The sequence below is a fragment of the Trichoplax adhaerens genome, genomic scaffold, assembly GCF_000150275.1.
Source record: "Trichoplax adhaerens TRIADscaffold_1 genomic scaffold, whole genome shotgun sequence".
Classification (NCBI taxonomy): domain Eukaryota; kingdom Metazoa; phylum Placozoa; class Uniplacotomia; order Trichoplacea; family Trichoplacidae; genus Trichoplax; species Trichoplax adhaerens.
Window position 1 is genome coordinate 4,284,008 of NW_002060943.1, and position 72,089 is coordinate 4,356,096.

The window sequence follows — 72,089 nt, forward strand, 5'->3', positions numbered from 1 at the left end:
TAAATATTACGACGTTGATCATAAAATGACAATCATATATTATACGAGCAAAACTCGTAAACTAGCCAAACCCTAACATTAGCCAGATATGACCTGTAATTAAAGGGCGGAATTTTGATTATGCCATCAGTTTGAAGAAATCATTTAAACGATTGAAACGAGGTATAATATCGATGGATTCATGACTTGAAATATCTTTATCGTTTATATTACATAAGGATAATTTGGCATAAAAAACTGTAGGAGACCGTAGCGCTATTTTAATACACCAATATTCTTATATTGATAAAAAGTCGTAATCTCATGTTTTATAGATCTAAATTTTAGTTACACGCAAGAATGAGCTGTGAAGTAACTAGTATATTTCTGTAATCGTGATTATACCGTAGGCCGCCGTTTACAATTGCTTATACAGCATTAACAAAGCGAGATGCATACGGTTATACATCTTTCCGTACGGCACTATTCGGTGACCAAATCATTCGTATGATATGCTGTAGTTATGCTACTTCTAATCATCGGCATCTCTAGTAATCGCTGTAAAATTAGATAGGATTAACTAAAGTAGCTACTTCGATAACGTAATATCTTGCCAACTAGCGCTATAAACAATTTATAAAGGCATTGAACTTTTTTTTGTAAAAATGCCAATTGCAAATGAAGGAGGGGCCAAATTTAAGTAATTCAAAACGCTTTGATACAACTAATCTTTTCGCTAGACCGATAGAAACACATTTATTAACTATAATAATCTTATAAGCAGCTAAATGATGACTATTTTTGTGAAAATGCTAGTAATGTGATGATTGGAGATGGATAGCTTTAAGATTGTGTTTTAAAACAAGATCAAAGCTTTTCAACGTAATTTGCATTTTTGCTATCTTAAGGGATCAATTTGTTTATCGCGAAACTTTTCAAGTACTTGAAAAACAATTATCTACGATTTATGATCTTATTCAATACTATTAAGGGGCTTTTATTCATTCTGAATTAATTATAACATTAAGAATCAGGGAGTGATTATAACTAATTGGTGCTAAAGTTGACAAAAGTCGACTTAAATTGATTAGATTTTACTTTTTAATTGTATGTTATGTTGACCTTTCCTAATGCTCTATCATTTAAAAAATTGATTAAGGAAGTACTCATTCCGCATCATTGCTATGATTGGTATTTTTAGTCATACAGGAATTCGGTAAAAAAATACTGCATATTGGCTTATGTACAAATAGCTTGATAAGTTTTACTACTCCGTACAAGTATCATCCTTGTCGATAATCATCCGATTTAAGACGGAGGAGGGTGGAGCCCAAGTAATTAATTAGTGGTAAGAATGAAATGACTTTTCATATTAATAGTATTAGTGTCGGCGTATGTCAACAGAGCCAAACTGTCTGCATCTTAACGATGCATGCCTGTATGACAACGTTGTTAGCATCTAATTGTTAGATCTTTTCTAACGAATTCTTAATCCTGTATAATAATTAGTCTATGTCGTAATATACTCTCAACAATGTGTGATTTTTGTATTAAGGCATGTAATTAGAACTAAATTCATTCCTCCCATCTACTTTTATTGTCATTCGCTTTATAATTACATTCTTTCTACCTCTCTACCTTGATACAATCTTATATAATCGAGCTAAAGTATAGTTAATCCAACATTTTATTATTAATTTTTCATAATATTGGCACAACTGTTGCCCGCTGAAACAGCCAAAGCTATGTCGTATTTTATGAGTTTCATAGACTAATATTTGCTGCATATTCTATAGATTCGGTATATTTTACTGCTTGGCTCATATGTTATGATATAGGGAATTTATTTCTTCTACTGACATTGATAATGCGTGTAAAAATATTCAATTAGTTATTATTTTTAATATTTATATGACTTTCAAAATTATTTTAGCGAGATTAGGCTTTAAAATCGCCCACGATTTAAATCTACTGTTTTGTATTTTTCCATTTGGCTCAAATACTACAATGCATTACACTACTGTTGTACAGAGTGGACCTTATAATATAGGATAATCAGCTAATCAATAATGGATAACAAATAAATACTGCAATGTAATAGGATCATGCATATTCTCCAACTTTAATTCTTTAATGAAATATTTACCGTATAGTCATAGCTATGGTTGCGACGGCGTAATTTTGTTGTATAGAAATATCATATCTGGTTACGATACAATTTATGCGGCTTTCATGGATTACTTTCTGCTATGCAGATATCTTTACATTATTTCCTTTTGAGTTTAAATATTTAATCATTAGCATAATTTCAATGTTTGGCTTTTAATTATAATTCTATGCTATTTGCGAGATCTCTACTATTTTCTACAGTATATAAATAAAAACTCTACGATGCTATGGTTTTCAGCTTAAGTCATTATTACTATTTATATTACTCGGCTGCTTCTCAATCTTACATACGTTACAAATTTGCAATCGTCAAAATGCATAGTTCATGAAGTTCTCTACTAAACATTATCTTATGGTGTTATCTGTCCTTAATACCATAGCATCCTTAAACGATTATACGACCACGCGAACATGCCAAGGCATATCTTAACGCAGTTATAATATGCACCGCCACATACTTAATGTAGCTACTCTGCCTAGTAATTATAATTACTAAATTCTATCTTTACTGCTCTAACATTTCCTATGATCTGAACTAATGTCAATTTATACAACATTTTTACAGAGCAGTCATTCGCTCTTTTTCGGTTAGCAAGGTATTGACGAAAGTCTCTTGAAATGTGGAATGTGAATTAAATTCTAACCTAGATGCATGAATTTTACCACATCTTTTTTTATTCCACAGAACCGTATTTGAATTGTGTATGATATTTGCAATAAGGAGATATATCACTCTTAGCGCTAGGGTAGTAGAATGCTGTTAATGAAGTATATAAATGGCAGACTTCTTTAGGAGGGAGTTTAAACAGAAGTCAAGATTTAGCCATGCATAATTACGTGGTCGATGTTTACTGCTGTAATATTCAACACTAGTTTTAAGTAATAAACGATTTTTAACCATTATTTTAAAAATGACGTTTTGACAATATAATGATCTACTGTATATCGCACACCATACTGTCTATGTAAAGTATAGACCCGATATTGTGATCAAGTGTCTTCAAAATAAGAAAACAAGAGCTACACTTTCTTGTCAACTTTACTTTATTACATAAGTTAAGCTCATCTTACGACTACTATAGTACGATTCGTGTTAATATAATTTTGAAATGGGCGATTTTTGCAAACTATCCAGATATTCAATTTAGCATAATATCAAGAATTGGAATCTTTTACTAGCAAGTGAATTGTTAAGATATGTCTGTGAACTGGGTACAACAATTAAATATATTGTAGTCAGAACTCTTGTTCGCAGGCATGGTGTGCGAATTCAACTAGTAAATACGCGTATACTGCTGTGCCGGTTAGGCATACTGTACAGTGTAGAGCAAGATCCAGTCGAGCGAATTATTGGTGTACAAGGTCTTGAATTCAAGGATATTATTTGATAGTAACCTGGAAAAGGGCAGCTGGGTTTATGCAAATATGCGCCCCTACCGGCTAGGTCCAGAAGAAAGGTAGAGGTCCTTGAAAGAGCAACATCATGGATAAAATGATGGCATTGAGTTGCATTGCTTGCTTGGGATATGCTGCTGTGTAGGTTATGTATACAGCCAATGCAGGATCTAGTCGAGCAAATTACTATTGTAAAAGGTCCTTATAAGTGAAAATCAACGTCACTTTATCCAGTTATTGCTGTGAAGTTGCGTTGCAAACAGGGGATATGGTGTGTGTCCATAGCGTTAAACTTATGTCCGTTTGAATACCAATGAATAAGTTTGGAAATTACGCAACAGCTAACAGTACTACGTACAGTATGTGTTTCGGTGCAACACATTGCCAACACGCTGTGGATTAGATTCTTGTTCTCATTAATTTAATTATTGCTCTACTGTTCTTAAATCGTGTGATAAAGATCTTTCATGTCAATTCTATCATGATTGAGCTAATGAATTGTGAGCTACTAGATTCCATTGGATGAAAGAAGTAGAGTCCTGTGACTATCATGAAGGACAGTCATTCTATCTGCATTGCTCGTCGTATAGCTTCCGTAATCCAAACGAATCCTTCCTAAAGCTCAAACAACACTTACTATAACTCATCATCGATGTCTTGTTACACTTTTACCTCTAAATTTGAAATCGAAGCCAAATTATAGCTAAAATTGGACTATTGAGGTGAAGGAAAGACTAAAAAGTACGATGACCATGTGGACGATGAGCTATCTTATTTAATGTCAAGAGGCGGATGGCAGTAAACGTGTCATGACGAAAGTTATATAAAAAAAGTATCTTGGAGCGATCGAAGCCCTTAATGATCATTACAGGACTGTATAAGCACAGATTATAGAGACTATTACGACAGGAAGAAACAGAAAGGTTTGCAAAATTACAACATCGATCCATGGGCGGCAAAGGGGAGAAGGAGTCGGTAGCCATGGAGAGCGATGCCTTCAGTGCTGGGTGACAATGAGCATGAACAGTACCCTCATCAGGCACAGTTGGTACAGTGCAAATACTGTAGGCTTCCTACTAGCTGTACTGTACTGTACACTAGTGTACAGTACCAAGACTATACAGTATAGAGTGCTGATACAATACTTGGCACCGTATACAGTAGTGTGGGCACTGCTAACCTGTGGATGGGCCTGGGCTTTGCTCCTTTTCGTTTATTGCCAGAAAGATTTTATCGTTTTGGCAGCAAGTTCGTTTTGTCTATTGGCAATTGCAAGTTTTCTTCTCTTCATCATCGTTATTATAGCGCTATGTCGACTAATGTGGAATTAGTTTCTTCTGCAAGATGCTTTCAGAGTTCCATCAATGTTTATAGCCATGACAGGTAAATAGTTTTAGCATCCAATTGTTGCAGGTAGGCATGAACTGATTGTAGTGCATTGGGATGTACAATATCGATCCTCCTTTAGCCAACGAAATAGTCAATCTTGCATTGAAACTATCATAAATACTTACAATCTACCTGGATAGCAAGGAACTTGTCATTAGTATGCAAAAAATCATGTTGCAATTGCCAAATAATTCTACCTCCAAAACTGGGCATGGTGCATTATTGTTATTTGTACAGTATCTCCCTCCCCCCCTCAAAATAGGTCTTCCTCTTTTCCTATACAGTAGCTGCAAAATCATCATTCTTGTGTCCGTAATTTTCTCATTATACAGTGCTTGCTTTAATTAAAAAGAGTCTCGCAGCTTGCTACCAATCGTTGAAAGTAAAGATAGACAATAATAGAATAATTGTACGAGAATAATTCTCTTGCTAGATTAATAAAAAAATGCTATATAGACATTTTTAACAGCTTTGTTATGCTGCGTAGCATGAAGTCAGAAACTGCAGCACCATCATATCCGGATCATACTGTAGACTTCGACTCTTACAAGGACTGCATCAACATCAACCCATGATCCCAAGTACTTTATAGTTTTTAAGATTCATGCTGCATGCTAGCATGATGTAATTTTTGATATTCTTGCAGCATGAGCGATTTTATACCTTGGTACATTTTGAACAGCTTTGTGATGCTCTCTACTATTCTAGTGAGTTATTGCACAGTTTCAGCAATGTGTAGAGAATCACTCACTAGTGTTAGAGCGCCCTAGTGGACTGGATTATACCCTTACCGGTATTTTATACTTTTTTTAAGATTCTTGGGGCATGAATCATTTTATATATTAGTAAAGTGACTAGTATTCCCTTCGTGTTGAAATCAACTTTTGTGACAGCTTGAAAAATTGAAAACTTGCACAATGTGCATTAGACAGTACAGTACTGTACAGTATGTTATTAATTAAGCGTAATCTACTGTAATTCGATTATACTGTATGTACAGGCGTGGCCTTGTAGAACATAAAATGATTGATTTTCAGATAGTGATACTGGAATATACAGGTTAAATCCAATTTATTTTTGCAGGCTCATTGTTGACAAATGCTCTTCCGTACGTACGTGTAGACAGTTCACAATAGGAATGCTATGTGAATAACTACTACAGTGGATCAGAAATATGCAGGCCATGACCGATGAAAACTGCTTTATTATTCAATGATATAATACAATAGTTGGTAGAGCAGCCATCTTCACATTTATAACTACAAATGTGTATAGTTATTTCAAAGCTAAGTTGTTATTTTTAGCTGATCATATTGCTGCTTCCATTCTACTTTTGATCTGATAGAGCACAATTTCTCTTCTTGTAGTACTCTTTAGTACAAGTAAATATTGTCAGTCTATTAAAGTCAACCCTGACCTCCATCATAACACTACAAATGGATTGCTTAAATGAGATCATAAGTGCTACTGATGACATTGACATTGATTCTTGTGATCATGACGAGTAGAATCGATTAATTACTTTCATTCCGTACCATGCTTTTATTATCGATATATTTGCTGTAGAATAATAAAAAAATTTTGCGTAGAAACTTTCAGCTGCTAATCGATATTTTTCTCTTGTTAGTGAGGAACTTCAATGCAAAATGAAATTTGGTGTCATACTTCCCGATCAAGCTAAGGAATCGAAACTTCCAGTTCTCTATTGGCTCTCTGGTCAGCATTTGTCTATCTTTGTTCGTCGTGTTAAAACTTTTACTTATTGCATTAGATGTGGATACTAATGCAAATGCAATTTTGGCTCATTTGCTTAAATGATATCATTGTAAAATTTTTCTACCTCAAGAGATAGTTGCACCACTCCAATAATACAGTCCATTGGTGATCATCTGACTAGACACCAAATATAATAGATAGATATATTAGTCACTGAACTCTTGGCGTAATGTAATCTAGGCTTAATATATGTATAGAACAGGAATTCTAGGGACTTCTTTATCTATGGATTATAGTAAATATCTCATCCTAGTGACTTGATTTTTTCTTACAGTTTCTTCAGTATGGTTAGAATACTATAATTTTAGTCATATAGTTTTTACAAAATCGTATATCGATGGTCTAGAAATACAAATCAATAATGACATATTGCTCTAATTGCCTAGAAATAATGCTAGAAATTGATTTTATTGTCATAGCTTTAAACCTGTAATCCTAGTAATTTATATGCTCATTTATCGGAGTGTAAAAGTTAATTTAATTGTTTATAGTTGTTTAAAATATCTTATTATCCTTGTAGGATTGACATGTACTGAACAAAATTTTCTTACGAAATCTGCCGCGCATAAAGCTGCTTGCGATAACGGTGTTATAATCGTATGTCCTGATACGAGTCCTAGTAAGTATAGTAGTGACTGATACTTTCTATAGGGGTGTATTTAAGTCAATAACGTTGCTCTATTGTTTTCTCCTATGCGGCTATTTCTAGGGGGATGTAACGTTGAGGGTGAAGAGGATTCTTGGGATTTTGGCACCGGTAAGTAAATATCTATCTAGTTAATCATGGTTATGGTAAGAATATAAGCTGTGCTCAATGCTTGCCACATTTGATATATATATATATATACAATATCTTGGAAAACTTGCATGGTTCTCGTTCGTTCTTTATAGATTCTACTGAGTACATCGTCATTATTAGATATTTTCTAAATTATCTTTAGTAATCATACAGGCTAGGGCTATGTGCTCTTTCGGGATGCAGTGGGATTTACAATAATTGTAAATATCACTTGACTGACCTGATTTGCGATCTGATATTATATAACTCTAAAACTGTTATTTTAGGTGCTGGATTTTATCTTGATGCTACTGAAGAAAAGTGGAAGAAGCATTATCGCATGTACTCCTACATCGTCAAGGAGGTACATTATATGCCAAATGTAGCTATACCTATTTACACAAATACTGTGATATTTCTTCTAATTTTAGTGTTTGAGTTGAGTCATCACTTTATTAATGTGTAGTGTTTCCAACGAAGTACTTGAGATTATACTTTTATTGAGAGATCGATGATGACTGAATCGATAAAATTTCCTATGGCTTATACGATTTGGATATAGTAGCTGACAGAATTATTTAAAAGTTACTGACATTCTTCAATATTTATTGCCATGAAAAAGCTGTTTCATTGGTATTATTGTATCAGATTAAGTAGAAGAGATTGGCGCCTTACCGAATAAGTAGCTATAGGTTGTAAAAGTAGCCAACTCAATAGAACCTATTTCTGTAGGTTTATTAGTTAGATTCGGCTTATAATTTTCCTTCGATTTATGATACCTAGACATCTAGATTCCATAGTAACTGAATAATTCACTTAAAATTATTTCACTTTCCTCGGTAAATACACCCTGAAAAGACTACGTTTTGGGTATTTATATATCATACAGAGTATTAATGATCGCTGCCTTACCTTATCTTATGAACTGTCAAAGTGTGTATAAAGATCTCAAATTGAATTGATAAAGTTACCTTTAGCTTATACAGACCATTTCTATTTGCAATTCCGTTCAAATTAAATAATCCAGACTCTGTAACGAATAAATCAATTGTAAAAGTATTAATTCACTTTTTGTCACTTCATATTATCTGGAAATTTTTATGCTATAGTAATTTACAAATAGCTTGCCGTATCTGTGCTTGCTGAGTATAACTCTTCTGATATGTCACAGCTATTCACCACCTGCGATGGTGCAGCAAGGCTTTATTGAACCTGGTCAGATAATGGCTAGTTCATACATTAATAGTAAATAGTTACTACTCAAAGATAAAAATGTCTGATATACCTAAATGTATATTAATAAATTAGTGCTGTTGAAATTTTTGTAGTAGAATGAATCAATGAATTAACTATCATACGGCTTGAGGATTTGTTTAGTAGGATATATTGTTGTTAAAATAAGTAACAACATAGTATTAGAACACAATTTATTGTATAATAACAGGCTTTGATAGAATAATCCCTTAATTATGGTCTGGTGGTGATTGTTAATTCATCGAGTATCATTCCTGCAATTTGTGATGATAGTGGACAAATGTATTATTATTATATAGTGTTGATATCTGGTATTGCTTACCATATTGAGTTAATTGCGGATTTATAATCAAGAGTTCTTCTTCCTTAAATGGTTATTGGCAATTCCCGCTTTTTTTGTTATTGAGTACTGTCCGTAGAAAATGTTAATTTTATATAGTCTATTACAGCTTCAAATAGAAAGCTATTCTGTGTATCTGAATTGAATATCTGCTTTAGTAAGATGACGTGCATACCTGTAAAGGAGTTTACCTACATAAAGGTTCTTCTAATCTGATGATTTAGTTTCCGAAGATTATCTCTGCTAATTTCCCGGTTATACCTGGAAAACAGTCAATTTTTGGTCACAGGTTAGTGATTACAAGGTATTTTCTTATAGGGGATCTATTGGAATCAAGTAATATTTCAAATTTCAATTTTCAATGTAGTATGGGTGGCCATGGTGCAATAACCATCGCACTGAAAAATCCAGGCATGTTCAAAGTATGTACTAAAGTGATCTTGAAGTAGCTTTTGCCTTGTATTATTAATGTGATTAATCTTACGGAGGAAAGCAGCATATGAAGATAAAATTTTTTAAAGTGGTTTTTAATTTTATTTTATAGAGTTTGAGTGCATTTTCTCCAATATCGAATCCAATTAATGGTCCATGGGGTAAGAAAGCATTTACAGGTTACTTGGGACCTAATCAAGAATCATGGCGGGTAACTTATTGCTTATTGCCATTATAATAGCAATGCAAATGAAATGTTAGGGCACAATTGCACTTTTAAGTACGATTGCTAACATATTCCTACTTTTTAAAGTGTTTATTACATGTTTTATACCTGATTGTATGTATTCTATTTATAACCTATAATTTAGTGTTACGATGCGACAGAACTTGCGAAGAATTACGATGGAGATGAGATTGAGCTGCTTGTAGATCAAGTACGTGCTGCACGTGTGATAGTATAGTTATAGTTGGCTGTCTTTAATTTTGATAATGTAGTTAATAGTCGCTTCCTGTTTACTGGTTAAGATAAACAGATGGGTCATTAAGTTTCTAAAAAATCACAGTTAACAATATATATGCTGTTACTAAATGTAGGTTATGTCAGTAAGGTATAACTTCGTCGCGGTTAATATTAGTGCATGCGCTGTATATATTGATATATGGTAATTTAGTTACCCCATATTGTGAGCAGATGATACAATGTACGCTACTCTGCATATTTACGAATAGGTCTATCCAAATATGCAGAGATATGAGATATACTTTAACGTTACAACTTTAATTTCTTATTTATGAAGAAAGTCATCATTACAGAACCATTTTACTTCACCTTTTAATTTCTAATACTAGGGGGCAGCTGATCCTTACCTTAAAGATGAACTGTTGTTACCTAACTTTTGCAATGCGTGCAATAACAATAAGAAGGTGAAGCTGACTTATAGAGAACACGTAGTAAGTATTGGAGGAGTTACTGTGATTTGTAAACGGAGATAGATTATTTATTCAATGATTGTATATTACCGGTTACTATTATATAATTTTAATTTAAAATCAGTGTACTGTATGATTGAAGGTTTAAAAGAGTAGATTTATTTTAGGGTCTATTCTTTATTTTTGTTTTTATGCAACTGTCATTAATTAATCCTGTCACTTTGATATTTAAAATTTAGGGCTATGACCATGGATTCTATTTCATAGCTACTTTTATTGAAGATCACATCAAATATCATGCCCGTTACTTAAAGTAACTATTCGATGTAGTCATGCTTCATTAGGCTATTGTACCAATGACTAGCGTCGTTAGTTGCGTCATGCTTAGATATGGTATACAGGGCATATACACTCACCTCAAGAATCTTTTAAGTAGTTAATTCTTTTGGTAGTTTTGAGAAACGTATTAGTAATTAGATTTGCAGGCTGTTATAACGGTTTTTAAAGACTTTTCATGGAAGGGCTAATTTGCAAACTATTCTGAAGGACATGATTATCATATCTTGTCTGCTTTTATTCATAATAAATATCAAGAATTAAAATTTATATGATTATTAAGATTGAGTAATTTATTATTTATGGATAATTTTTATTTTTGAAATTGGTAAATTTTGGAGAGTGTAGGCGACGTTACTGTTTTGTTCTCAAGCTTATTTGGTAATTCACTTATTGTTAATAACATTTGACAACGTGAGAACATTTGGGGAGCGTGTGATAAGCTGTTTTCAGTTTTTAAGCCAAATAGAAATGATTAACTCTTACAAACATAATAGAATATTCAGTTACTTACATTGAAGTGGCAAAATTTAGACTGGTAAACGCGGGATAAATTATACAAGAATAGCCATCAAATCTTGATGGATTTTTTAGTCATGATAAATGAGTGAGAATGAATTTTCTTTTATTATTTTTTACGATTGGCAAGAGTTAATAGGTTTTGATTTTCGTCAAATATAGAATTACCTTTATTTTTATATCTACAGTTATGATGTCAAGTTAATTGTAGTTCATCAGCGATATTAAATTGATGGTTCACATTAATCTAGTTTATGTTCATTCGTCGGGCTGATCTAGAAATAATGACAATGATATAATGATAATTATATGATTATTATTCTTATTATCAATGGAGTAGGGTTGATGGTAAGATTTTTCTCTTTTACTTTCGGTTGAATTATATGAAAAAGAGTTATAAATATAATAGAAATATTACCAAAGTTAACTTAAAACTTTATTTGTTAATACTTGTAATAGTCTTAGAATAAATAATTAGAGATAGTAGTTCAATATTTAAGAAATAAATATTTAAGCAGCTTAGTTTATGTACTCGTATACGTATCAGAATCGAATTGTTGTAATATTGTGTTAGTAATTATCCAGACACCTTTTGTCTGATGGACAATTTGAAAAGGTTACTGCTTGTTCTGATGACTTACTCAGTTATTTTCCAATTTTATTTCATTTGTGAACATATTGATTATAAGCAGGAAATAATTATTAAGCTGGCTGGAAGAACACAATATCAGCAGATGTTTATCATATTGTCCAATAATAGTCTTTAGTCATCGTTAAGATGTGCTATTTAATTATTAATATCTAGAGATACTTTATTAATTGTTAGAAAATCGTATTTTGATATCATGTATATATTACCACCTGGTCATTAGCAGTAAATAAACAATGGGTTAAAAAAGTAATTTATTAGGAGGGGATTAGTCCTTATAGTGGCAATATGGTTATTTTACTAACAGACTTCAAGAAGGCGCTAAGAGTAGGATAAAATAAGCTATTAACAAAAATTTCATCCATCGAAGCCAATCTGGTAACAGTTAAAAGTAAATACGTCATTGATAAGTGTTTAGCCCAGACGGTGTGGAATTGACAAGGCAGCAAGAATTTGGTTTAAAATATAATTGTATCATTGCTTCACTTTAGCCGATCCATGGCTATTCATATAATATTACTCTTAACAGTAGCTGTTGTAAGTAGCTATGGTAAGGAGGACATCTACCTTGGCTGTATTTATCCTACTAGCAATAATTTCGCAGCTATACGTGGCCAAGGTTATGCAACTGCAGTTAAAATTGCTGCAAAATTGATCAATCAGAGAGATGATATATTGCCGGATTATAATTTAAAAATTCTCTTCAAGGATTCTCAGGTAAGATTGTTATATCATTAATACTGTTATTATAACTATATTTTAAGGTATACTAGTATTTGCAGATTTTAATTTGCCCTTATAGTATATGTGTTTTTTCCAAAACTGATCTACACCGTGTCGTTCAATTTTTTAAATGAGATTTTATTGGGCCGCGGTGTTCGGTAATTTAAAACGATAGATTTGGTAAGATACGCTGTCTCTGAATCATATGCCATAGACATAATAGATGATATCAAATCTGCAGCGGTTCTCTTGCTATCATTTTTGTTAGAGGTGATTATAGAAGGCAGAAAATTGCCTCCTAGTATTACATTGATGAGCCATTCAAGAGAATTGTCATCAATATTATGACTTGAAAATTGAATTATAAATAATTAGATTTTTACTATATTGCAATTAAGTAAGCTGGCTTAGAGGCGGAATTACTTTGGGTCATGATTATCATAGGAATCCTATCATATAATGATGATCAAGCCCATCTGCGTATAGCTATGACAACTCGTAAATAATCGATAAATGGTCCTATCAGTTTACACTTTCTGTATTGTATTTCTGTACTCTAAATCATGTTGTTACTGCTATAGACTGTCTGGATATTTTAGATTGGACCTTAATTTGATGCATGGTCTTGGCCGAATATATATTTCTCATACAATCGTAGTACAGCCGTAGAATCGTCGTCAACTTACAATAAGCTTGAGCTCTTGATCCGTTGAAGCTTAGCCTATTATGATTAACTTTACTCTGAAAGTTATAGTTATAGATTTTATTTATCTTAAGAATTTCTGGTTTATTTTTGTAAATGTATAATAACTGTAAATTATCTAAGTTTCATCTCCAGTTATATATGGTATTTGGCAACCAATACTGACTATATCTTAATTATTATCGAATTGGTAATTAGTTACCGTAGAATTTCAGTTTAAGTCTTTAATACTGAATATCCTCCAGGAATTTGTTAACAGTTACTTTGGTTGTAATAACATGTTCGGTCTACAAGTTAAGGATAGAGAAAATTATCTCATACTCTATTTGCTGTTGATATTGTGATTGAGAACTATACCATATTATGATTAAGATATAACTGGAATTGCTAGCTTTCATTTTTCCTATTTAGAGGAAATGATTTAGAATTTTACGATCACTAATTCTGCGTGAAACATTCTCACGTTCGCTGTTGTTAGTAATTCGATTGGATTTAAAGTGTCAACCAATAACAATAATTCAATAAGATTCAACAACAATTTAATATTGCCATACTAAGTAATTCTTTTGGCCGTGCGTATTCCTAGCATATGGATAATTATTGAGAATAATAATTACCGATCCTGCTATTACCCTGTCTTTGACAACTGGTGTTCGCCCATAACAATACGATCATTAGGATAATATCTATGTTCTTGGAGGATTTGTTACAATCAAGGGCATACAAATTCATGCAAAAATCTCTTTCTCTCGTTAATTAATTATTTTTGTCGGCAATTTAATCATTAGAGTGCCTGCATAGACTGCTTGTGAGACCAATATATCATATGTTATTCCGATGTTATTGAAAGGTTTTCTTTAAGCAACAATGCAAATTCTTTTAGGTGATCAGTTATATTAACAGTAGAAGGGTCATCGGTGAAGTATTATTAGACTGATATTAAGAGTTTTAGTTGCGCATAAAATTTGATGAAACAATGGCCAATATTGTAAATTATTTTGGTAGTTTTAAAAATGCTAAGTTTACTGAGATATTCTGAAATTGGCCTAAGGTCATTTTACCGGATTCTAATCATTTCTATCTTCTATTGGTGGCATCATTATTTTTGCTTAGTATAAGGTTTTATTTATTATAGAAAGAATTTAAGTTTATTTTACTGTAATTTAATACTATTTGGCATCGCGGTATCCGCTTTCTTAAACAAAGAGAAAATTTGATAAATACTGCAGCTGACTTCACTAGTTTTACGGCAAATACGATCATTAATTCAATATATTGAGGTGCCATAAGGAAAAATGATCACTGAAAGAAATTAATATTAAACATATACCGCTTAATTTAGTCGAACTTGTAGTACTCAAATCCAAAAAATAAAATTTATTATTACGCGTTTAGAAAATTTCCTTTTTTATTTCAGAGCATTTCATGATTCTGTCTTTTAGTCTTAAGTGAGATATAAAATTTTATCAATATTGAGTTTCAATCCCTTCATTACATTAAAATCGATTTTGAATGCTTATAAAGGCGTTACAATCGAAATACAGTACAAGTAAGCACTTCTAAACCGTTGTTATATCCAGATATCTTGGAAAAAAATTTTCTTTATATCATTTCTTTAACTATAATTTTATAAAGAACTTTTACGGCTACGATGTTACTCAATTTCAATCTTTTTTCACTTCAGTAACTACAATGACTTAAAGTAATACACTATACTATAACATCAACTCGATTAGTATCCGGTATGGGTATATAATATACTATAAATGCAAATATTGTTACGGAAAAGTACTGTCAATGGCGCGCAAGAAAAAAATTCCGCATTGCACTTAAATATTCAATTTAATTTATTTTAAATTAGTATCAAATTTCATATCTTTTTATTTCAAATCTGAATAAAATTCATTAAATCATCTGGTTTTTAATTCGATGATGACTCAACATAACGCTTTATTGAAGTAAATGTTCACCAGCAAGTTTCATAACTGAATAAAATTAAACTAAAACAACGAAGGAAAGAGTATCGTAACAGCATAAGAATTGATTATTAATGCCTTTGGTTTTAGTCATATCTGATTTTTGCTTATTCTATCACTTGAAAGATCATTCAGTCATATCAAGTAAGTATTGTATAAGTATCAGCATCTATAGCATTTACTACAATGTTTCCTTTACTCTTTTAATATAATAAAGTTAAATTGATAGCTACCGGTAGAACAGACTCAATGATCTTTTCATTACTAAATTTTGAAAATTTTGGTTCCAATAATGTTGCATTTGGTCATTTGCGATCAATAAATACAGGCTTATTTTATATTTTGTCCTTTTGACCATTATTTGACAATTCTAGTCGTATAATCTACCGCATAAGCTGGATACTCAATTAATCTAAATATGGCATCTATTGAATTCTTGAAATTTTCAATAACAAGAAGAATTGTGCTGTATCGAATGTTCATATTCTATTAATCTTGATACAGAACCTATTACAGTCTTGAAATATTCAATAACAAGAACAATTATACCATATCGGATGTAGATTTGGGTCCGACTTATCAATATTTCTAGAAAAATAAGCCATGCTATCTTGTTTTTAAATCATCTATGTCTGGCATTAATTGCATTAAGAACGAATTTTCATCGATATATCATCAAAGGTGTTGTTCCATCCGTGATAAAAGCCTTTCTTTTTAATTAGTATTATAGTGTAGGCCTGATGGCTACCTACTATATGATAATATAGTATATTTCAGTAATTTTACTATGTTTAATTGATTTGCAATATTCCTTCAATTTATTTGATCATCTTACCAAAATATAGCGAGTAAATGAAAAGGCGAAAATTTTCCGAATCTCATTCGAAAATAGTTTCTGTAGATGTAACAATTATTATAAAGTTAGAATTCATTAAATTTAAGCCTTATATTTTACGGATACCCATTTTAGATGTAGGGATACTATCAATAATATAGGCTATAATACTGTAATTTAGATGATTTCATGACTGCCCGGTTTAAAATAAACGAGAAAGGTCCTAGAAATTGATAGCTTCAAGGAATAATATAATCCAGGCATTATAAGTTATTATGCGAAATTGTTTAGTAGATGATGTCCATTTTAATATAGCTTTAAATCAACATCAACGTTGCTTATTTCCTGTTGCAGCTGTTATTGATATTTATTTAGGCAAAGCGATAAAACTAACCAAATACCAGTATGTTGTTAGACAGAGTGATAATCAACGATTTATACCGGTATGCTAACTTAATGGGCTCCTATAATAGCAATCAAAGCTAAAATAATTTTTACTGAGGTCAATTCTTATGTTACTTAGTTTCGGTTAAAACCCATGATTTCATCTATTTAACTATTGATAGATTAATTTAATCTTTTCATCGTGTATCTATTCGATTTTATGATGTTACACTGTCACACTAACGATTAAAATAATAATGAAAAAGTAAATTACTATATATTTTGATACCGTTTTAGTAGCATAAATAACTGAGATTTATCTGGGTATCAAGTGCTGTCGTCGTGGGCTCGCATAGCATATTACTAATATATAATCACCGTAATTCCTCTGTTTACTCTGCTTCCAACTCAGCTTGAAATAATGCTAATCTATAAAATCGTAGTTGCAGGGCTATTGGAAGCTTTTTCTAAAGATAAATAGCAAAGAAATGGAAGATTTTAGAACTTTGTATTGATCACTTAACACGTAAAATCCACTTGTTTCGATATTAAATTGTTGATGCCAAATTTCTTCAGGACCTAGCAAAATAATGTATGATTCGCCTATTTTATAACAGTCTTAAAATAGCATGATATTAGATTAAAATAAAGAAGAGAGGCACGAAAGTATTGAAGCTGAAAGGTTTAGAATTTATGTACATACAAAATACATTCAGATCATTTATCTTGTTGAATGATGTATCGATACAATTACTCAATGTGCTATTGATGAGTTGGGTTGTAATGGAGATGCTTCCATGCGATTAAAATTAAGGCAAACCTCTTATATGAAAGCTCTTGTAGTGAGTATCTTGGTAATTTTAATTGCGGTATGTGTTTAGAATAGGGCATACTGAAGTACCGTATAAATTATTTATCACGTCGTGCAAACTGCTTATGTTGATGCCATCAAAATTTGGAGCTTACTGGATTATATGTCAACTCAAGAATTTATATTTATTGTTATGGATTATACTTATAAAAGGTGGGACTAACTAAAATTGCCTGAGATCATATAACCAGTAATGGAAGGATTTCATTTTTACACTAACATTAATAGACGGTTAATAAACAGTATAGATAAGGAGTCGTAATACTTGAATTTAAATTGAGGAATCAAACCACTGAAAAAGAAAGGTTTTATAAAGTGGTTAAAGAAACGGAGGAAGTTGATTATATAGAGACTTTCAGAAATAACTACCAAGCAATTTCACGGTAACCGCATATAAAAGGTTTTCAATTGATTGACATTATAGCACAGTATCATACGATACTATCCACTATTAGCATCAATAAGCTATATCATGCAGAAAAATTGTAACAGTTAGGGCTAAATGATTCTATAAGCCTAATTTAGTCCACAATAATTGAGCCGAATGGCCTTCTCACTTTTTCTCGAGTTATTTTAGTGTAACAACAGATTTGCATAGCATTTGTAACAGTTACTGTATTCTAAAAGTGATTTATGCGTATTTTGCAGTTAGTATTCGGTGATAGATTGATTATATATCCATACTCACTTATTAAATTTGGATAGAAAGTAAGGAGATAAGTAAAGACTAAATTAGAATTTGGGGATATGTTTGATGTATTTAATGCTCTAAGTTCAATGATACTGCTGGATCTACGAGTTTTCTTTATTTAATCTTTTGTATAAAACAATATGTTTGTTATTCTAAATTTGTCAAAAAATCGATTAAATATTTAATTTAGCATAAAACTGATAAATAGCCACATTATGTTTACTTCTTATTTTCTTAAGTTCATTTCAATCTTTATTCTCTTTGTTTTTTATAGTTGGCGTCTCGATATGCTGTTAAAAGTTTAGTTGAATTAATTAGCGAAAAAAAACAAATCTTTGGCTTTCTTGGACCAGTTTCATCGTCATGCTGTGAAGGTACAGCAGCTGTGGCTCCATTTTGGAATCTGATACAGGTTAATTGAAAATTTGAAGCCGATTGTTTTTTATTTAATTTTGATCAGACTGCTTGTATTAATATAATAAATGCTTCAAAATGTTTTGTATTTCACATTGAAATCACCAAACTCGATATCAATAGTAAGAATTTTAGAAATTATTAATGTCACTCAATTATATTTACAATGCTCTCTTATGGTTGGACAATATTGCCAAAGATAAAATACTATAATATTAAAGTAGCATATTTGTCTATAAACTCCGCATCGTATAAGCTTATGATACTATATCCTACTCTTGAACACACAATTACCTGGTTATATTTCAATACGGTGCAATTGAATAGCGTTTAAAGCAACATTATACTATAGTTATAATTGACTAATAGATTCAAATATATTCACCATTACCACAGCAATTGCCTTTTTACGGATTTCAATGGCTTGCTATTTTTAAGGCGATTTTAATGTTAGCTAGCAATTAGAAACGTTCAATACTATTTATTACAGGTAGCAATGATTTATAATATAATATACTTTTGATTAGTTCATTATTAACTTTAATCCTGCTATTTAGGAATATCGATTTTTATCTAGCAAGTTGCATTGTCTGATTTAGTTTAAAAATTAAATACTGTAATATGAGCATAGTAGGATAGATAAATAATCTTAGCTACGCTTATAAGGGCATATGTTAACAATAAAATAAGCACTTCTGATAAGGAACAGTGTACGAAATTGATCTTAAATATAGAATGCAAGCATAGTCATCAATATGAAATTTTAAGAAGATCTACTTTCATACTTAGTTACTGTTTGGCCAAGTCTGTCTTAGTTTTTAGACCGTTTCGATGTTGAAACTCATATTTAATATTAATGTATTAATGCAGTATGAATTTAACTAGTAGGTTATGTCAAGATATTATCTCTTCGATATATTATTAAATTTATTATCTACTCTTATGTACAAGTATGAGTAGGATTCAGCAAATCACAAAGAATCATATGATCTAAGAAATTAAATAAATTAATTGATGGTATTAGTGACGCGTTTATCTAGGCTCATTTGTAGTTTTATCATGTGATTACTTTAGTTATGTAATGTTTAGTATTTTCATATCGGTAATTTTCTAATATTAAATTTTTGCGTTAAATTTGTGCTATATTCACGGAGAATTAATATGATTAATAGATTATGTCTCAGTATTATTTTCTTTTTATGCTTTCAAAATATACAGTGCGACTATAGGTGGGTCTTATCAATGTGAAGGAAATTAAATTAATTAAGTTGAATGTCTTAATTCAAAAAACTGCTGACAAGTTCATTCAATTATCATTTACAGTTTCGATGTAAGATTTTCGGTCGTATTTTTATTAATTTCCAAGTGTTCCTTATATTTATTATTATATTAAATAATGATACTGTATATTTGGATAACGTGAATATATTTAATAGAATACATCTCAAAGCCATTTTATTGTAATGTTTTCGCGTTGTAAATGTGAGTATGATATAATTTCAGCAATCTATATGGGATTACATAATGAGCTTGCTGAAAAATTAATTTACAGCACTAATCGGGGAGTTATCTAATTTTATTTAAAGTTGATGCGTTCTTGAAATTGCTTTGCTAATTCTTATAGGCAATTAGCTAACAATTTGTTTTTTAACTTGGTTTCAGATCTCGAATGGGTGTACGTCGGTTTCACTTGGTAACAATAAACTTTATCCGCTGTTCTATCGAATGACGCTAAATGATACATCTTATAATGGTGTATTGGTGGATATCTTCCAAAAAATGAATTGGACAAGCGCGGGAGTTATTAATTATCAAGACTTTACCTTTACAAGTGTATGCTATGACATTAATTTTTCATAAATTTTGATTTAACTAGTGTAGATTAAATGTTAATGATCAATTCGAATAATAAATGGCTTCACGTTCGTTTAATTTTAATCTTAAATTTTTGATCGAAAATTTTACAATATGAAATATAATATTTTCTCTTGTATCATTTTTGCTATTAAAGATAACGGAAGATTTAGTCGCACAATTCAAGAAGGTTGGCATTGACTATGATATTCAAAGTTTCGCTATTGATCCCGTGGCTAGAGTTGATAAGTTAAAGGTAGCTTCACCTTGTTAGCGCAAAGTGTTATTGTTGTAGACGAAATCATCTGATTTTGACAATAACGATAGGGGTTAAATATTTCGATATTTCAATTAATTTTTAATAGTAGGAAAGGCAGTCTTAGCAATAATTTAATTCATAAAATTATCCTTAGTAATATATTAATTATCTTAATTGGTCATGTTTTTATAATATCAATTCTATTTACATACTCTGCGTGAGCAATAATGTTTCAATATTTGTCTAAATCATCACGGACATCTACTTAGACATCGAATTAGTAAATTGATAATTAAAAAATCTTACTGTTGAAACTAAGATATGCAGTATAAATGCATAATTTGCGCTTTTGTTGCATAATTTAACACGTAGTTGAAATTATCCACGCGACTAATATTGGGACTTAAGTTTAAAATATACCTATTAAGATTAAATCTTAAATTTTTCGCTTTATTCAGCGTTGTTTCCTTCATTAATACTTCTACGCAATTAGGATGCCGATACGCGAATCTATGTTCTCTATGTCTATCCTGCACAAGCCATTAGAATTATATGTAGGGTAAGTATACGATTTTGGATTGCATTCGAAATTTGCGACTGTGAATATACTATCGGCAGCACGATATTCTCTTACGAAGATATAAGATGCTCCATCATTAATTTATGCAACTATAAATAATTACCCAGTATCGAACGGAAGTTCATCGATGATAGCTACAAAGCTAAGAGACGATATCTTTGCTATTTTTAAGTTTACTTAAGGAGTAGTACACCTGATAGTCTTAAGTAACGAGCATAATTTATTAATCGTCTCGTTTTTAGGCTTATGAATTAAATATGTTTGGACCTGGTCATGTCTGGTTCTTACCAGAATGGTATGGTTCATTGTGGTATGATAATGAGATTCATGCGGTGAATTGTTCTAGAAATCAAATTCGACAAACCTTAGATGGCTCATTTGGATTACAACAAGTTTTTCTTTCGTCAGATAATTTGACGACTATTTCAGGCTTGGTAAACTACGTAATTAACGATAAGATCGAGCTAATTCTCAGTCAAACAATTGTTAATCTCTTAAATTGCAATTCATTCTCTACATATTAGAATATCGATATTGCTTACTTAAATATCAATACTGTAATTAATTAATTATTTAGACACCACAACAGTATGTGGATCAGTATTTGGCGATATCTCCATCTAAACAAATTCGCGATGAGAATACGTTGAGTTTTGATTCCCTTTGGGCGTTTGCTCTTGCCCTGAATCGAACTGATGCAATATTGAGAGAAACTAACGAAAATTTAACTCAATTTACTTATAATGATACAAGAATAAGAAATTTACTTTATTCGTCGTTATCTAATCTTACTTTCGACGGAATAAGTGTAAGTTCTATGAAAAGATATTATACCATTGACTTTATGATACGAATATTCTAAATATCTTTCGTATAGTAAATGCTATTCTTTAAGATATGCATATAATATAATAATTTCAAATTGAGTACTGCAAAACTTGATATCAGTGATATTATAATTATATACTTGTAAGATTGAAATATCATAGGCTTAATTAATATCTCCTTTAGGGGAGAGTGGCGTTTGTTGATGGTGATAGGACAGGGGATATTGAAATAAGCCAATATCAAGGTAATAAAAGGATAACGTTGTGCAGTGATGCAGTACATTTAAATAAAAGAATTTCGTCTGTTAAGCTTAACTGTATGTAACGTAGTACTGTACTGTGATCATTTCCTGATTCTGGGTTAAACTATTAGAGTAGAAGATTACTTCCAAGTCGAGACAAAACTATTAGTTATCGCTACCTACAAAAGCGCAATACCCAAAAAATTAAGTACGGAAACTGTATTATTATATCCAAATTAATCTGGAATTTATTACGGCTTTACAGTAGGCGTGAACCCTAATAAGAACACTGTTGTCGGACTATATTCAAGCAAAGATGATAGAACCTATCTTAATCGAACAAATTTTATTCGATGGCCAGGTAAGTAGTCATAGTACCCAATCCACTAAATGGGCAATTACTGCCTAATTTTAATGAATTTTCGTGATTACCTTGCTAAGAAATACTGATAGCGGATAAATCTCTTTTAAGATGTTTAATTATGATTAGCCCAGATACTGTATCGATAATTAAAAGTCATATAGAATTATTTGTTTTTACAAATGATAGATAAGTTTGAATAATAGTTTTTATGATAATCATATCCAATTTTGTTAGACAAAGAGATAAAAGTAATTGCTAATAGTCATAGTGCTCATAATAACTGCAGCAAGAAAAGATTTTGTTTTCACTACTTAAATTTTATTTAATCTCTAAATATTTATGAACGTAAAGCCATTTACAAGAACTAATTTGCACATTTAGTTATTTGTAGATATATAGTAATAAAAATAACAGGAAATTTTACAGCGTAAAATTTCATAGATAGCGTAATCAGCACAGCTGTTGTACTGTTATCCAATTATCAAGTAATATCGGTATCTATTCTCTATTATAACTTTAGGTGGCAAGGTACCTGTAGGTGCCATAACTGTCGTAGTATACAGCTTAACAGTGTCTATTCCTGTCTTTATTGTGTTTACTACTCTATCATTCATTGGAATACTTTCAGCGATGTACTTCCTTTATTTCAATACCAGTAACAGGCATATTAGGTAGGGCATCTCTTTACTTAATTTATTTGAATTAATTGTTGCATAATATAAAAATACGAACGAAATGCTAGAATTGTTCTATTACAATGCTTGCAATACGTTTAGATATGCTAAATTATTCCGTGTAGTACTCTATTGGAGTTAGCATTATTTTGAATGCATTTATCTAATTCATACGTAATTAAGTCAAACAAAATATACTCAATTGAATATGTAATAAATTAGGGGTTAAATGGTTAGTGCATGCTTGTTTATATCGTTTTTTATTTAATATGCTCGAAGATTATAATTAAGGATCTATATGTATTTTCGAAAGTTATTATCTTTACAGCAAACCTGGTTGTGACCTTTAGAGATATTGTAATACAGTATTATCACAAATTAATTTTCTATTATAGTTATTTTTACATCTTTTCTTAGAATAAAGTATTAATATAGTTTGTTGATTCGTCCTCTTAAGAGCAATTAAGATGTCCAGTCCAAACATGAACAATATCCTGGTTCTAGGTTGCATCTTATGCTACGCTTCACTGATAATCTACGGCCTTGATGCGGGTTTAGTGGATTCGCAAGCGATTTCACACAGCTGTATCGCTTATGGCTGGATTTTATGCTTTGGCTTTACTCTATCATTTGGTTCGTTGTTCTCTAAAACTTGGAGAGTTTATAGAATTTACTCAACTGGCTATAAGAAAAAAATAGTATGTTAAAAACAAGAAATACCCTTTCTGTTGTACTAATTGAAATTGTAGGAGCATTACATTAATTTTAGTGGCTAATGCAATTTCACTTATCCTATTCTAGATTTATCGAAGTAAAGTTTTTAAGTAAATGTACTTTTATAGTGTAATTTATTATGACTACACCAAGCAATGCAAGCACATCGATATGAACATAAATTATATTTTGTTATCGATAGATTATAAGGGACAAAAGATTGCTATTGTGGATAATTGTTTTGGCTATTATTGATACTTGCTTACTATTGCTTTGGATGTATCTTGATCCAGTTACAGTAAAAATTGTCGAATCTCAACCAAAGGTAATATAAATTCAGCATTAAATGACCGTAAGTGGCTTGACATATTACAGAAAGAATCACTAGTTCTTTTGCTTTCTTATTTTAAAACAATATTATAGCCCTATAATTCACTTTATATAGCGCTTAAACTCAACTAATGCAAAAAATGATCACTGATCTGATTTATTTTGATAAGACATAAAGTACTAATAGTATTTCTCTTTTAATAAAAAGACAAATCCATTTGAAAATCCTGACATGAGAATTCGTTATAAGACTGTAATATGTTACAACAGTCAAAAAGCAATATGGCTGGGTATAATCTATGGGTATAAGTTTCTGTTCCTACTGTTTGGAGCTTTTTTGGCATGGGAAACTCGTAACGTTCACATACGCGAATTAAATGATTCAAGATATATTGGTATGTCGGTGTATAACGTTTTCGTCATTTCAGCCATTGGAGCCTTATTAAACGAATTTGTTGTTGCCACACCAACAGTCAAATACGTAATGATTGCGATTTTGACTTTGCTGGGTACAACTATTACTCTATGTTTGGTCTTTGTGCCCAAGGTAAATTCTAATTCATCGCTGTTCATAATCTAATTTCCCATAGTGCTACTATCATGGACTAAGACTGACAGCAGTTATGTTGTTAAAAAATTCTATCCGTCAATTGATTCATGATAAAATTAATATTAGCAAGTTTTTATTAGAGTAGATTTATATTAATCAACGAAACTGTTTTCTGATTTAGAAATAGAATCGAATACAAGCACTGATAATTTACAATTTAGTGTGATACTATTTTCACAGTACACAATACCGTCGAATTTTAGTTTAGTTGGAGATTGTAAGCTTTAAAAGCATTCCATAGGTATAACTTTTTTGGCTATATATATTATATAAAACACTTAGAACGGTAAAAAACACTGGTAAGATTTGATAGAATCTGCATTCAAGTTCAGTAGTTCTCTAGACCGTCCATTCTTTCCACTTAGATTCAAATTAAGCAAAAAAATTTTAACTGACATAAATATCGTTTGGGAAACAGCTACAACTATGATAGCACAGTGTTGTACAGGATTATACTCCATTCTTTTTGGCTAGGTAGCACTTTTTACTTGCGCAATGATGTTTAAGAATTTGCTTTTTTAAGCCATAAATTTTCATACAAATGCTTGCAGATATTAGAAAGCGATAGTGGTTATTTATAAGAAATTAATATATTATCAGAATATTATATGAGTGTCACAAACCAGCTTCGTGACAAGGATAACGTAAAACAAATCTCTAAATTACTATAGTCTCCGGGATTCAGTATCCCTTAACTACCTCACAAGAATTTAGACGCCTTTGATTCTACGTTAAAACAACTATACAATTGAGAACTGCTTTATTCAACTATCTGACGATTTTATATACCCTTTTACAGCAGCTAACATTCACAAGTCATCTTATAAAAATACTTGTGTGAGAACATCTACTAACTAATTTTTCACAGTCGGACTACAATATGTCGATTCACAGAATCATTTCAGTACACATTACAGCACAGCAATAAATTTACTGTAACACATTTATAATTAGAGTAATTCCTATTGTAAGGGACTAGATGTAATATATTATCACTATATTATATTAACCAAATTTAGATAACTATTTCTTTACGGTAGTTCGTACCGTGATAATGAGACATGCTGCATTTTAATATTAGGCTTGTTGTCGAAATTACTATAGCCTTTGTATAGATAATCTTAAGTTGATATTGCAAAATTGTTTAGGTAAGGCGATGGAAAAGTGATCCACTAGGTAAAGTAGAGCAAACTCGAACTAGATTCGGTAACGCAAATCGAACAGCTTTAGGAGCGGATCGAACTAGCCAGATTGAGACTCCAGCATCGGATAACTTGATTGAAGAATTCCGTAAAGCCTCAAAATCTAGCTCGAACGATTAATGTTGAACAAGCAAATGTCATGCTACAAACATGATTACATGGCTATTTTTGACTCGAGTTGTGCATCAATCACGTTTAAACAGAAATATACATTTATGATAAATCTTAAGTTTGCCACCTAAATCTGCAAAATTGATAGAAAATCTTGCAACCTTTTTTCTTTATTCGGCATCCATACAAAGGATATTGACCGAATTATAGATCAGAGTAAACGAAAAACTGAATTATTTATAGCTCTTCTAATTCTAATTAAATATTTAAATGAAATTAAACCTTATACCCATAAATTGCTTTCATAAATCAAAAATAATCATTTAATAGATGTCTGGTTAATATCTCTATATAACAAAGCCTTAATTTATTAATTTTTAATATTTCCTCACTACTACTGAATTATTATTATTAATAATAGATTACTGTTTTGTATACACATAGATAGATGGTGTTTACTACGATACGACTGACGTAAATACACTTACATACCGTTCTTTTCGTTATTCTTAGCTTAATTCAGAACTTGTTAAAATTTATAAATTTTTCCTAAATATATATATTTACGTTATATTCATAAACCTTTTGCAATCGTGCAATTTATTAGATAGTTACAATTTACGGCACGATTTACCGTTTAATTTCGAAAATATTTTTATTTGTTAAACTAAATCAATTGGTATTGCTATACGTGTATACATACTTACAAACTTTATGTATCGTTATAGTCTTTTACAAGTTCTTGCAACATGTATAATTATTTTAAGAGTAGGGCACCTTTATTTGCCTATGTATTCGCTATGACGATTTGCCTTGAGTTACAAGATTGTTAAATAAATCTGATTAATAGAATCTATATTTCATTACTTGAAGTGGTAATAAAGCAAATAATTTTACCTTTACTAAAGTATTGAAATGATCAAAAGTATCTTGAGATCATCAGGATTATTCAGGCTTAAGTCCACATATCTGTATTTAGAGATTCATTTTTGGTGATTGTTTATTGAGGCAATGGTACGAGCAGTCATAGAAAAATTAGCTACGATGAGTAAATGATAACATATCGTAATCAGATGATGACAGCGTACATTTCTAGGATCATTTTAGTGCTCTTTATAATCCATTTAAAGTGGACAAAATTATAAAAGTCTCCATGACTGAATTTTATCGTTAAACTTCGCCTTTTAGGTTTGTAGTTATCATGCAAAGCGCCGTTCGTTCTGTCAAAATCTAATTAATATCATGCTGTAGGTACTTACCTGTTAAGAGAAAACTCAGGAATTTAATTTAATTTACTAATTACAGTATAAAATATTTGACTTACTGTCAATTAACGTACGTTCGAGGTAGAAATGTGGAAAATAATCTGATATTCGGGAATTTTATGTTTTAGTATTTATATTTACTTCAACCCTTCCTAGTTGAATGTATGCCTACAACTGCACCACTGTTCTTAGTAAAGTCAAGCTTTAAAGCTACCGCATTAACTAGATCTATAAATGACCAATAATGAGAGAATTAGCTAAATCACGGATTGATAGTTTAGTCAGTACACTCGCAAGAAATATATGTATTTATTAAGAATGCACAAAAAGAGTTCATTTTGAATAGATTATTTATGATGGATATCTCTACAATGTAGATTGGGATGTACCTACATTTTTGATTAAATAAGGTTTTCATTTTTCTGTTCACATTGTAATTTCTGCTAGTTATAGTATTTATGCATGTGGAAAGTATGATGTTAATACAAAGCAGAGTATTATCGGTATATGAAGTAGTGTAAGGAAGTTTGATCTATTCGTAGCAGTGAAAACTGATATAGATTTGAGGTTTAGACAGTAGGCGTTATCAGCGCCGTTATATGTAATTAACTCTACTTTGTTTGTTACTGGGAGTAACTTTTAAATCTAGGACATGCTAAACTGTTAATTGGTTCCTACATCGGCTTCCATGTCGAAATGATAGATAACAAATATCAAGGAATTTTGCCGCTTTTTACAGTTATTAATAGATGCTGAATTTTTAATTTTTTCTTTGGCTTTATTTAACGCACTCGGAATCATTGATGAAGAAGCAATTTTTTAGTTAGGTCATAGTAAGTGTAAATTAAATTACCATAAGTGTACTACGAATGCAATTAATATTTGTTAATTATTTATTTCCTGTATGTGTTGGTTAGAGGCATATGTTACATAATGTGTAGAAAAAATTACTCAGCGAAAAAAGGGCAAAAATTAGTTTGTTGTTGTTCTAATGATTACTGCAACAATAACAACCGATCTATAACCCATCTGCTGGCTTTCGCCTGCGGACCACTCCAACAGTTTTAATTAGAGTGAGTGATGAAAATTTCTAATGTTGACATTAGTATCCATTAAGAATCACCTTGTACCAGCATTTATAAACGATACGTAACTTACTTTTGGTAATTTTTGACATCATTTACGAGTATAAATGTAATTAAATAAATAAATAATAAATCTTGATATTTTATCTGTAGTTGGCCATCGATACGTAATACTGTTCCTGGTACTACTTACATGGCATCGTCATTTTAGCATCTTCGTACATATTTTAACATTAATATTATTACGTAATTATCAAACTACTAGTGCAATGTTTGGTATATACTTTCAGTTTACTGCAGTAGAGGTTATAAATAGATAATATATAATCTTCGTGTATTACTTACTGTAGCTCATTGTGCCAGTTTATTATAAGCGCTATATTTTACTCTTAAAGTGTATGCAGTAAAAACAGGAGCCATTAGGTGAAAGTGACAATGTAATATCACAAGCATATTGATATCCATTTAATTAGTGGATATCTGTAAAATAGGATAACAATTTCTGTGAGGTAATTCATCTTGATCTCAAGGAAGTTAAAACCTGAAAGAGAAATATTGGCAGTAATAGACTAATAGTAATTGCTTAACCTGCCCTTCGGTTGCCCGTAGTCGTATTCTAAGATTCAGTAACGGTAGCACAAGAAACGTTTGTACGTTGCACCTGTTGATAAGTCTATTGAAGGTATTCAAGCATTTGATTATGTATCTCGAAATTATCATTGTTTTGGAACTAATACTCTAAAGACAGTTGCAGTTTAATAAGTATGTAAAAGGACGATCAATTGAAAAGATTGAGAATAACTAGTATGATGGTTTATTGAAATTTTTAAATTCTAATTAGATCTGTATATCAAAGTAGCGTTTCCCAATGTGGATTCTAGGGTTTCATGTTTTCAAGATCGATTTTCTTTAATTTCAATTCAGAAAGACGTAAGTAAAATAACTGCCTCATGTGTCATGGTACATGAGAGATCCATATATTTTTTTATATTAAAGTTTAAGTCGACAACAACCACGGGTGGTACATTCATTCTTACAGGCAGATTTACTTCTGACATTTGTTTATTTGTAGTTTAGTAAGCTATAAATATTAATTTGATCATGTGCTGATTAACTAAAGTAGGAAAATCACGAGTCATTCCGTTGCTGAATACTATGAAATAATATAAGAATAAATAGTCGTCAACTACCGTCGTACCCATTGAAAAAACATTATGCAATTAGACCCTTGTGATCATACGAGTTCGCGTTAACGTCTTATATGAAGTACATACTGACTTAACTCAAAAGTTGAATCATACTTGAATTTTAGTTATAAGTAGGTAATATCTTCTTGAGGCTTCATGATACAGTCCTCTACTACTACTTTAGCACGGCATTGCAGTGCTACCTGAGTCAAACGCTTTTGTTTTTTTTGTGTAGCTTCGATCATAAAGGTTTTCAGTTATTGGTTCTTTAAAATCTTTTTTATAAATTGGTATAATATTTTAGCTATTTCGCTTTATGTGGTAAGATAAGGCAACTATTAGGCTTAAAAGAGGCTCATCCGTGACATGTAATCTAAAAAATTACTATGTAATATGTCATAACTTAGGACATGGGGAAAAAGCGAGAACTATTTGATGCTGCTCGTAGTCATGATTTGCCCCGTCTTTTACGAATTTTATCTGTCATATCCAAGAAATTAAGGTAAATGTTTACTACGCTTTGGTTTTGTCGTATAAGGAAGTTGATAGAAGCTAATTTGGAGAACTTCATTAGTTTACGATTAATACTAGCTACATCTGTGATTGTGTTAAGGAAGTGTTCACAAATAAAATCGATGAAGACAGTATTCAAACGCATTTATTGCTTCGAATTGAAAATTTCGTGCTGAACTACATTCTTGATATTAATTGCTAACGTAGGGCACTGTCACTAGTAGTTTTTGTAATAAATTGAATGATGTTAAATTTCTACATTTTATGCAAACTTAAACGAATTTTACAATTAGTATTAACGTGGAACCGTTGTTGGCGACAATTTATAAGTTCATAAGACACGAATGAGTTGCTCAAATCTGTATTTTCGGATGTTGTAAGCTTGATCCAATAGTAGCATCACATTCGTATATAAAATTTTATAAATACTATCGTTAAGAAAATATATAGTTTATAATCGACTCGAGCCGCCATATCTTTCAAGATTACGTTCATTTCATTATTTCAAATATGGTGTAAATATTGCATAAAGTGTGTAACACTCCAATATTAAATATTTTGTAGCAATGGCGATCTGCTGTCATGTATCGACGATGGTGGAAATACTCCGTTACATTTTGCTGCATTAAATAACTTTTGGTAAGTTGAATACATTGACCATATTTGCCAAAATGCTACAACGATATTGAGCCCTTAAAGTAGTATAAAAGTAGCACTAAAATTCATGCATTTTTTTTCAATTATAATACTTAAAATTTGATATCGAGAATTTAGATCGCTTGTACAGTCTATCATTTCGTGGCGTTACAACAAATATCGAAATAAAGATTAACATAGGATATAGTAGATCTATATAGCTCAGCTTAATGTAAATGTAATGTAGTTGGTAAATCACATGATTAGGATTGAAAATTAATGATATAATATTTTCTATCGTAGTGATGACGGAAAGGCTTTGATAAATTATGGATTCAGTGCTTGCACTTCTAATTATGAAGGTTAATATCACCGATATCGATTGCATTTGTCAAAAAATCAGTTTTTAATTTTGGGCTTATTATTTATAAAAAGCTTAATTGCTATGTTATCTAATTTTAAAATCGAATGCTATATGAAGCGGTCTTTGTGTCTATTTTGATGCAATAATCATAACAGTGTAATTTAAATCAACTTGTAGAGTATCATTTCTAAAATTGTAGTTATCTGCTTGTATAGCGAAGGAAGTATTTCATGAATATTCAGTACTATTTGTTTCTTATAATATCATGCAGTTAAGGAGATGTAAAATTGCTGTTTTTGGAATCTGTTTTAATACGTCATTAGTCTTTTATACTAAGCATACAAATGATATATTTTCGATTAACCACTGGCATTCCTAACGATAATTAATGAATGTTTAAAATGCGATCTTATCTATCGAAGCTACTTATAATTTAAATACACGTAAATCGAATTTAACGTAATTTGCGCTAAATTGCAAGCATCACAGGATATACTAGAGTATAGGGTTGCTTGATTTCAGGATATACCCCAATGCATTTAGCCAGCATTGTTGGTAATGCTGAATTTGTTTCATTGCTCTGTGGGTTTGATAATTGCTGTCCGTCCCTTGATATGCAGGTATGCGTCTATGGAATTTAAACTTATGTTTTAACGATAAGTTTAATGAATTGATATTACATTTTCTGCAATTAAATTTAATCAATGTTACTACCGATTGGAAAAAGGATCGACACGGTAATACAGCTCTACACCTTGCAATTGCAAGCAATAAATATAGCGCGTGTGAAGCTCTATTACAGGTTAAGGCAATACAGATGGCTGAGTTGTCTTTATATTAATAAAGAAATAGTTTACATATGCCCTTCAGTTGATAAATCTAATAATCTAGATCAATATAGATCATTAGGGCTATAAATTAAGAACATATTTATATGATTTAACTGCTCAATTCTCACGGTACGTGAATCGCCTTTAATGTATTGTATGTATTGATTGCCTATTAGTAACGATAGTTAATTCAATATGACAATTTCGTGCTAACAAAATCGATCTCATGCAGATATATGATTCTGTACGTAGAATGGATGTAATATATATCTAAGGAATTTAATACATGAGACACCTCTAGATGGTGCTGTAGGGAAAAAAAATATAGAGATGGTAAGTTTATTTTGAGTACTTATCTCTGTAATAAATACAACAATTAGCGATATCATGCGACCTACGCATCTATTTTTATCTATCTTACTTCAATCTATCGCTTTTATTTTTGCGTCAATGTATTTATTTGATTTTACAGCAATACACGTGACTTTTTATATAAATTTAATACATGCCCATAGGTTAAGTTAATCTTAAGGCATTGCCCTGCAGATTTTTCAAAGTTGACGGATAGTGCTAGTACACCCCTGCATATAGCAGTTAGAAAAGGAAGTCAAGCAATGCTTAAGATTTTACTAAATGCTGGTTTTTCTATCGATGCTAAGGTTAGCAATCTTTAACTTTTTTCTGGCTTAAAATGTAATTTTCATGTATTAAGTCAGTAGTTATTCAGGAAATTTGAGATATTTATGGTTAACTTTACGTTTAAGAATGGTTGAAAGTTGTATTAATAAATACCGTATTCAAACATACAACATTATTAGTGAAAGATGTATTAGTAAATAGCGTACTCAAACATACGACATTATTGAATGCTTTATACTTCTTTGACATAAATTATTATCCAGTTCCAGCACTTTATTCCATTCAAAGTAGCCGTAACATTAATATACATGCATACTGTATAAATACAGACTGTAAATGGAAGTTGCTTACATGAGGCAATACAAGAAAAAAATCTAGAAATAGTTGGCTTCCTAATTAATAAAGGTATTTTTGCTAATAAATGTAAATATCTGAAGGGTCTATACTTTATCGGAAGGCGATGACTGCAATGATATTTAGTTAATCAATTAGTAAGCAATAGGAACAGCGCTGTTCTGAAAAGAAGATGCTAATTTCATTTCATTGTATCGTTATGTAGACAGTTATAGATAAACATGAGAAGTATTAAATTATCTATTAACTACTGAAATATAGGAGCTGACCTAACAATTAAAAATTCCTCAAATCAAACGGTTTTGGAATTGATTGAAAAATTGCCTAAAGAGGAACACTTACGAATGAGATCGTTGATAATTGGTAAGGGAAATTATCTGCCCAATTATTGTAGTAACAGCTATACCACCTTACCAACGTTAGACTGATAATATATACGGTGGACTTTTAAGGCGTATTTATAAAGGAGTTTACTAAAAGGAGAAGTAAAAATCTGCTACGACGAATAATATATAAAATTCTTTATGCATGATTTATAATAATGCTAAGCATATAAAATAATGAAGGAACCAGTACGCGTTAAATCTATAATGTTCAATATAAATGGGTATCTATTTGACTATACTTAAAAGCTTAAATTTATTCGCAGCATCCCAAGTTAGAAAGCAAAATAAGAATTTAAAGCCAGGAAAAAAGTTGAACTTCGTTAGCAGTTAATGTTTTATATATTTTATAAGATTTTAAGATTGGATACACAGCCAGCATAAAAATTTTATCAATTGAAGAATGTGATATATTCTTAGCACTTGCTACCACTAATACAACTTGGTGCTTTGCGATTGACTAAATAAGTTTCCAAAAATGCTATCTGTAAAACTCAAGTGCTTGCACAGTTTCTTGTTTCTTGTTTGTGAAGACCAAATTATGTTTGGTTGTTTTTGGTAAAAGTTAACTGTTATATTATGAATTTTAAGGATTAGTGTTGTTGTGAGCATTTCAGTTGTTGGTTGTTTTAATAATATAGTATTAGAGATGGAGATCAGTTTTATGCTTGCTCTGCATATAAATGTATTTGAGGCATGTTTCTTACGTCAATATGAATTGTTAATGTTCAAACTTAAAATACCAGCATATATTTTAAAATTAGACTTACGAATTTAAAATGGATCTTAGTATACATAAAAGAAGTCATATTGTCCTTATCTTACATCATCGTTATTATGATAATACTGTAAAGTAGTATCTATCTCGATCTGAGATCGAAGTTTTCTTCAAGAAATCCCATAATTTTAAATATTTTAATCCTATAACTGTTTAAGTGTGTTAGGAGTCTAAATGTATAATTTGAAGCTACAACACCTGATAAACTGAGTAATTAAAATAACAATGATATTAATTCTAGGTATAGTATTTGTTCTAATTTTGAGCTTCGGCGTCTGACATATTTATCATTTTCTTTAAAGTTTGCAACTTAAATTATACTGAAGCTTCGCTAATCTATTCTAGTATGTGGTATGTAGTGACTTGGTCCTAACAATTTATAAACGCATTTGGAGTACATAAGCGATCCTTTCAGTTATTTAACTTACAGTCAACAATATCTACATTTGAATATATATTGTTATAGTGTTTATTACTAGGGCTGAACCTTGTTTCTATGAACTGGTAAGGTGCTGTTGATATATACGAGCGCATATGTATAACTACTATTAATTAAATATTGTTAAATATTTCAGTAAGTATGAACTGAAATAGGGTTACTAGCAGCGTGTATCGCCTTAGTATCGCTGGTGAACAAAACATGTGTTGTACACCAGACCTTTTTTTATTCATTTGATGTTCATTCTATATGAAATCGAAATTACTTCATGTGTCTTAATCTTATTTACTGTGGTAAGATCTCTATTTTGTATCGTTCTAGAGTTGACGACTAAATAGTTCAGCACGATGTTCTGTAGCATTACTCAAAATGAAGGGAATTACTTGTACTTTGTTAACGACAAATAAGTTTTATATTTCCGGTATTTGAAGTAATTATTTAGCTATGATTTATGGCATGTAGAATCACTTGTTGTAATAATAATTATTATAATTACAACTGTCAACGGATAAATCGTGTGAAAGATGCGAGTCGGTATCAATTGAGTAAAATTTTCAAAACGCTAACTAATCTAAAAAATCGGTAGCTATAAATAATTCATTAGACTATACGAGGGTGGTAGGAATAGTCTTTTTAAAGGAGAGGGTGGATTTTGTTATTTACTTTCACCAGATATTGTGTTAGTAGGAGATAGGAATAATGACATGTATCATGCCGTATGTATATTCCCATACATTAATTACGGTATGTCGTGTTCATTTGACTATCTAATTAATCTACTATCTAATTATCGCAAATGTGAGAACGAAACTGCCCTAGATTTCTTGTTACGTAGTTAAGACCGTCACGCAATAGCAAATTAAATTTATTCATAAATCATTAACGTGTACGTAATTGCATTTTATGTTGCTAGTATGATTTAGGCTTCGCAATGATGCATTATTTTAAACGATAAGCGTAGCTTCAGATAGATTATAATTAATTACAGTGGTGTGCTTATCAAATATCGGGAGATCGGTAAATTTACTATCTCATGTAGCATGGAAAGTCGTGAGTATTGCCGATTTCTTGGGAGTTTAGTAGGGCACACTACTGTATACTAAATATTTTACTCTTTGGAGCAGAACATTTTTGGCTCCAATTCACAAAGCGAACTCACACAAATAAAAGGAATAATTATAATAGATAAATACGGATTGCATCAACAGTTATGAAGTAGATGCCATGATACTGTATCCGTACAATGACGTTATTATTATTACGTTTTTAGTCAAATTGTGGCATGCTGCTAAATTTATGGTCTTCCATTTTACAGCTCAATATATCGAGCACGTACGTATGTTTTATCGAGAATATTATATTATTTGTATACGTTAATATACGGTACATACTGTTTTTGTATTCCATGAGTCATATCGTCATAACATATATGCTACATATATATTTTATACCGGGACGCCTTATATTATTATTGTTATTTTTTTACTACACTGCATGGCGTTATTGCAATAGCTATGCTTCACTAGGTATCTAAAGTAGCTAAGTGCGATGAATCGATAGATTTCTGTGACAATTCGATGAATTTTATTCTTTTTAAAGCACAAAGCATTAGCTGGGTGGATCCATTTACATCACGAGTATACGTATTATCAATCATTATTCAATCCATGACTCATCCTGAAATTTTCCAGACTTGATAGCTGGAGAACTTGGAAACAGCAGAATTATTTGCAGATACCAATTTCGATATTGTATGTATTACAGTTCATTCAGTGCATGATTGTTTTTCTTTTTGGTTCAATTACGAAAAAGCTTCTTTCTGTTCCATTGGGCTAAATTATCATCACAAGTTTGCAATCTTCCTTTCGTAGCTACAGGCAAGGAATTTTAACAAAAATCTCTTCAGCATTATTACTAATTGAATTATTGCAACTCTGTTTACGTCGGACTTGTTAATAGAAATAAACATAATAAGTTTGTAATGAAGTTGACTGGTTAAAACGTTGTCAATGTTAACAGAAAACGTGTTCTAGTTTGGACGATGTTCTTGTACAGTATATATTTTCCCTATTTTCCATACCCGTACTCAAGACAAAGCACATTACAATTCTTGTATTGCAGAAGCGAGAAGTAGAAATGGCAAAAGCGATAGTACGGATGACAGTAAGAAAATCACCTTTCAATGATATAATTAATTGGTGACAGTATGCTAGGGCATTGCTATTAGTGTGAGGATGCAGAACCGTTCATCACCAGGTGCAATACGGTACAGATAATTGAGTTATTCATTTGTTTGGTGTTTGATTTCCATTTTTCGAAAACTCGTCATCGATGAAATGAAAATTAAAATTTAAGATGGGCAATACCTAAACTGTACTATCCGTAGAGAGTGCAGTGATACATTGTCCTATGGATTACAGCTAAGCTACTGCAGTTTATCAGCATAAAACAGAAAGGTGTGAAAACACCTCCATAGCCGAAGCAAGTCCAATTTTTTTGCACGGGTTTGAACAAGATACTCAAGAAGTATAATTACAGTAATAATTAATAATATTCATATTACATTGAATACGACTCCTTCACGAAGTAAAATAGATCAATTTCAAGGAGACAACAGGTCAAGTGAAAGCTGTTGTTCTGTTCCTGGAGCGTGTCCGCATCTGTACGGTACAGTGTACACTACAGTATGCCATACTGCTATTGTTCTCTTCAAGAAAGATGAAAGGCGGATGCTCCTATTAATGTAAACAGATTGTCCAATTATTACCAAATATGGTTAAAAAAAACAGTAGTGCCCAGTACCACATTCTCTATTATTGCAAAATTAATTGTATCTTATCCAGTTATCGATGACACCCTAGCTAATAAACATGAAGATATTTTATACCTTATTTGGAGATAAAGTAAGTTTTCTTAAATCAGGATGCGTCTTATCCATGTTACGATTGGTTCATATTCGCTGACGTCTATAAATAACTGTCCTGGTGTTAACAAATGCAAGTCCAGCCGTAGTCTTTATAAAGCTTGCGACAATCGCATGCTAGTCAGCTTTCTCAGAGGACAGTTTCCATTGCTGCTAGAACTATTTCGACGAATAATTACATTAATTTTCGCATCAGTTTTCTTTCTACTAGTCTTGGTTAATAATTGGCAACAGAAATTTCGATATTCGTAATGGCTGAAGAAGATGTTCAAGGTTTGGTAATCGATAATGGCTCCGGCATGTGCAAAGCTGGATTCGCCGGCGATGATGCTCCCCGTGCAGTTTTCCCGTCCATCGTTGGACGTCCACGCCATCAAGGTATTATGGTTGGCATGGGTCAGAAGGATTCGTATGTTGGGGATGAAGCTCAAAGTAAGAGAGGAATCTTAACATTGAAGTATCCTATCGAGCACGGAATCGTAACCAATTGGGATGACATGGAGAAGGTAAAAGTGTCGTACAGTATTCTACAGTATTATCCTAATTTGCTATTTGCTATTATTCATTGCGACTCAATGTAGACTTACAGTAAAATCAAAAGTAATCCATGTAATGAGTACAGTTTTCTCCAGTTTTATCGTAGTTTTACAATTTGGTACTATCGATTGCTATTAAATGGAAATTCAAATTTAAAAGCACTGTAATCAATGTACGAGTACTAAAGACGCATGTCTAACTTTTAGATCTGGCATCACACATTTTATAACGAATTGCGCGTTGCACCCGAAGAACATCCTGTGCTATTAACTGAAGCTCCACTCAATCCCAAAGCAAATCGAGAAAAAATGACTCAGATCATGTTTGAAACATTCAACACCCCAGCTATGTATATCAACCTCCAAGCTGTGTTGTCCTTATACGCTTCTGGACGTACTACAGGTATCGTTATGGATTCAGGCGACGGTGTCAGTCACACTGTACCCATCTACGAAGGTTATTCTTTACCCCATGCTATTATGCGTTTGGATTTGGCTGGTCGTGATTTAACTGATTACATGATGAAGATTTTGACTGAACGTGGCTATACATTCACTACGACCGCTGAACGTGAAATTGTTCGTGATATGAAAGAGAAATTAGCGTACGTAGCCTTAGATTTTGAACAGGAGATGCAAACTGCTTCTAATAGCTCGAGTTTAGAGAAAAGTTATGAGTTGCCCGATGGTCAAGTGGTCACAATCGGTAATGAAAGATTCCGCTGTCCAGAAGCACTTTTCTCTCCTGCTTTCTTAGGCATGGAATCTGCTGGAATCCATGAAACTATTTATAGTTCTATTATGAAATGCGATGTAGATATTCGTAAAGATCTATATGGTAACATTGTATTATCGGGTGGTACTACAATGTTTCCTGGTATCGCCGATCGAATGCAAAAGGAAATTACAGCATTAGCGCCTCCCACTATGAAAATTAAGATTGCTGCTCCGCCTGAGAGGAAGTACTCAGTCTGGATTGGCGGATCTATCGTAGCTAGTTTATCTACCTTCCAACAGATGTGGATCTCTAGACAAGAATATGATGAATCTGGCCCATCGATTGTTCACCGTAAATGTTTCTAAGATCTGATGTATTTTTGTATATCACTTTCTATGTTTAGAATTTCTTCATTTCTATCTTATCATTATTAAATAACTTGATTGCAATTTTTTACTTCATATTTTACGGCATGCTGACGTTAACAGAAGTTTAAGCTATCGATTTATTGCTTTACTTTACTGTATTAACAATAACAATATCAAGTAGGCATTGAGTATTTTTATCTGATTGTGAGATACTACAGTATGCATAGTAGATGTAACGATGTGCAGAACTATGCTTTCAAATGTACATATGTCATGATGATTTCTTCCGTTGTTTCTGATGAAATTTCATAGTGCAGATTGTTCATACGAAATAAATAAAATATCTGTTATGATTGGTAATGGCGATGGTAATATTTTTCTGTGCATTGCATGCAATATTATGATCACACATTTTACGGATGCGTATCGTACTGTTCAGGTCTCATCATTTAGTTAGTCGATAGAAGACTTCCATTTATTGATACGCTGAATAAGGAAGTTAGTTAGCATACTCAAAATAGAGTTAAGGTCGTCCGCGTATTTTTTTTGTTACTATCAGGGAAAGAATCGAACGATGTCCTTAGCAAGTGATCAGCTTGTTTTACCATAGGCTAAAATTACATTGCGAGTACGTTACAATATTTTCAAAGGTAGTGTTGAATATTTTAATTAATTAATTAACTATGATGGATTTATCGTGGTGTCAAGTAATTGAATATGGACATTGTACTGTATAGTACTGTAATTAAAGTCTGAATCGATTGAAATGGTATACTGACCTGCAGAGGTCATGCCTTTCACTTTCACTAAAAATATACCGTACAGTACTGTACTGTACGTATGCACTAGAGACCGGTACAGTACAGTACGTACAGTATCGTACAATGTACTGTAAAGTTACAGTACACTGTACTGTGCTTTACTGTACCGTACACGCTGCTTTACAGTACATACAACTGTACAGGATTTTCACTCATAACAGTGTAACAAGAAGGGCCTTCTCTAGTCACTACAGTAATGTACTGTAGATTGCAATATTTCACTTTGAACACACACTTAGGAAGTTCAATATGAAATCAAGTGTCCATACTGGTTATTATTATAATTTTGACTTGTTTAATACCATGATAAGTACGTAGGTTACATGTACTGTATTTTGATAACTCATTGACGCTATTCGAAAAAAAAGAAAACCGATGTACGAGTGTAATACACACTTATTACACAGTGAGCAATACGGCCTATTAAATGCTTACATTTGACTACCGGTGTCTGCTGGATGATGATTTTATTAAGTTGTGAGATTGGATTTACGGTTAAAATTCGACGATTCTCTTATAATCGGTAATTATACAGTATTATCTAGGCGATCATAAGTTATTACATCATCTCCTGTAAATCTGCTTTGATAGTATATCGCCTTAGCATTGACGTAAACCTTGAAGCAGATATCTTTAGTATTGACTAATATCTATCGGATTACCGCACCAACGTCGTTGTGTAATTTTACAATCGATAAATAATAGAATTACATAACCATGATAACGATGTTACCTAAAACAATACAATACATGAATTAACCCTAAGACAGTAAAATATAGTATAATACTGGGACCCCAAGTTAGTCTTTATAATTAAAGTTGAATATAGTCGTATATGAATGTACGTATTGAAATACTGCATTTGGTTAATGAATTTGTAGATGGTGCTTTGATCAAAGGCGGCTTTCGTTGTCAGTATGTCTAGTGTAACATACCATATCGATAAAGTGTATTCTCCAAAAATTCTCGACGAACTTTGTTCCTTGAATCGTCATTATATTTCGGTGTTTTCGATAGTTGCAACTTTTCCACAGGATTATAATATAGTAGTGATATCATACGCTCCGAAAACTTAAGAAGTATATGAAAGAGGTAGACATGATCGATATGAAATTTCCTACCAGGACATGAAGATAGGAGTTAGTGATTGAGCACCTTTGCTATGCAAGAGAGTCCTTGATTGAATACCATCACGAGGACAATCGGAAAATAATAGTGCCTTAATTGAGACAATTTTTGCTATCCTCTGTAAGATACGTCACGGGCTACGTTTAGAACTACGTTTATTTCAGAGCTGGTAACAGCTTAAATACAAATAACAACGATACATACAGTGACATGAATGATAAGAAGCGACATACATTACGGAACATGAATATGATATGTATTAGATAGAGATAACATAAATACCTTAAATACTATCTACATTTTCCACTAACCAACTGATTTAGTATCAAGATAACGGATAATAATATATATGAAGTCGTTTAATAAGTGCATACAAACCCTTTACAATAATCTAATCATTCTTCTGATAAGAAGCGGCAAAGTTACAGAATTATAATGATAGGATAATAATGTAAATTGTCATTTTTCTGTTGGGTAATGGCTTCAGTACGTTATCGATATAATTGGCCTACATTGACCAAGAATGAATGCAATAAGTGGTCGATTATGTTGTGTTCGAATGGTTACCACTCCCACACAACAGTATAATAGGGCTATAGTTAAAATTTGCATCAAAGCTAGGATTATTATATTATATGCCTGAGTCATTGATTCCATTGTAGTAAGGCATGGCTGACTGCTACTAGCAGTTTAATTGTTAGGAGACGTAAATAATAATAGCTAGAAAGCTTTAGGCATTTATTACACGACATTCATACATATAAACAATGTATCAGGTAGAGCTTTAGACATTTTGTTGTATTATAAAATAAATTTTGATAGTGGAAAACATTTAGTAATAACGACTGTTGTAATTATCAGTTACAAAAACAGTTACTGTGTTTCTTTACTGATCATTAGTCAGATAGTGAGACACAAAAAGGATTATAAAAAAATAACGAGATAGTGCTTTTTTTATTTAAAGGAAAAAACTTTATCGCTTTGAGTGACTACTTTACGTGATTGTAGATTTACATTTACTTCTAATACTTTAAGATAAATATTAACTAAACATAGTAATATTATCCGGATTGATTGAATTCTCGAAAATATTGCAGTTTATTTTCTTCAAGTGTTTGATAGATATGGCCTCTTCTTTTTCGGTAGAAAATATTTTACGTCCAAGGGACTGCGTTCCTCATCAAATTAAAAATTCATCTTCAAATGTTAATGCCAAAGACAATTTTGCCTATAATTATCATCTGACGAGAGCATACGAAGATAATAGTCAAGGACAGGATCAAGATATGGTTATCCGGCATCAATCTAAAATGACACTGCTTGAATCTATTGAGAGAAGTCGAAACAAAGTAGAAGAATCTGTATATTCGTCTGGTCATTATAACAGTGACAAAAGTAGTTCATGCACTATTAAAGAAGAAAAATGTTACGAAAGCGGTAAGTCTGATATTACCACTTTAAAGTGTTTGTGCTGAGAAAAGTATAAGCAACATTAGGAATTTGGCATCAGATTTTTAATTATTAAAATTAGTGAATGATACCGTATTGATCCTATACCAGTTTTCAAATAGACTGAGCTATCGATTTACTAGAATACCTTAGCAAAATTTATTAGTAATTAGCGAATTAATTTCTGTTAAAATTCTTCCAGTAATGCACTGTTTAGCTCATTTAAAGTCTTGATAAAGCTTCTATTTGGGAATTCTCTATTTAGAGCATGGCGATAAGGACTATGATGGCAAAGAGAGTGACGGCAAGCGGCGTTGTTCCAAAAGAAGAATCTTATTTACTCAAATGCAAGTTAGTGAGCTTGAGAAACGCTTTAAGCGGCAACGCTATCTCTCCGCACAAGAACGCGAACATCTAGCTAAATTAATTGATTTAACTCCGACACAAGTTAAAATTTGGTTTCAAGTAAGTTTGCGGGTGCAAATATCTATAGTATAATTTTGCCTAGAGTTTGTTTTTTAACATTTATTAATTTTTGTTTCGCCGAAAAAGAATCATAGGTACAAGTGTAAACGACAATTTCGGGAACGGAATGAGAAAGAAAAAGTTATGCCGCATTGTATGACACTTCCTTACTACTTACCGAATACTACTCTTCGAAATTATGCATTGCCGGCTGCCGTCTATACATATCCATCGCCGTCCCAGTTCTACTACGGTTCTATGTGGGGACAATACTAAGTAGTATTACGAGATGGACATAATTTATGGAATATGGTTATTTATTTACTGTATGTACAATTTTACAACAAGAGAGATAGAGCTGCGGATTATTTGTCTTGCTTGACAAATATGATTTAGTTTTTTTTTTAAATAGTTATCTAGATTTAGTGATAGATAAGTGAAAGTATGCGATACATATATTAAAAGTACGTGATGTCGGGCAACGACCTTTGCGTACCGGTATGTTCATAAGATATACATAATATACCGTAATTAAATGTTGTAACCGAAACAATCCCTTATGATATCAGTTCGTACGTAATGTGTTTGGAACAGATTTGGAAAAATTTGAATTAATTGCAATTTTCTTACTGCCCACAATCTGTGCTTTTCGATTTCGATAATTGTTGATGCCACGATTGATTCTACAATAATAATTAGTATCATCTTTTCATTTTAATCCTGATAAGGTGAACCTTAACTGTGATTAATTCTGGTCGTCTTATTTGGATAGTAATTTAAATATCCGATAGTAGGTCTTACTGGAAAGCTACTACCGCAGATATCAATGTAGTATTTATAATTGGATTATTTTTAAACTCCTAAAGTATGCAATGGAGTTAAATTGATCATATTACAGGTTTCTGTAACTAATTTTATTGACTTTGAATAACAAAATAGATTTTTACTATATAATAGTATTATTATATTCGTAGCAGGTCAATAAATACAGTAAGTGTATAGGTTCAGGCTGAGATTCTGTAACCACTTATTGATTAATGAATGCTATGATAAGTTTGCTAATTGCTCTAATAAAAATTTACTAATTCTCGTAACTATTTCAATTTGATTAAATCCTATTTCATGAATGGAGAAATCAGTTTTTGAAAGGTATTATAATCTATCTCTTTAATTAATTGTCACTTATGCCAAGCTTATCAAATATCGAAGAGATACAAAGATTACTGATAGATTGAAAGATTGAATTAGATGTATTTAGAATGCAATACAATTTATGACTATGAAGTTACGGAATTCTAGCATCAAATCCACCTAAACTTTCTCATCAGTAAAAAAATAAACTACTTTACTTCAATATCAATATAGTAATTAACTTATTATTTTAGATGTTATTCGCATACAGGATTCCGTCCATTGATTCCACTTTGGGAAAATTAATAAGGATAATTACTTTAATTAAAAAAAGTGTTAGAATTAACAATAGGCTTGATACTTGAATAATATTGTGGGAATGACTTTTATTCAATGGCTTGATTGCAATTGTTAATAAACTAACAATGGATTGTCGGTTGAACTTTTTTGCATAGAGAAATAAAATGCATGGATTGAAGTAGATTTACCATACATAAAATATAGTTTTGCTTTAGTGGCCCTTAGCAAGAGGTAACAGATTTTCTTCAATCTACTTACTGCTTGTATTTATAACTTCATGCGTTACGATGAGGACATCGGTGATTTGGCTGTTATGTCCATATGAATCTTAGTCCAGCATTTATGCCAGCGCGTAAACATGTCTAATCTTAAAAGGATATACAAGAGATAGTTGAATATAGTTATCGAAAATAATTGAAATGTACACAAGCTTCAGACAGTTAAGACGCAAAACTCATTAGCACCTATTATAACATGACGACAAACGCCGTCAAAACAGATTCAACTCGTCCGTTTGTTTGCTGAAGCAATTATATTGGTACTATCGGTGCCCCTGTGATCGATATAAAGGGCTATCATTTGGACTGAAATAATGTATTACTTACAGCATTTAATGTATGAGACTGCCGCCATCAAATTTTAATTATTTGCTTACCCTGATTAATTTGCTATTGTTGGTTAAAATTTCTGTAATGCTAAGAGCACTGTAGTTTGATCGCTTCTATTATCACTAATATGTTGGTTACATCATAAAAGTCATATATTGATATTGTTAATTATTAATTTGATGATTGCCTTGATTTTTTAATACGAGGAGGAGATAAATCTTAACAGTAGAATATACTAACGTATAGTACTTGGATTTCTAACTGATGAAAAGAGAATTCCTGATCGCATAAAATGATATCGTTAGGACACGTCTAAATTACACTGGCAATCAGGACGCTACTCCATTTTACGCGTGTGTTGTTTTTCTTCTACTGCAATCAACAAAGGTATCCTCATGAATGCCAGTATCTACTATAAGTACCATCTTTATTCGTTGACAGGTTCGTTAGGCTATGTTATGACATATTTTATCGTCTATGACAATCGTTTACTTGATCTTTCACGATAATTGTCACAACGATGAAATAGTTACCCCTTGTTGATGGCTATAAGTTGAAATGCAACATTGAATTATTATAACAATAAAAAGATCAAGTGATTTCAATTACATTTAGACATTACTTTAATATTTTGTATTGTAATGATTAAATAATTGTTTTTTATTAAAATCGTTCTTATTTACGGACAATAGTCTTTCATTTAGCATTGATATTGTATAGGTTAATAGTTATGTTGATAATCTATGATGGCCTTTGATATTCCCTTTTATTACATCACCTGTCATCGTCATCAAGGTTTTAGACCACATTATGACATTTTCAAGGACGCACTTCTTAAATGTTGAATATAACAGTTTAACTTTGATTATTCTGTTGGTATCAAATTTTTTTCAATGAAAAAAGTGTAATGGAAACAGTAGAAAATACTCTAAGGACATTGACGGCAATCTTGACAAAATTATCCCGGTCCAGTTGTCAAGGTTCTAGTAAATGTCTTGCTTATTAAGCATGGATATTGAAAAGTCGAATAAGAAATAGAGTCTAAAGCTATTAGAGATTTAGAGATACTGCAAGTTTATTACGGAAAGTACTAGCTAACTAGAAATTGTTACACTTTCTAGTAAATCAAATTACATTATTTGAACTACGGTAGATACAGTCCTATAGTAGGACAAGAAAATATAAATATTACTAAGTACCTAGTAAAGACGACTCTATTTTATCGTATTTAATTTTCATGAACTGTAAGTACAGTCATGCCATAATTTGAATTTATAAAATTAGTATCAGTAATGGAATTATATTAGAACTGCAATAACTGGACCTGAATTGCTATTGATTTTACGTGATTACCCTTGCTTATTACGGAAAATATGATTGAATTAAAAATTCGACTCATAATATCCTAATATTTGCCTTATTTGCGAGAAATAGTGCAATCTTTACTGATATTTAAAAATGGCATATTATTAATTTAATGCTCGCTATAAGATGTAAAGTGTGGACTATGAATTATATGGGTAAATAATTTAACTTTTTAGATACACAGCATATCTAAAGTTCACTCTTAAGACAAGCTCTTACAGAAGTTATTATATTTGGCTTTTATTAATGCATGGCTTAGTTTTATTGTTATTTAAATTGATATTTATACTGTTTAATTAGTTTAAATGCCTTGAGCAAGTTAGACGACATCTTTCATGATTATGCCTGAAGGAGTTTATTATCAGGCAAAGTAATAGCGAATAAAGCTATGTGATTGTTGCATAAAAATCACGGTTGAAATCGATGAGAAAGTTACAAGTTTAGTAGAAGTATTTAAAAAAGTAGTATATTGAAAGGTAATTTACGGAAGGAAAGTAGAAAAATTAATTTAATTTTGCGTTCAAATCCATCAATCATCGTGATTCAGTACAGTTGTTTACAAAAATTTTCTACAAATTAAATAATCTTCCAGATTACCTCTTAATCATGATTGCATGAGGCATTCTAGTACTAGTATTTGTTCGAAGCGAACAATGATAATTTTGTTACAGTTAATTAACAATATCACAAAATTACGAAAAGCAATTGAAGTTGAAAAATATGCCTGCAAGGCCTTTCACCAGTAATTAATTTTCTAGCAATCGCTCTTTTCAATTTAATTGTTCATATTACGTAATATTGTTTAAGGTCCAGCTTAACAATTACAATTATATCATTTAAATCAGACATATTATCTTTATAATTTTAATCGCGAATATGAAGTTGCTATTTTAGCGTATACACAAGAAGAAAAAAGCCCTGCTAAAATGTTGTGATTGGTTTTATCAAGTGAGCTCTTTTGATTTTTTATTTGGAAGGAATTGGTACAGCCATCTTGATAAAGTAGTTTATGAAGTGGTTTAACAAATATGCTCTTGACTTCATTACGTTAGTTCATTGTTCAAAGGCACTAATGAAGGAGAAATGAGTAAAAACCGTATGATTTCCCATTAATAACAATTGGTGCAATCTTACATTGTGAACGAATATGTTGGCCATTATAATGATAATGTCAGCAGATCAAATTGTTACGTAACAATTAATATAAGGCGATTTTTTTCTCAAGTAGTTTTTCTTGTTTTTAGAAAGGATAAAAGTATTTTGATCACTGTGGTAACAGATCAAATGTTACAAACTAGTAAAATGTCTTTTCATCTACTTACAGCTGTTAGTATTAGTACTGTACTAATTATAATTATATTTTATTATAGTTACATGACATGATAGTAAAATTACACAGAAAACTGCAGTAACCTTCTTTCCTGCCTATTTTCATAGAAACCATGGAGCTTACTTATTTGTTTGACGTGAATGAACATAGATGTAGTTAATGACTGTTACGTTCTCATTCATGCTTATGTCTTCAAATGCTTTCTAATCATTTTGTCAATGATAATAGGACTTTAAATTTTACCTTCTGATTAATTTGAAGATCAATCGTTAATCATTTTGCATTAAATAACTAAGATTAATTACTACTAATAAAAATATCAAGATGAGAATAAAATTGCCCTTGAGTGATATGTTCTCGTAACTCTGATCCTTCAAGATTAATGGATATTATAATTTGTTGAACTTAAATTCTTTCTTAAAGCTTATGACCTGCCATAACGCTGATATAGCAATAACGAAGTCTGTTAATTTGTCTTACCTTACTCAATTTACTCTTTGTCTTACAATACTCCGTATACCAATAAAAGAATAAATGACATTTCGAACAAAAACTGTTTATAATAACGTATTGATCTCTAACAGCTGTAATTTGTAACAATAAGTTATACCAGTCATTATACTTTCAGTAGTTCTTCATTCAATTGCATTGACCGGCGCTTAAATTATCTTAAATGACATTGCCTAGTAGAAATAAGATAGATTGACGGCTTTGATGATATTTCTTGTATTCGAATTAAGAACTTAATTAACGTCAAAGTTGGTTAAGTTTGCACATTACAGTATACAGCTACTGCCCTACAATCTATCTAATATGTACATAAATCCTTCAGGTTAGCAACGAAAATATTCATATTTAGGATGATTCTACCGCCTGTTTGTAATAGGACGAGTATACTTTTACAACACGATTTCAATTGTATCCATAGTCGGTGTAATTAGAAACTTTGCATTTACTTTAGCAGGTAAAGCACAGTAACATTGTCGCTATATATCATGACATGGGATGTCTAAGAGACATTTAAAGATTCCGTAGTTTCTTTCAAGTAGCATAGTATGTATTTGCATACTCCTATATCATATAATATGTAGACATATCTAGTACTAATATAGCGCAAATGGTTTATACTGCCTTTATTGTAAGACCACGAAATGAATTTTTAGCCCATCGATTTCCATATAGATGGGTCATAGCCGTAAAATTAACTAATGTTTACCTGCTGATAGTTGAATTCTTAGAACATGATAATTACTATTTTAAATTCTCCTCCGCCTTACATTTTGTATACAGATTTGATTGCAAAGAGTTACGTTATTATTTAATTATAGTACAAACTGTAGGCTATGGGAATGAATGACTAGAAATGAACTATAAAGTGTGATTAAAATGTCCATTCTCATAATCGGTTACTTTCGTTTAAAGAAAAACTTGGTTTTACTGAGAATAGGAAAGTTCATAATACCGTAGAGATTTCATGGATACTTTCTATGAAGCTGTTAGATAAGTTATTGTTGTCAACACGTTATTTAGAAATATTTTTGATGTAACTTAAAAATAATACCAAATCTAGGACTGTTAACAATAATAGTTAGATATGAGTAATGTTCAAGATCTTTCAAGTATATTGATTTCAGTTTTGTAGAATGTAATACTAATCATAGAATTTTGTTTTCATACTAATTTCTGTAAGCGTTATACGATCTTACTCGCAATCTTTATATTATAAACAAATTAGATAACGTATTTAACCAGCTACATTTTTCTGTAGTTAAATATTCTTAGCTCTTCTATTCTAAGATCTACTATTGCAAGAATTTTTCTTTGTCTGTTAGAGCTTGTTGTACTATTGCTTAGTATCTCAATCGTTCGGGAATCAGTACCGTGATAAAATCGATTATTATAAAATACTTTGTTGTTATCTATAAATTGAATAGAGTTAGTAGGACAGGTTTAGTTACAATTCTATTCTGGTTAAGTTCTTATTATCGTGGTGACTTCCGTCTCCGGTTTACTCTGTACAAATTCGTCATCTAGACTGTCGCTAAGTAAGAATATATTCTGCTTAATTGCGGCTTCATACATAAATATCATTACACATTTAATACACTTAGAAGGCGGCTATTTTAAGTTCATTTTATCTACGAATTTTTCAAATCTTTTTCCTTTATCTATTCCTATCCTTGAAACAAATGAGATCTATAGTCCTAATACTATATGTGTTCCAGTTCCTTAATCTACGATATTTGATGCCCTAGGTTAAGAATTTCATAAGAAAATAGAAATATTACAAATGCCTTAGCGAATTATACTCAATTAAATAAGTTAGTCCTACGAGTACAGCACCTGATCCGCTCCGGAACTCGAATTGATCTGCTGACTAAGAGACAAAAGGCTGTTATGAAATAAATAAACTAATTTGATTCAATACTAGTATTCTAGATCAAGGTGACCTGACTTTAATTGCTTCTGACGAATTTACTCTTGTATTAAGATAGCAAGGACTTGATATCTTAATCTTGCCTTCAGTAATGAATTATCTTATAAATGTAAGCAAAAGTCAGATGATTTTATGAAATTGAATGGCTAGCGCGTATGTGTTTATTTTGTCGGTTAAAAAGTAATTTTTGCCACTTAATACTTCATTCGACATGTTGTCTAATATTTGCTAATGTAGAGTTAATGTTTGGCTCTATATTTGCTGTATTACATAAAACTTAGCAATGCAAACAAGCTCATTAATTACTATTTAAACATAATCTAATTGTATCAAGCTTTAAGCTTAAGTATTAGAGTGATATTGTTGAGCCCGGAAATAAGTTCGGAAATGGGATTCTGCACATGACACTAGTAACAGTTTATTGAAGCAACTGTAATAGCATCGACAGTATCGAACACAAGAATATCAGCCAGACATTACATTTGCAACGTATAGAGCATGTTACATTCTGGTGTACGGATAAGTATAGAACTTGATAAACCGTCTATATGGATCAGAACACCTTTATTAAGCATGCAGATATACTATATAATTGCGAAAGGATAGATACTTTGTAGATGTAATTTTTGGCCTGATTCTCGGTAATTTACGAGTAACGTCTAGAGTTGCCGTCCTACGAAATTGCTATATAATTCCTTAGAAAACTATTGACAGTTCTCGACAGTGAGAAAATTAAAAATTTATAGATATCTATCAAAACTCAGTAGTTGGAACAACAAAAATACAAGTCAATTTAAGACACAAAGTCAAGTTTTGAACTAAAGTCGTTAATAACAGTTATCTTTATTTTAAGAGATATTCTGGTTATATAGAAAACGTCTATACGTAAACATGTTATTATTGCTATCTCTATCTTTTAATTTAGTGTTCATCATCCTAGTAAATATGTAGACGGATTTTCCTACGTTATTCCACTGTTTCTTAGACTCTTGTCTAGAACAACGTTCGGCAACTATAGCATTAAACATATAACCATAAACTTAATATCAAAATTCTCTAAAAATAGTTTTACTAAATTTAGTATCAGTAAGGTATCGGTATATCATCAAATGCATAAGGATCTTCTAAAAACATAAATGTCCTATTTTAAGACCTATTTTTACTTAAGTATATTATGATATCCAAAATTATAAAATTTATACTTAACAATACTAAGGGTATTGTAGCAATTTCATATAAATTTTCTACGATTTGTGATACTGCATTTTTAGATGCAAGAGTTTGGTTTACATATAATGCAATGAAAAGCTGTAAATAATTTTAGATTCGCTTCGTTATTGCAATAACGCTTCCACATTAAGGTATATTTTTGGCGTATCTTTTAAAGGTATTTCCTGTTCGGTCCAAGCGAATTACTAAAAGAATTTGATGCCCTAATTTTTCATGCTTAGATTAATGAAACGCTTATTTGCCGCTATTTATTTTTTATTTCTATTACATAATGGCGTGCAATAACCAAGATTAAATTGACCTCTCAAATGTTGTTTAGTAAAGTCATTAATATTACGTACGGTGCTTTACATAAAGTATAGTCGTTGGAAGAGTGCATTAGCACCAATTAATTTCTAGAAGTAAAATTCTGGATTAAAGCTGATAAATTTCTATGCCGGTAACTATAGCTTAGAAATTAATGGATACAATTCCAGTCATTTTTAATTTCTTTACTTACATTAATGCTAAGATTGGAAATAAAATACTATTAAGCTGTCGATATCTAAATTATAAATCAATAACATTATCATCAAGTGATTAGAACTTTCATGTTCGAGAATTATTGCTTAGAGCTCGAATAAACCTTATTAACACGCAAGATTCCAAATTGTACTTTGATAGGTTTAAAAAGATTATCACCTTTATTTTCTGATAGAGTAAATTTTAAGATGAAGAGTTAAGCTACCACCTTAGTTGGTTTCAGTAGATATTTCATAATCCTTTATAACGCTGCATTGTATATTAGATCATGATTATCATATTCATCTATAACATATTACAGTAATTCTATGTTCAAATATTAATAAAAGCTGTACATCACATCTCTATCGTTACGAGATTCTCTTAATCATCTAAAAGTATCATTAAGTATGATTTGTTACTAATCTATTGTACCACTATTAATTTCTCTATAGTGATAATTTAATCATCTATATCCTGCTGAATAAGTAATGAAAAAAATTCAATAACCAGGTGTGCATTTAGTATTAAAGAATTATTATTTAAATCTTTAATGATCAGATGAGAAATTTAAATATCAACAAATGAACCCTTGTCAGCTAGATCAAAGAACATTACTCGAATAGAGTATCTATAATACTTAGATATGGATTAATAAGATGAACATATGATTTGGCCACTTACGATATAATTCGGGTTTTAGAAAGAGGTAATTGTTAATGTTAAAGTAATGAAGACCGTGATCTGTTTATTGCAACAAAATAATCGACGAATCTTATAATCTTAATTCCTTATCACGATTTCGCTATATAAATATATTTAAAGGAAATGACATGAATTTTTGATTATTATGGAAGTTGAATCAGTCTATATGCATTTAGGTTAAAATCATTGCACACATTGATATACTTAAAATAAAATATAGGGCGTCTCTTTTGACAGTGCTGCTACTAAGTTTGATAGCATATATGGTCTACAACTTTACATATCACTTTACGAATATAATAGAATTATTAAGTTAAAATTAATTATAAAGTTCAATAAATTGATTAGGCACAATCTATTATATTAAATTAGAAGTAAATACCTTAATGAAATTAATACAATCTGCGGAGATATTGATAGCAATTTATGCAGTGGATTCAACTTGATTAAAAAAGCAATAACTTCCTCAGTTAATATAATTACGTAATGAAGATCTTATTTGTCTGAATAGTAAAATACTGATATTCCATATTATAGATACCTGCAATGCAATCCTTCAGAATTTATCTAAAGTACATCATATCGATATCTACTTTTACAAAATAAGGAAGTACCTAACTATCTCAGAAATGAGCAATACTTTCCGATGATTTGCAATCACATCCTTCAGTAACAAGCGCAATATTATTACGAAATAACATTTGAAAATTATATTTCACAGTCAAGGAGGCGCGTAGATTCGAGATAGGCTTTTTGCAATAACAATTTAAATTCCCTATTTCCATTGCTTTTATTAAAGGTTTATCAACAACTTAATCGTTTTATTTGCTAGCCGTAAATTACATGCACATATGTTATCAACGGAAGCCATATTACTATACCTAATTGAAATTAAGGTATTAAATTGTATTAAAATTTCTCTGAAATATCAACAATTCAAGAGAGTACTTTAGAATGCAATTATTTTTCGAGATCATTCAACTTCATCAAGAAGATACTAACTTCATATATTTGATGTTGGATATGTTGATAAAAGCGGCTTCTTTCACTTTTACGTTGATTAAAATTCTTTGTAGGCCACCTTTTTACAGTCGTTATACAACTAGAAAGCTTCGCTTCTAAGCATATTAATTTTTAGTAAATTTTAGGAGAAGTAAGAACTTCCTGTATTTCTGTGGTATCTACTCTTATTCCTAAAGCTTTGTCAGTAGCATGTTATCATCGTAAGTGTTTACATCATCGTTGTTTCCGATTGCTATTAAGACAAATTCATTCGATGTTTCTATCATAAGTATTTGTTTAGGTGACAAGGTTCGCGTATCTACGATTTTGCCAATTAATTAATAGTGATTCAGAGATCATCTTGGCAATATCTTACGACCTATAAAGAGAATGTCACAATAATGACCTTAGGCAACGGATACAATAAAAGACTACAAATAATATTTCCGCCGTCGATAGATCTTATGATTAGTGACATTCATACTCCGACAAAATTTCTGTAATTAGCCATATTTAAGTATTTCCTGTACTTTGGAACAAAATTTTAATTATTATAGACAGACATAATGAATAAAAATAAATTTTTTAAATGCAAGATTGAGGTCTGTTAGGAAACTGCTTGAATATAGATCTGTATATACGACAAATGACCGGATTAACTCAATTTTTATGTATTAAGCAGGAATAACCGTAATAGATGAAATTAGTAATGCCATAGGCTATATATATACAGTATACACAAAGTCAGCGAATGATACATAATTGGGTGAAGTTTTTTTATCTCTTTAATCCACGCTTTGCACTCTTTTACTGAGTGCAATTTTAGGATCACTCCTGGTGTCGAAAATTTTCTTTTAAGTGTAGCAATCTCATTTATAATTGTTCTCATTGCGTTTAGCGTAATATTTATGACTTTGATATTGACTTATTTTATTCTTGAACCCAATGCTATTGTTGTCTCCATTTTAATTTGATTCAGTTTAATGCAGTAATGAATTTCAGGACTTTTTACTATATATGCATTAGCGTCATTACTAGTATCCGTAATAATTCTTTTACAAGCTTTAAATTTTTACGTTAGTACCTACTGCTTAGAGGGACAGAGTAAAATAATTGATCAATATTTCAATAATGGCATTACTTGTGCCACAGCTGTTGAATAACAATTGATTTAGCTGATGTACTGATGAGAATCTATTTAGCTGATAGGATAATATAGTAATACAATAATCTATTAAATAATAATAGATATAGAATTAATTAGGTCAACATCGACGAAGAGGTTAGCAAATGGTTAATCGCAGATAAACAGATTATAATTAATAGAATGTCGATTTGATAATGGCTTGTATCATAAGATAATTGATAATAATATTTTAATTGTCTTAAAATTTCATATACTTTTCATAGAGGATGACACTAATCATGTTTAATCCAATGGGAAATTGATTATTTTTTCACGTGTTTACAAATAGAATCGCTGTGGCTCTGTTTTACTTATAATGGCTATAATATGATCTATTTTGTATATTGATATCTCTTATCCAAATATATTTTATATTCTTTCATTTCTAAACATATTTTGGTAATAATAGAGGTAAAAAAATTAAAAAATAGCACTTTTGTCCATTAAAGTGAATAAAAGGTCTTAGCAGATACAGCCTAATATTGTCTGAAGACTAATTGGAAAGGCAGCAGACGAAGAAATCTTGTGAGTACAGAAAAAGTGACAAATTTAAATTCAGCTTGACTTCGTTCAAGCATTATTGATCCATTTCAATCATCTATATTTATATGCTGAATATTGTTTGATACTCTTAATTGCACTTATCTCATCTAAATACAACAGGTAAAAAAATTCAAGAGGGAAAACAACCTTTTCTTTTATAAGGCGATTGATCTGGTTAGCTATTAAGGTGTAAGGTAAGACCTAACTTATAATCGATATCGCTACAATTTTAACAATAGAAAGTGTTTTAAAGTCTTAGATACTGTAGGTAGATTTGCAGTAGCCACTTGAATTGATTATTCTGTAACTGAGTAGTCAATTCTATTCAGGTTATTCGAACATTTTGAAATATTCTATAAAATTAAGAGAATAAGAAAGATTACCTTAACATCACTCTTTTAAATGATACTGTTGATGCAATTGTTGATTTATCGATTACAGCTGAAGTTCGAAAATTAGCTATCATTTGGTTTAAAGTTGATTTTATGTGAAACTTGATATATCATTGTGATTTCTTAATTATTGAAAGATATATATCTGTTCTTAAGTAATAGATTTATTAATCTTATCTTTGATCTAGTAAGTTTGATTGCGAAGTTTCCTTAGATTTTCTTTCTTGATATAATATTTTAACATTATAGGAAGAAAATTTTTTTCGGGTGATAATATCGTGTTTGAGTATACCATATTGATTTGCTACCATAGCCTGCATTTTAGCTAACGTTAAGCTTAGCCTTATTCTCTTCGTCATCCATTATTGCTGCTATTATCGATTATGTCTGGTTATCCGAGTAAAATGTCTTCATCATTTAATGTTTGTGGGCTTCTTGGCCGTGATCGATGGGGACTTGCTGGAATGAGTGGACAGGAAGGAGAGACAAACGGTAATCTTATGCAACAGCAGACGATTCCTTATGGCCATGGCAGCTATACGCCATATTCTTCGTCGACCTCATGTAATCTTCCATTAAATTGTGATAATTTATACTTACCTAGTTGGTATCAAGCACAGGATACATCGAGCCAATATCAAGGTATCTACTTTTAATCCGTTCGCTATAATGTGTAATGTTCTGACAGTAGAGTCTATAGTGGTTTCGTTTTCTTATAATGATTACAAACAATGTCAGTAGGAAAAGGTGACACAAGTGAAATGTTGCAAAATCATTCGATGTACAATTCTTTGAAATTGTAATATCAATATATTCCAGTACAGCATTTAAAATAGCAAATGACAAAATCGTGCACTAATTGAATAAAGTGAATAATTGAGTTAGTTTAGATTGAAGAATGGTTAGCTATACCAGTATATAGATCGAGTAACGGTACAATATTGTTCAACAGATGATAACTTCATAAGGTAAGGAAAATTAATTAATTATCTTTAATCTTCATATGGTAATTGATGAGATCGTTTCGCCGAATATATAAGCGTAAGAAACGAAGTAGACATAGGACTAAGCAGATGATCATTGATATGCATATTTTGAATTCTGACACTTGATCAGAGTTTTAATTTTGTTGAGGCTACTCTCAATCATTATACAGGAATAATTTAAGTGGATTAACCTATTTCATGTTGATATTTAGTTAAGAGAATAAACTTCACCATCGTTGCTGGGTGTTAAGAGCGACTTGTAATCTATTGAAGTTGTCACTTGTAGTCAATGATTGATAAGAAAAAGCTTTTATACAGAGAGTTCAAGTGCAATATGTCGCCAGTTAAGAGAAAAATACTTAATGGAAGGCAATTCCAACATAGTTTAAGATGTAAAATGAAGGTGGAATTTTATATTTTTAGCAATACTAAAGGAGCTGTACGAAATAATTAGGAATTCATAATTTCAGTAAGGATTATTAGTCCGTCTTACGGCTGCGAGCGAATTATGAACTCAATGTTGATGCATCGTAGTCACTGTACATGATATACGAGTATAGCAAATACAGTAATATAATACACCAGAAGAGATGTTACTTTCTTTTCCTCATTTTTGAAAAATTTTTGCCATTACTCATCGGGAAGTTTAATTGTTTTTTGGTATAAATTCTGAAAGGCTGATAGTATCGGTTGCGGCTCTTTGAAATTTTAAGAAAAGATAACTAGTTGGAAATTATATTATTTCTAATATACAAAATGTTATTTTTCATTTGGACTTCATGAAAAAGTACAGCAATACTATTTTTTATTTGGACTTCATGAAAAGTATAGTACTTGCTATGAGATTTATTTTCAAGGAGAATACTGCAGGTGATTTGGTATCTTGACCTGATTTACTATTAAAACTATACCCCAGTATTTAAAATCTTTATCCTTGTTCATTCATTCTTTCAACTAGGTTTTATTGCCGTTCATGTTGAACAAATGTTATTGTTACAATGCAGATCACCGATAAATATCTTTATTCATTGATTTCTTTCCGTGATATGATCCTTTACCGAATAATAACATAAAATAGACAAGTAGTGCACTATCTGTAGGGGAGTGTTGCATGAGCATCTCGTTTTATATAAGGTACATATAGCTTGTAAAGCCTAATGATCAAGATATTAGTAAGAAGTAAATTAAGAACATGAATAAGGCAGAGATTTTATTTTAGCATATCATACTTTATGATAAATGCATCAATGCTCCTTTAAACCGATAACATCGGTATCATTACCTGCAGACATATTTTTGATGGTTTACAGAGTCTATATAAGGCGATAGAGAGATTCGATTGTCAGCATTTTATTGATTAGGGAATTGCTTTGTTTCTTCACTTCGCCGGATGCTGCTAATCCTGGCAACGGTTCATTAATTTTTTGTTTAGTTATTCATTTAATAATTGGTAGACCCATTTCAGGATTTTAGTCGTTTACGTGATGAATTAAATAGAAAGATAATTTGAGCCTATTTAGTTTGAAGACAATAATAGAATTGATTTTGGCACTTTATCACTATTTGTCTAGTGAACTCGCATATTGGCGAATGGTATATAAAACATACTAACTTACTAAACATCTTAAGTGAAGATTTAATCGATCTTTTCCAAAATGTTTGGTATAATTCATATGTTAAAGTAATTTACTGCTAAAAGTAATGCTAAATGGCAATAAGTATTAATTGCAATACTGATAAATCATTGAAATATTACAGATGTAGAATTTCCTCCAGGATTTGCTAACATAAGGGATTACTAGTTGGATTTAAAATTACATTACAAAGGATGATACGGTAGCTAATTTAGGATAAAGTTCCATTATTTTTGTTGTAATGATAGTTTAGCGCTTTATAATAATTAATACTGCAAATTAATATTCCGTTGCTGTATTGCTAATTTTCTTTCCTGACGATAATTAATTAGACTCTTGTTACATATTAATTCATAAATTAATTTCCTTAAACTTGATTTCATGATTAATATCCGACAATGATCAAAGTGAGAATTGAGTTTAGCAAGACAAAAATTTTACTGTTACCATACTGCTTTTCCTGCAACTTTATTAATATGATGCTGTAAACAGTCCTTTCCTATAAATTCGATCTTTGAGATGCATTAATTATTAATATGTTTACTAATAATTGAACAATCAGCCAATTAAAAGGTGAGCTATTAACTATGATAAGCTCAATTTGAGCGTCCATTTGCTTGCCTAAAACAATATTGATTTATAATCGCTTTCTTTGTCCTGGAGCGGATATTTTTTTGTCTAATAACCTAAGTCTATTACGCTAATCAGTCAATTTGGTACATGACTTCCTTTTCTCCTTATTATTGAAACTGCTGTGTTTCAATTAGAATAACAAATACCACAATAGGTTGTACCTACAATGACGTAACTTAAAATTAGACTACAAATTATATTTGAGACAGATTGATTGAAAGAAAAGCGAATAACTAGTTTACCGATCTCGACGCAGTTTGAGGGCTAAATATAGAGTACGAAAATTATTATAAAATTGATATCTATTAATGGTATATAATGACTCTTCAGGTATAAGTTGTGCTTATTACAAGTCCTGTAAATTTTCTTTTACTATCTGTGACATACATACAAAATAATGAATTTTGATGTAAAATTGATATAGAATATTATTGTACGGGTACGTATGTTAATAACAAATTTGAAATTAATTCTTGGTTATGTTGATTTACTACATTTACTGGATAACTTGGAAGATTTTCAACGATGCTTATAGCTCAAGTTGTTTTAGAAATCGGAAGGGCTTTTTAGCAATTGATTCACCGTTTTATTTAGTTTTAAAAGTTTAGTTTTCTTTGCCAGGTAATGGAGAGGGAAAGAAAGCCATATCATAGATGTAGAATAGCGATAGTACGAGTAGGAATGGGTCAATGTATGTAAATTAACTTTGTAAATATCTGCTGGTAATACATTACTTTATGATTTTTCCCGAATAATTCTTTTCCGATACAAATTCATGCGTTGCAATATCATAAAAAATACTAATTTAACTCCGGATACCACTAATTCATGTTCGACTGAAAGCAGGGATTGTTTTAAAAAAATTAAGCCATTGCGTAGCGTATAACCTTAACTCCGTTAACCAGTACAGCAGTTCTTATATTAAATTAATAGATTCATATTATGAAAATGCAACTACAATGGGGCCGTAATGTTAGCTTGCCAAAATATGATAAGTTTAAAGCATTATCTATGCTGGTCTATGTATGGTAGTTATTTTTTAATTTCAAGTGAACTACCACGAGCATAGTGCTCAACTGGTCTTGATAAACTACAGACCGTCAATACTACTTAGTCGTTTTTGGTCAGTTCATGCTTAATAACTATCGATAATGCGATCAAGTAATTTACTAATATGCAGAAATATTACACATTGAGGGATAGGGATACAGAATAATGGCCTCGCAATAGTGCACGACGACAACAATTGACAACGCGGTGATTATTAGTCATGGCTAATTAATTAGGAATCAGTTATAAATATTATCGCCTACTTGCCTATTTAATAGCTTTTATTAAACCTCTCTCTTTACTGATAGTAAATTAATAGAGAAAAATGCGTACTCTATCTTAGAATACAATGGAGTATAGGGTAGTAATTAGCCAAGTAGCATACTGGGCATTGCTATCGCCTGCTTTGTATGAATCATCTGTCACGTAGTCTACTGAAGACTGTCTTCTACTGTACCGGTATATAACACTGCAGTCTTATATGACTTTACACGAATTTTTAAATCTTTTTTACTGCATTTCAACAAGATTACACTAAGTTGAGGACTCGAGAAGCCTTTAATCGTGCAACAAGATCACTTTTTAGCTACCCCCGGGCGGGTAGTGTCTTTGGTCGTTTTATTTGAAGCTTGGCCTACACGGGTTCATTAAGGCTTTTATCAAAATAAATCATTACGGTCGTGTAGCGCAGCTCCTAAAATAACTTAAAAACAAAGTTTGTAATAGTGTACGATAATAGTTCAAGTTGTAAGCCAGATTTCGAGATTATCCAAATTTCTTATCATAAATAAATATTTACGTATATTATCGCCATTTTACTGCAATTCTTATATTTTATAATATAAACTGTAGATCTAGGATACTAAGTTTGATTGATAATAGAGATTTCTTGGCAATTTGGCGGATGAACTAATTCATACATTTAAAGTAAAAGTTGATAAAAAATTTCGAAATTTTAATTATACTATTTCAAGACACTTTATCACAAATTGTTGAATGGGATACTCATAGATTGTACTTCTGCCGAAGAAACTATATTTTCACTTCATTATCACTTTGCCAATATACAGGACTGAGGATTGAAACGATGAATGACTTTGATAAAATACATATAGTGAAGAGCTTTCTGCTTATCCATTATTTAGAATACTTGATTACAAGAATCATTTAGATGATTCAAGCTATAGAAATATAACCTAGAAAGATTTTATTTGATATTGCAGTATCTTGGGAGGAATCCCAATTTAATTTCCATTTGGTTAGTGAAATTTAGGAATGAAGGACGTGACTGTTTTCGATAACCTGGATGTTTCAATGTTTAAATCTAGCCTTACGATGATCTTCATGACTAAGTATTCGGGCTAACTACCATGAAGCTAATTATTCACCTAAAAGAACTAGATTATTATTACAAGATTTGCAAAAAGACTATTAAAGCTGTTTTCAAGTTCAGTTTTAACCATTGTCAATTTCTTACACACTAAATGTTTACAACAATCTTACTCTGAATATTATCATTTACTAACATAACTTAGCCTGATGTTGGAAATTGGCGACAAATAGCTGAACCAGACACGCTAAAAACATATTTTGTCACTTAATGCCGTCGATACCACTAGACCGTAAAAAAATTAACCTGTCATGAATTTTGACGTCTGACTTAATAGGATACTTACAGCTGTAGAAACATATATAGACGATGCAATTATTCGGATATTATTGATAAAAAAAGACAAAAAGTCGTGTTAGATTGTGTCAAACGGTGCCCGGTATCAATAGTACTGTAAATCATATGCGAACGATCATCTGCTTCGGGTTGGGCAAATATTTTGATCGAGCAGAAGAGGTAGACATTGTATAATTGTACAAGGGCATTCAGGCATTATAAGTAGGCGATAATACTATATCTACCGTATGCTTTCTTTTGGCAACTTCTTGTGAAGAATAAAAACATAATTTACATTACGTGGTACTGAGTTTTAAAATCGACAAACATGACATCGCGCTAAGGAAAATGTCTAGTCATCTATGATTACAGACAGTAACAACTAAATTTCCAATTCCGAATCGATTATCGAGTTTTAATTATCAGTGGAAGGCCCAATTTCATAATTAATCGACTTTCACACTTTGTGATAGTTCATATACTGGTATAGCGAGTGTAATTGCTTGCTTGCTCGTATACATTAATGGACATAGATTCGCTAACGGTAGAGTATCGAACTAATATAAAGTAGAAAGCGATGAGAATTCATATCAGCAGGTTACTACAAAATTGATTTACTTAGCGACTTGAGATGAAATTAGTGTCTCTACGGAGCAAAGATCGATACTTCGTGCTTTTTCTAAGCCATCCTAAGTAATAAGAGCCTGCGATTATAAAGATAGTTATAATAATGATAATAGAAAATATCTACTTTAAAGGAGAAAGGCAATGATTCAATACTGTTGAATATTTACAGTACAATTTTTTCAGTAATTACAACTGAGCTCAGCAAATCGGTAAAATGATTTCTACAGATATCTCCATGTAGTGTATTGTTGATGATCCTATTGCTAAATAATTCTAGCGTCAATAATATCATTGGAATAGTGGGTAGCATTTCTAGCAGTATAGTGTTAAGCGGTATCTCCTACTCCAGTACTGTAATGCTTTTAAAGATGTTTTGTAGGCTTGCCGCTGTTTACTTTTCTAACCAAGTAGTTGTATTTCATCATTTGACAGTTATTTTTTTGAGGGAATAGCTAACCTTTATTCATTTCATGATATTCGTATTATTTCTCTCGTTCATTGATACATAGCTTTTAATGGATGGCCAACGTCTTTACTACCATCTACTTCTAACCAAATGTTCGGACAAACAAGTTTACCCACTGGCGGTATTCTTCCACGTCAGGACAAAGGCGATACCCATATTCGAAAAAAGAAGAGAAGAATCTTATTTACTAAAAATCAGACAGATCAGTTAGAAAAACGATTTAGACAGCAGAAATATCTATCGGCACCTGAACGGGAACACTTAGCAAATATGATAAAGTTGACTCCAACTCAAGTTAAAATTTGGTTTCAGGTATTAGTTAATCAAGCATTGATTGATATATATTAATGTTGCATGTTTATTCTTATTAAGTCTAAACTTGGTATAGCAACAACTAGGATCCATATTAGTTCACTGCGGTAATAAATGCTTATTTTAACCGGGTCTTTCATTTATCTTTTAATAATATAGAATCATCGTTACAAATGTAAGCGACAAAAGAAAGCTAGCCATAATGGAACCCTTGCTAATGGATACGACGATTGCAATGATGGTTGTATTAGTAATTTATCGTCACCTCAATCACCTAAACGTGTGGCTATTCCATTAATTGTTCACAATGGAGAGACGTTTTTAACATCTAAAAGTGATGGCACTCCTCATCATTCCTACTGATCTTAGAACATATTCATTTCAGGTTGATTATTTTAGTTAAAATTACTGCTACTTTATCGTAAGTTTAAAAGATGTCTATTAGCAAATATTGCAAGTAATGCAGCTTAATTGAAAGTTGAAAACAATTATACTGTAATAATGATGTTACTGTACTAATTTCATGATCAGCTAAATAATATGAGTAACTGTTCAAGAGAAATCTGAAGTTGAGTTTGTTTGGTAGGTGTTTATATACAGGATGATTAACACTATTTAGGGACGATGTTAGTTATCTTTTAGCCACTGTTACCTGTTAATTTATCTGCTCAAAATCGTAGTGGCTAATTTGTGACGAAGAAAGTATCTTTAATTTCTAATCTTAAAGTTTTGATTTATCTGATTATGATATAATTGTCATCTATGTGAGATCAATTGATCGGTAAGCAATGTCAGTGACACTTTTGCAGAGTGCATTAATTTCGGCAAACCTCTTATCTTTATTGGTAACTTTATCCTCGATATCGTCTTTTAATTTACTGAGACTGATTTAAAATTTGCAAATTCATGATCCAAAAGAAACGGGTGCAATCGTAATTCTATCCGAAATTTCGCGTTTATTTACTAATTTAACAATGATTTGATTTTAATAAGAAAAAATTCTCAATTTATCTGCAATGATTTTGAACACGGGGCATTATGTTCGAGTTTAACTGTGTTCTTTAATATAATTAGATCAGTAGAATAATGGTCTGTATGCTGATTAATACTGCTTATTATTTAAAATTAATAAAAATGATGGAATCGACTACTCGATATAGTATTTCTAGCAATTTTAAATACTTAAAATGAGAACAGTATGATGAAATATATATTTAATTTTACGTATAATGAGTATTAGAGTGTAAGTGAGATATGTAAAATAGGTTATTATCCAAGTACATCTTTTTACAGGTAGTCAGTGTTGTATATACTTATTATATAATTGACTGAAACTGCTATAAGCCTAAGGAATTACTGAAAATACACAGAAGGGCTCAGAAGAGCTTGATGGTGTTCTACTGTATTTCGTTATCCATGATTGGCAAAGTTGTTTTCTACATGGGTTCACGTACAGAAGTAAGGTATAGCATGCAGTATTTGAAGGAAATAGTTAAATTATAAGTCGTTCTTTCTTAAAGTTTTATCCATTTATATTTCATTAAGAAAGCATAGGCCCAATGTTGTCATCTGCGATAATAATAACAACCTTATATGCCAAGATCTGAGGTCTACTATACGGAACATTATAAACACTATGCAAATCATCATAGTAATATTAATTAAGTTTTTGACTAGTTTATGATTACTGTACTACAGGCTACTGAATATGCAATATCGTATGGAGGAATATGTAGCCAGTGAACTATTTGCAATTATAGTAATACACACAAAGCCTTACTGAACTGATCTTTAAATTTGTCAACATTAAATAAACGGAGCTTTAGAAATTGCAAAATTTCAGCAGATAAGTAGTACACAACTGGTAAATAAAATGATCCATAAAATTGACCTAGCAACAATATTACTATAAAATCACGCTGCTTACATAGTTCCTCGTGTGTTAGCCAATTATCTTCTTATTTACTTTGTGAAAGAATTTTAAAAATTTAAAAATAAAGAACTTAAGTCCTATGAAGTATACTCAAAAATTATATGTATAAGGAATATGCTCACATATCAATAGTCCAAAAACGAATTTGTTAAAATAAAGCTATAGAATACGATGGTACTTGGTGCAGTGAATAATTCCAATAAAGGTTAAAATCCTTGGGCGCTGTAAACATCTTATAAATAAATTATAATTTGGCAAAGAGAAGACTTTGCTAGTTGATTATTAACTCTGAGACTTGTCCAATATGATCAAATTGTAACTTAATAAGGAAAATAATTTAATTCATTGAAATAAATACTACATTGGCGAGAATTAATTTACTTATAAGTACCTATACAGAACAAAAGTTAACGTTAGAAATCTTCATAGGATATAGCACAAATTGTAATTTAGGTGAAGCAGCAGTATCTGTTTGGATCTTTCGTACAATTTTTAGCTTGAAAAGTTGGCTAATTCTACTACAGAGTTTAGATCATGTAACGATTGTATCTCATACAGTTGCTGTCTCTCAGATCTCTATAGTCAAAATCTGACTATATGAAATTCGCCATAGATATACTGTTGTGTTCGACATCATATTTATTAAAATTAATAACAAATTGGTAAGATTGCTATATTCAATCTTGTAAGCAATCTATCTGGGGAAATTTAGTGTAGTCATTAAATGAAAATTCCCTTTCAGGAAGGAATAAAATTTTAATTTCTATATAATATCATATGATCTGGTCAGAGAAAACAAGTTGAATCGAACACAAAAACATCGCATTTATTACGATTATAGTTTAAACAAAAGATTTATTACTATAATATTTTAGCAGTAAATTTATTAAGTGTTTTAAAAAAATCGATTATGTTATAGTATGCTGTATTGCAGCATGTTCTACTGTGTTAGTAAAGCTGTAGCACTTGCTTGAACATGAAAGTGACTCAATAATTGAGATACAGGTTACAATTTTTTCTAGATCACTAAAATTTTAAAATATATTAGTAGCTCCAGTATTTACAAGTTAACAACTTGTAGGTTATATTAATAAAATATCTATACCTAGTTTTGTTAAAAGGGTTAATTTCTATTTTCTAGGTTGATATCCAAAGGGCCAAAGGCTAAATATTTGAAAGCTGTTAATGCGCAGGGATTCTGATGCAGCTTTTCATATGCGTTCTCCATTTGATCTTTCATCCTATACTTTAAAAATTAGAAAGTCTTGGAAACATATAATAGTAGTAAGGTTGAAGTATTTCTCCAAATAAATTATAGTTTAATATGCTACTTTTATTACATAACTATAGAAATGAACCTACAGGAATATATTAGATTGATATTTTCTCAAGTATAATTTCAGGGTACAAACGGATACATACTCGTACGTATCTCTCGCTCTACTTTCTTGATATTTCTAAAAAGTAATAAAATGTTTTGCTTAATCTTTGCAGGATAAAATATGTGTAAAGATGAAATTGACATATCTATCTAAATAACCAGAAAATAAGATTAAATAGCATAATCTCGATATTATGATCTTCAATAGCACTTTTGTGATTAATACCGATTAATTAATCAAGATGTATATTCAACATTTTGCTATTTTTAAATTTTTTAGCACAAAGCGATCTTATCCCACTATTTTGCTAAACAATTAACTTTGCGTTCGTAGTAAAATTTTTGGCTAATATTATAATCTATTTATTAGAATTACATGTAAGTTTGCAATAAGCTATAGGACTTGTTACCGTCTCAATTTCAGTTGATTTCAAATTTAATTAACCTTAATGTGTCATCTGAAATTTGTGAATTGAGGGTGTTAGATTTATATCTAACTCATAATTCTGAGCCTACATAAAAGAGTTTTGTAAATAGATTCCTTCAGCGATAATGATGAAATAATATGTACATATCTTTTAATTTAGACTACTTTTAGCAGCTGTAATGTTCAAAATTGCTTTTGATATCGAAATAATTCGAGTAAAAGTTTATATTAGCAAATGAATAATATCATTATCCAAAATATCGATAGAACGTAGGTGTAGGTAATGATGGTATTGTCTTAGGCAATGATTAATAAAAGTAATTTACAGTAAGATTCGTAGTTACGTATAGAAATTCAATAAATTTATCATAGTTCTTATTAACTATTATAGAATGTTATTATCTAAACTTGCTGTTACAATAATTAAATTAAAATTTGATGTTGAACTAATGAAATAGTCTTGAATGATTGGTGTTGATATAGAGAGTTTATATTATCATGTTGTTTACTAAGAGTGGCTGCTATTCAGTCTACAGGCATGTAAAATTACTTTATTAATTATATTTCACTATCCTTTGTTTTGTTATTGAATTTGCGATATTATCGTTCCATTTTAATATCTATCATCGAACAGGAGATTAACAATTTCAGATGACCAGATTTAAGACATATTGTAGTTCAATCAAGGAAGAAAGATTCATCGCAATGCTAATATGTTTTCATTTAACTCCGCAATTCGTAAGCATTTATAGGTTGAGTTCTACGTATATGATATCAACCTCCTAAAGCTCTGTATATGACAATATTAGAGTATAGTTTTAGAAAAAAATTTCTTTATGCTTACTGCTTGTGCTATAAAAATGGTTTACGATACGATTAGTTGTGAAGTATATCATAAGCAAACGACGTATTTCCTTCATCTAAAGTAAAAAAAGTAAAAGTTGTTTGCATAGCTTACCTTTTGAAGAGTTCTAGAACTTTAATTTAATAAAAATGAGTCAGTTGTTAATGATCTATTGATTTGTATAATACTTCAAAGAAATAATAAGACTTGACTTGCACTGATGACTAATTATATTTATGCCTAGATTTCTATTGCTTCTATTTCAAAATTATCAATAGAATACAGTATTTTTAAAAATTCGTTTTGATTGTTTGACAATCCTATTGACCTCCTCAATAATTAACTTGTAAATTTTAAAAAATTTCAATAGGCGAGTCTGCTTATTCAATGAGGAAAAAATAAATCAGAACCATTTCCTCATTGTCTTAATTTTCCTTTCATTTTTAAGATCTTCAAGCGGTTTTCCATATTGTTATATTGGCATGGGCAGACTAATGTTGAACGTTGAAAGATAAAGTTAATGTATAACTAGTTTTTTAAGTTTAGTTAGCGTATTCTATGGTCGATCTACAAAATGTTGGACTATCTGACTAGTTGATAACAATGAAGTTAATCAAGAACTGCTTCGATTGCTTATTTAAAGTTACATTTTTATAAGAGTTCAGTCATGGTTAATAAATCTGTAATAGTTATTTCTTCTAGGTTATGAAATATCAATACAACCGTAAACAGACATTATAAAATTGGCGACGTGATACAAAATCTTGGACGAGACACGAAGCAAACGGAATGGATTAACACCTGGAGATTTTTTAAAATGTAAACAACGAACTATATAGACTGTTGAACGATTTCATGTCAGATCTATTTACAAATTAGAATCTAATCTACCGTGCTATCTAATGGATTGAATTAATCTTATCATGTTATGACTAATGTATGTCATTACTTTATCGATCATTCACGAAGTCTTATGTGGGAGGTCATGTTATGAAGAATGATATTTTAAACTTTTGGTTTTGGTTTGGTTTGGTTTGTATCCGCACTATTTCTAACATAATTTAATGGTAGATTTTGTTATTACCTGAAAAATAAGGATCGAATTATCAGAAAATTCCATTTTATTCCTGCTTCCGATCTTATGGTAGTAATGATATATCACAATCATTAGAGTAGGAGTTGGACATATCCGCTGAACCCCTAAATTTTAGATGTTGGTTCACTTGTTTACAAAACTTGCTATAAATCTGTCAGTTATATCCATCTGTTTCAGGTTAATAACCTGTCATTTACGAGAGATGTTCAAAATTTGTCATGATCTAGTCTTTGTTAACAAATGTTAAAAATCTACCACAGATAGATAAAATTATAAGAGTATTACAGTCATCAATATGTAATAATTTAAGCGTAAGTCTTTGTTGATGTGAATACTGAATTTCATTTCGTAGACATATTACAGAATTTTATTAAAACATAATATTGACAATGTCAATAAAGGCGGAATATGTAAGTATAAATGTTTAAATTAATGTTGTAATTTCTTGGCTTCCAATTTCTGGAATTGATCATTGCATTAGAATGGGAGCTTTATGTTATGTAATTGGTTAGGCCATTTTTGCCGTTTTAATTTTAAAATCGTTAACGTGGCCGTCTTGAAGTTTGGCTAGTAGAAAATGTTTGAGCAGTTGCAAATATATCAGAATTCTTGATTTTTAAAGTTATGATAAATCCGGCGGAAACGAACAGATTGCTTTAAAGTTATCAGTCTAAACGAAAATATACAACTACCTCGTTTCCTTCCATCCTTCCTGAATTGGCGGAATATATCAGACTTCTAGGATAATATCGATAACCATTATCAACTTTTCAATAGTACTGCCCGCCAAGTCGGACAGGTAACCCTTCCTTGGCATGAAAATTCATCACTAACTTGATAGCTGGTTTTGATGAATTAACATAACATTAAGAAATGGAATAATTTGATTTACTGCTGCAAGCAGTATTATCGCAACCGGCTGGATGCATCTTTATTTATGACAAAAGATTTCGTATAACCAATATGCATTTATTTATTAGCAAGTTGCGGTAGCCAATGTCACGTTTTACTTCTTTATTAACTGTATCATCGCTGATCAATCTGCATCCGTTATATTTCATTTATAGACTTATAATCTAGTTATGTTTTGCTGATTTGGAAAAATATTTTGATAAAATTATTACGATAAACATACGTGACTACATTTTTGGCATGATAGACATCTATTCTTTTTTCTATGTTATATTTTAGGTTAAAAATGAAGTAATAATAAGCAATCGTTCAGTTATGTAATTAATACTTGTTTATGATGCGAAAACGGTCGATCCAATACTGAAGAATACTCTACTGCTACATTGAGTATTTATCGTATCAGTCCACTTCGGTGAACTGTTTCTTTAACAAAATTAATTTTATGTTTTAGTAAGAATTTAAATTGATTCTACTGTATGTATTTTTAGCACCAATATTGATCAGGTCATACTTTACAGAAAAGGCAAATTAGAATTGTGCAGTGTCCAATGCAGTTACTATTTAATTCCATTGATAATAATTATAGGTAGCAACTTCAATACCTTAAGAAAAAATTGTAACTAGTACTATAAGTAAAGATTGTAAAAAAAGTAGTTAAAATTGAATTATACCTTTAAATAATGAAAAAAGTAATTATGACATGGGAAAAAAAATGAAATAATGTGTAATTTAAAAAGCAACATTACAATATCTAGAAATAGACCTGTTTCTAGTTGTTCAATGTATTGATTGATGTTATATAATTCAATTTTCTTATATATTTAAATATTAGGTTTTCTTTATTAAATGCAAGCTAAAGTTTTGATTTAATTAGTTGCGATCTAAATAAAAAGTTGATGGAAGGACCTAAATTTAGAAAACAATATTAAAATATGGAACAATAGTCTCCTTTAGAAGGCTAAAAATATATTCTCAATAGATGAATAAGAGACTAAAGTACCGCGGGCTGATTATTAAGTTTGTTGTTTACAGATTATATTAAACGGGGTTATCAGTTCAAATTGTTATAAACAATCTAGTCGACTTTAGTTCCATTTCCTCTATTGATAATGGATGTGTGCAGTTGTAATTCTGTGTGGGCAGGCTGTAAATTAATTGATCCTTTTGGTATCTTGAAAGAATAATAGAGACAAACAATGCTTCTAAAAATGTCAAGTCGCGATTGCATGATCATGCAACTCATGGTTTATTGTCTTGGTAATACAATTCGGCTAAGCATCAAATAGTTAATCTACTTCAAGTCATTATGTAGCTTGGTAACGCTATCTTTAGGTCTAAATGTACTGAATTTTAATAGAGATTATAAAAATGGAGAGGAAGTAACGTCACAAAATTTATTTGTGCTTCATGATGGATATTTCCTCGGTGTAGCTATATATAAGTGTGCTCATCTAATGCATTTCAACGTCAACTCAATCAGTCTCCAAGTTGTAGATGATCGAACGCTCATGAAGATTACCTTCATTTGATTTCATATTGGATCACGTTTATATTAAAGCATATCGTTACATCGTTGGACGTAAACTACTCCTGTATTCCTTGGTTATATACTTGAGTGCTGTAGTATGATTGACTATTCTTGGCTGACATTATACTGACTTTAGGATAGTGTTACCTCGTTAGTCTATACAAACAATCCAATTAATAACTATAAGGCTTGGTGGTGGTCGTATCTGATAACTACTGCTCTTCAATTCTCACTCGTTCCTAGTTTCCTTTTAGAACCTCTCTACCGTCTACGAGATAGATCAATATGGCAGTTGGCCATCCAACTCACAGTTCATCATTTTTTATTGATAACATCATTGGCAATCCAAATCAAAGCCAACCATGGTCTGCCTTAACCAAGATGGATAAGAAACATTGTCAATCTCAGCAAATATTATCAGCTTCTTCGTCAACTTCACAAAATTTATTGCAAGCTACGTTGCAAGATGCTCCTCCAGCTACGTTGAGACGCTCATGCAAACTACAAGTTGAGGATTCTAGTAAGCCAGTAGCCAATCGATCTGATATCAACATAGATTCTAGATTGCGTCATCTACAGCAACACGGTATGCCTTTGATTATTAACCACTTGATCGACTTGCATATTATTGCTAGTGGAGACTTAATATATGGTTATTATATATTATACA

At 31.0% G+C, this 72,089-nt stretch overlaps 5 protein-coding genes across 5 annotated transcripts; all 5 read left to right on the top strand.

The window, feature by feature from the left end:
- Positions 1-4,852: 4,852 nt before the first annotated feature.
- On the top strand, positions 4,853-10,762 carry TRIADDRAFT_20067 (uncharacterized protein; the record flags this gene model as incomplete). Its single annotated transcript, XM_002107790.1, has 11 exons — positions 4,853-4,926; positions 6,560-6,648; positions 7,229-7,327; positions 7,418-7,465; positions 7,774-7,850; positions 9,305-9,369; positions 9,448-9,502; positions 9,625-9,723; positions 9,884-9,949; positions 10,365-10,466; positions 10,685-10,762. The coding sequence occupies 11 exons, from the start codon at positions 4,853-4,855 to the stop codon at positions 10,760-10,762; spliced, it is 852 nt and encodes a 283-aa protein (XP_002107826.1).
- A 1,685-nt stretch (positions 10,763-12,447) lies between these two features.
- On the top strand, positions 12,448-24,970 carry TRIADDRAFT_20304 (uncharacterized protein; the record flags this gene model as incomplete). The annotated part of the gene is made up of 12 exons (XM_002107791.1): positions 12,448-12,666; positions 18,407-18,544; positions 20,209-20,379; positions 20,558-20,656; positions 21,153-21,218; positions 21,482-21,673; positions 21,817-22,047; positions 22,251-22,383; positions 23,193-23,343; positions 23,804-24,044; positions 24,263-24,385; positions 24,599-24,970. 12 exons carry the CDS (start codon positions 12,448-12,450, stop codon positions 24,968-24,970), a joined length of 2,136 nt encoding a protein of 711 aa, XP_002107827.1.
- A 12,990-nt stretch (positions 24,971-37,960) lies between these two features.
- On the top strand, positions 37,961-39,328 carry TRIADDRAFT_49626 (actin; the record flags this gene model as incomplete). The annotated part of the gene is made up of 2 exons (XM_002107792.1): positions 37,961-38,215; positions 38,453-39,328. The coding sequence occupies 2 exons, from the start codon at positions 37,961-37,963 to the stop codon at positions 39,326-39,328; spliced, it is 1,131 nt and encodes a 376-aa protein (XP_002107828.1).
- Positions 39,329-43,050: 3,722 nt separating this feature from the next.
- Positions 43,051-43,311, top strand: TRIADDRAFT_9507 (uncharacterized protein; the record flags this gene model as incomplete). Its single annotated transcript, XM_002107793.1, has 2 exons — positions 43,051-43,194; positions 43,282-43,311. Coding segments are annotated over 2 exons (174 nt in total), but the record flags the coding sequence as incomplete, so codon positions are not given.
- Positions 43,312-63,148: 19,837 nt separating this feature from the next.
- On the top strand, positions 63,149-63,484 carry TRIADDRAFT_9561 (uncharacterized protein; the record flags this gene model as incomplete). The annotated part of the gene is made up of 2 exons (XM_002107794.1): positions 63,149-63,298; positions 63,458-63,484. Coding segments are annotated over 2 exons (177 nt in total), but the record flags the coding sequence as incomplete, so codon positions are not given.
- Between the last annotated feature and the right edge of the window lie 8,605 nt (positions 63,485-72,089).